Below are 72,089 nucleotides of genomic sequence, written 5' to 3' on the forward strand. Positions count from 1 at the left end.
GACGCTTTCCCCTCTATTGTTCACTTTGCGCGTGTTGGAAGACGAAGGCATACCCTGCGCCGCTAAGGTATAAATGATACAAAGCGATTCCGAAAGAATTTGCGTTCTCTCTAAACCACAGAAAATATTACACATCTGACTGTTGCTAACAGCAAAAAATAAAATAAAATTAAACGAGAAGATTGCTTAAAGTGCCCCGGCAAGTAAACAGTTCTAGAAACGCAACATCATCGGTCTTCGGCCGTCAGTATTGTCAGAGTCCTTCAATGTTTGTACTGGTCGCGAAACTCCGGCCAAAGTTTCATATAGGGACACAGCTTGCCGCTAGTGGCGCAGCTGTCGGAGAGGGGGCACGAATCGGCCGTGCGCCCTATCCGCCGCGGCTGTTTTGCGGCCGGCAGGCTGACTTTTTTTTCTTATTCGGCTCACTTTCATTTTATATCTGTGTTTACTGCAGTGTGGACGCTACTAGCATTTACCCGTTGTTACCTGAAAGCTTGGCTGCAATATCGAGGCACTGATAACCGCGATTCACGGCGGCCGCTAGTAAACTTGCTAGCAGCCGCTTTCTGATCAATGCGCTTTTTTTGCCGATTGTCATGGAACAGCGATTTTTGTACATGGGTCCAGGCTGCGCATTGCTGTGCCATTAATTTTTACCGTAACTTGACTGCAGTGTCACCAAGGATGATCTAGCGTAGCGGTTTGCGTTGCGGCTGTGGCAGCCGAGTCCTTGCTTATCGTCGAAGTGCATAAGACTATTGACGAACGCTTATGGCTGGCGCTTACCTTGCAACAAATACTGCAAGCTCACTGATGCTTGAAATCAGACGTTATGGCGTCATTTGAAGAACCGGAGTGCGCGCTGCAGAAGCTATCACATGACGAAAGCAACGGCAGTTTGATAGCGCTATCTGACTAGCTTTTGCTGACACTTTCGGCGGTGGCAAAGCCAGCTTCTGAAGACTCGTGCTGCATAAGCCATTTATTTGTGGTTTGACACGCTGCGACGACGAAGACGCTGGTTAGTGCAAGGAAATAATGAAATTTATTGTTCAGTGCTCACTTACTGGCTTCGCAATCTGCAGGCTTCGCAATCTGCATGTGATCTCGCGGCTACACGGGCGCTCGCTTGCTCGCGTCGTTGCCCCCACCGGGCTACCAGCGCCGCCTCGTGGAAGGTGCGGTCAACACCTGAAGCTCTCCCATAGCGTTACGGAGAAGCTTCGTGACGAGAATTAAGAGCATTGAAGGACTCTGGTATTGTCAAAAAAACCTGCATGACCATGACACTGCACAATAAGCAATGACGTAACAGGTCCGGCAGACAGAGTAGAGATATGGAGCGCACTTGGCGCCCACTAGACGCATGCCTATAAGAGTCTCTAAGTAACAATGTTGAGTTTTGCCTTGATGATCGTTTTGGACGGTTCCTAAGTACCATTACTGGGCCTGCCTTCACAACGAGGTATTAGTGAGTCTGCATGAACACAAGTGGAGGCAAGCGTCCACTAATAAGACTTTTTGCGGTGAGGGAAATAGAGAGTGTTTTTGAAAGTTCAAGTGACGTCCTCACGAAAAGAGAAGTGGTAGGAATGAGCCCGAAGTACAGATTTTCCCTGCGGAAAAGGGATCCAATGGGGAGTGGCCATTATCAATCCCATTATAACAGCCTCTCGGGCTTACTTTGGAGAATAGTCAAGAGCACGGCTGGTTTTGTGTAGCCGCAGCAGGCATGCGTGACCGACCTGTAGATATGCCTTCCGTGCAGTACATTATCTGCGCAGCACAAAATCTCTTTGAAGGAGGCTTTAGCAACAAGCGCGGTGTTCTGACTTGAGACCGGTGCGTGCGCAGGCGACGTGCGCATCACTGAGGACCTAACTATTCTTCCGTAGTCCAACGCGTCGTGGGTCGGGAACAAGCTGTTCTTGAAAGAATGAGTATGCAGCTAACTTGTGAGCCATTTTGTAGTGCGTTCCGTTCTGAAACGGCAGGACGTTACATTGAAAAACCTTTGTCGAGATGTTGTTGCAGGAAACCGCATTATCCGGTTCACAGTATTCCTCAGGCTGTCCAGATATCAGTGCAGTTATAATTGCTGAAATCGGAGGGTGCAAACAGAACTTATCCCACCTACAGTACTAGTATTAAAAGCACAAATATAGAATTAAATCGCATTTCACAAGCCCATTTCAATAGCCCAGTGCCGAAGATTGGGCGCCACAAATCAGAAATGTGCCTTGCACACATCCACCGGAAGTTTGAATGCAGTTCTTCCCTTGCCAAGGCTGCCCGCAGTAGCCCAAATTGCCTGCCGCGTTGTTTCGCGTATATGATTGTGACAGCAGACTTTTCATGACCATAAAAATCTGTTTTTTTTTACTGTGGGGAGAGCGTGGCGGCGCTTAACCTGCAACTCTTTCCAGTTTTACGAGCACAGTTGTCAGTTTCAACAGCAGCACTCCCTTGCAAGATAGTTTCACACAAAACGAAAACTTTCACCCCTAGCTTGCTTCTTATACGCTTTAATTCGGTTACACTGCCTTCCTTTTGTGGTTTATTTCTTGGGAGTGAAGAGGTGACAATACTCAGATACATTATATATCAGATCCTTTCCCAGAGTATCTAAGAATTAAGTTCGAACTGTACTCCCAACCAATAAAAAATGGAGCAGCCGATTTGGCTGCCACCTCATATCCGCTTCCGAAAATCATCTCAACGTTTCATCACCATCGGCACGATACAATCATTTCAGTAGCAGATTAAAACCCCTAACACTACCACCTCGGCTATCTCCTTGGTTTTAACCCATCACCACTATGCATATAAAAAATAAAAACGACATGACTGATTTGCGAAATAGAGCTTCTTCAAGAGTATGATATAAACAAGAGCCTCTGCCTTTAGTGAAAAGCGCGCTTCTTTTTCGCGTCATTTCCGGCCTTGAGACGAGCTTATGCAGTTCAGGAGCTGGCCCAAGTAGGTCAGGTTTATCCGTGGGTCCAGCCCCGCAAAAGAACTACGCCCGTCAAGAACTCTACTATGCACACATCCGGGCAGAAAAAAAAAAACTAAGCGTGCACTGCCGCACTGAACATCCCGTCTTACACTAGCGAGGGCCGAGAAGCGGAGATCGTTGTTTCAGCAGCAAGTATTGTTGCTCTGCGTATATGAGCTCGAGCCGTGTAGGAGGCGCGAGAAGAGAGGTCTACCGTTTGAGCAGTGGCGATGAGAAATTGGATAAAAGATTTTGCACAACACATCGGTTCACTGCACCCGCGAAAGGCCTGCGCCCGTTACAACGGTGAATTAGTAAGGGAAACAGCCAGCGGAATCCTCTACTTCGGTTATCCAAAGACACCGGCATGATGCCTTATGTTGCCACGAGCACCCTCGGCAGTGAATATTTGCTTCCCTCAGCTGTCAACATGCAGACAGCTATGCGGATAACGACGTAGCGAAACACAAGCGAAAAATTTTGCGGTCGCGTCCGCCTACCACTGACAACCACTCGCCACTGACGTCCACTCGCCACTCACGTCCACACGCATCATCACAACCACTCACTGCCACTAACGTTGACATGATCCACTCATGTCCATTTTTTACGCACATTCACATCCGCTCCGTCAAACTAATCTCCACCGGCACTCACATCCACAAACTCACACATATATCCACTCACTCACACTCATATCCACTAACACTCGCAACCACTCTCACTCAACAACCTCACAGAGCTGAGTGCGACATAGGCGATATGAGTGCGTTTATGAGTGAGTGCGCCGAACTATGCAAGTTGTGCCTAGTCTGAGGTAAGGTCGGGGCTGATGGTAGAGCAGAATTTCTCACCCAAGCCATTAGGAAGCTGGTTGCGCGGCTATGTAAAGCCAGAAATACGTCACATACTAAGCGCTGGTGAGTGAAGCGACAGTAGATCTTTGGCGCAGACTAATAGGCTCAGGCGTATTGTTAGAGGCGGCCAGTAGAGACGAAAAGCGCGAAAAACTAAAAAGCGACGTAGCAATAAAAATTACTTCGAATAGAATGCGTGGGCTCGGTACGACCAATGCCTCCCCGTCGGCAATATGTGCAGAGACAAGCGGAATGACATCATCGCAGCCAGGATAGAGGACATGGTCAGCGGCTGTGACCAAGCGGTGAGGTGTCCGGTGAGATAGGTAAGTGGTGTCGGTTTCAGCAACCTCGAGGGATGGTTGGCCGCCCGTAATAACCGCGGACGTTGATGGAAGAAAATACCAGCCAGAAGTTAGTTTATGAGCACAGGAAGAGAGCACAGCGAGTTCAATGTGATGGCGGATGCAGTTGGTAGTGATCCGAGCGGGGCACTATTCAGAAGGATGTATCGGAGCCTCATTGGCAGCACGTAAACGCGGACCGAAGTATACAGTGCGGCCTTTTTTCAAATCTAAGCCCTGGGCGGATCGAATGACGCAAAAACCAGCGCCGGCATTAATTAATGCGCCCACAAGCATTCCTTCAACTTCTACGAACAACGTACTGGACGGGGCCGGAGGACGACTTTTAGAATGAGGTGACGGAGCAGTCTCACCTCCGAAAACTGCGCAACACATTTTTCCGGGTTGCGGTCCGGCGGCCGAGAAGATGATTGAATGGTTGATGAAGAGCAAAGGAAAGGTGACGGGGAGCGGCGGCGCCTTGCACGTAGGTCGAAGCTCGGTCAGGAGGAGTCGGCGGTGAAGGGGAGCGACGAGGATAGGGATAGCCGTAGTTCGAAAAGTACGCAAACTGCTTGTACAAGACAGACAAGGGCAACATAGCCAGGAATTCCGCAGTAAAAACAAACGGAACATGTTGGACGCGGACGTCATAGAGGAGAATAAGAAGGGGCGGTAGGTCTGGAACAATGAGCGGCGAGGTTGTGCTTACAGGTACAAAGCGGGGTGGCAGGAAACGTGACGGTGGTGTTGCAGCAACCTAAGCATTCATTGGGGCGCACCGAGAGACAGGTGGCTCTTGATTGATGTGGCGTGTGAAGGAAGCCGTCTTATTCTTGGTCATGTCATGCAAACGGGAGGCAGGAGGAGGAACTGGGAAACAGGAGGCCGACGATGAAATGTCGTCTTAGAGTTCTTCCCGGATAATAGAACGGATCAGCACGCGCAAGTGTGCATCAATAGATTGGGCGGGGGGGGGGGGGAGGGGGGTGAATCCCTGGTTTCTTGAAGCCGGTGCGACTGCAGCTCGTCAAGACGCCGGCATGTGCTCAGAATGTCTAGTATCGTGGAAGGGTTCTGGGCAGTGAGAGCTGTGAAGGCGAACGAGCCATATCCCGCCAGTTTAATCCGAACCCACTACCTCCGAATTTCGCACTTGGTTTACCACCAGCTGAGGTACGGCGATGAGTGTCCAATCTTGTCCTTTCGGGGTATTTATATGCAGTGTAACCGAACTTTAAAAGTGCTCAGTAGCGCCACCCTCGTCGGCCGCTATGGATTGGGGTGGCGCTGGTGAACACCTGAGGAGATGTGTACCTCTGGTGAAAAGAGGTGAACAGACGCATCTATGTGTTGATTCTTGATCCTCTCATGACAAGTCTGTCACGCACCTGCGACATTGCTAACTAACCAGTCGAAATAAAACACAGAAACTGCTTCAAACGTTTTCGCTTGTCATTTGCTGGTCACCGTTTCCATTTTCTTCGACGACAATAATAATGAGTCACATAGAAAAGCAAGAAACCCGCTCCAGTCCTTGTCACGCCTGCGCGCTCTCTGTACAGCGCACGATTGGTTGGTAGGAGAGGGCGTATACACAGGGGAAAGTTTTGCACAAGATTGAAGTGCCCAGGAACAGACCGACACAGTTCAGCCGAGCAACGCTGTAATGAATATTCACTTCCACTGGTGATAAATTGAACAAATAGCTTTTATTGCGAAAGCAATACTGCTCGAGCTTTCCGCTCTTGGCCGTCGTCCCGGAGAATCCACCATTGACCTTTAGCGTGACCTATGTGTGACGTCATACCAGCTGTGGAAACGTGGGCCCCAACTCGGCTCGTCGCGATCGTGCCAGCGAATCCTCCATGCTGCAGCTGCGCGCCGCTGCCGCGAGGGGCGCTCGCTGTACGTGACGTCATGCCAGCTGGGCAAAAGCGGCCCCCCCCAACTCGGCTCCTCGCGATCATCCCAGTGAATCCTCCACGTGCCGCGGAGGCCATGTTGCACCATTAGTAGTTCACTGCTCATGCGCGAGGTGACGCCACCTCACGCGCGCTGCGCCCGCGCGAGACGTCTCGCAGCTGTCGACCAAGTCGGGTGCCACACAATCTCCCTCCTAGCGCTTGCTTCAATGGAGTCTCAGAATGCGTACAAACGCAAGTACTTAATTAAGGTCTTAACTACATATCAGTAACACAAGCCGCAACAATGCGCTGAAGGCTTTCGCCTCACTGCACTTTAGGTGAACAAAGTGCCCCTGAATTTTTTGTTACGTATGTAAAAGAAACACGATCGTCGAAATTTGGTGACTCCAGCAAAGCAGTACATGCACAAATATTCTATGTTCAAAACGTGGGAAAAGTATAAAGAAGCTCTGCTCTCCTGGTCATGCTTTTCATATCTTTGCAGTAATAATTATTACCCGAAAGCTTGTCATCGATTCTCTGTTCCACTCACACGCCCGAGGCAATATTATCCGGACGGGGCCCCTATCCCCTCCACGGAGCGAGGTCAGCGAGGGACCGTTTGGCCACTTATCAGGACATCACCCTAAATTGCCGACTTGACCGCAGCATTTAACCGCCGGCCGACAGGTCCCTTCCAGCACGCACGAAATCGACTGGCGCCAACTAAAAACGTAGGCCTTCCAAAATCCCGCAGTTCTCGCCCATGTCTAACCCACCCTCTGTTTTCCCAACTACAGATTCTGCGGTGGTCACGCTACCCTGTCTCGCATCATGTGGGCCTGGGAAACCGCGCGGCGCAGCACGAAGCCGGGCCTTCTGGTTCGGTTCGTCGAAAGGGGCAAGTGGGTCGCTGATGCGCATAAGCTCTTCGCCTTCCGGCGGGGTTGACCTGCTTCGTTATGAGAGGCTCCACCCTTCCAACTCAGCTAATAAAGTTTATTATCTGTCTGTGTGTTTCACGCTTGCACATCAAAGGCTTGCATTTTCGATGCCAACAGATCAACGTAAGAGTTTCTGGGTAGCATGCAGATAATTTCTGCATATGTAGCGGCCAGAGCATACCGGCCTCTATACCCCACAAAGCCAGAGGCCACCTATTTGAGCCAACTGTGGCAGTGCTGTTCCCCGGATGGCATGAAGCTCGCTAGCTGAACCATTTTCTCTTCATGCTTTGATGCGACGTCAGCTTGCGTCCGGCTTCCAGGTGATTATTTCTTCCGTCCCAATGTTCCGGCGAGCTTATAATATGCCTCCATATGTAATGACATTCACTGAGTCATTTAATGCACTTGCCCCGTAAAGCACGTTATTGAGCCTATGAATGCAAAGAATAACTCAAATTGCACATGGCACAAGTGACTCGTACACAAAAACATTATGGGCCATCAAGAGGACTGATGCTGAATAAGTGGGACAGCATTTCTATTTCATTCGCCAGTTTATTTCAACTCCGATCATATTCCTCTTCTGTTCCACTACTGCTTGTATTCCGATTCTGATCATTCTAATTCCGCTCGATTCTTTTATTAATTTTTTGCTGCGTCCATTAGGGTGATTCCTGTCAGGCGTCTCCTTAATTCCTCTCCCCTACAAGTGAAGAGAGAGAAGGGGGATAGAAGGACGGTTGGCAAAAGGCACGTGTGGCTAGTGTGATGACGGCGGACGACGGTTTTCGCTCCTACGAGGCTTCTAAGCCATCGCAGAATACATTTTACAGGGCTGCCATATTCACACTCATTTCGTCCTAAACCGAAGAAAACATACCGTCGAGTGCGAGTATGCCGAACTGTGATATTTAAAATTATTGGTTGTATCGAACACAGAGATTATTACCTTGAAAGTTTTTTAGCGTTAGGTACATTATGGTAGCATTTCGAGCCTTCAGCTTTGCGGCACTGCCACCCTGTGGCGGTGCTGCTACGCTGTCACTTGGTTGGTCACGTGGTGCGGAGCAGGTGCCGGGGCCGCGGCGCCGTAGCTGATCACGTGGTTCGTCACGTGGCCAAGTTCCACTCGGCCAGCTGTAGCTATCGCGTCACTCCAGGTTTAACCAAAGCTAAACGATCGTCAATTTTTTTTTAAAGTACAAGGTGGTCGCAGAACTCGAATTTTCCCGCCCGTTTGGTATATCGAGCAGTGCGACACGCCCCTTCAAGTTGCTCGTCTCCTAAGGGCGCGCTTCGATCATTTTTAGCGCCTAGACGAGCAGACGGGTCGGCATCACGACGCCTGATGACAGCACTAGCGCTGTGAAATCGCGTGACAAGGAGAATATGGAGTGTGCTTGATGGTGGCCTTTGGACTATTGTAGCCAGTTTCCATACCATATCGTTGTCATGTGATGCAGCCAACGTAACTAAAGCCTAGCAGCCACCCTCGCGTGGAGGGCTTCTGTTTATGCTGCACTACTGACAGGATGTTGTGATAGACATTGGCAGGTTATGAAGAGCCGTCCGCTACGACTTCAATGTGAAGCAGGCTAAGCCTAGCAACGACTTTAGCCAGCGGTTCACTGCCAGCACTCACACCGGCGACATGTTCTGGAAGCAGCCCTGCCCAAGCCCATTTCTTCCTCTTGATTTTTCCTTCACCCACTCTGCCCGCTTCCGGCCTCTTAACGTTACACATATCATTTTTCTTTCCATGGCTCGCAGCGTTGTCCTTAACTTAAGCTGAACTCTTTTCGTTAGTCTCCACGTTTCTGCCCCGTAGGTGAGTACCGGTAAGATACAGCTGTTGTACACTTTTCTCTTGAGGGAAATCGGTAAACTGCCATTCATGATCTTAGAGAACCTGCCTTATGCGCTCCACCCCATTCTTATCCTTCTAGTTATTTCCCTCTCATGATCCGGATCAGCTGTCACTGCCTGCCCTTTGTAGACGTATTCCTTTACCACTGTTTGCCCTGTGTGCGTAGCCTTCTTCTGATCCCATTCAGTCATGACAGGAACCAGGGGAAAGAGGGATAAGGACGCGGAAGAATGCACTGAATGTACACAGTGCACCAGTATGAGGCAGGAACTTCAAAAATTCCGAAAAGAAATGTTAGCTGAGTTCCAGGAGCTAAAGAAAAGCGTTGACTTCTGTAGCGAATCATGTGATGACATATCCGAAACAAAGGTTGATGTTAAGGAACTCATCAAGGAAGTCAGATCGTTACGAGACACTAATCATGCAATGAAAGAGGAAAACCGCAAGCTTGCTCGACGAGTAGATGAACTGGAACAATATTTCCGAATAAATAACCTTGAAATAAAAGGGGTTCCTAAGGATGGTGACGCAACAGACATTGTGGTCAAACTAGGAACACTCGTTGGCGAACCTATCTCGAAATCTGACATTGATATCTGCCATAGAGTACCCACCTAAAAAGAAGATGAAAAGAACATCATTGTGCGCTTTGCCCGGCGGGAGAAACGCAATTTAGTATTAGCAAAGGCGAAGAAAACGCGAATAACGACAACACACCTCGGCTACAGCCCCGAAAGCGCCGTCTTTGTTAATGAACATCTAACATGCAAAAACAAGCAACTGCTAGGTGCTGCCATCACAAAGAAAAAACAGGTTAACTGGAAGTTTGCATGGACAAAAGATGGAATAATCTTTGCGCGTCAAGCTGAAAACACTACTGTACTCTGAATCAACTGTTTGGACGACTTGGAAAAAATGGCTAGGCAAACCGACACATTATGATCAGGCTAGCAATCCGGTCCGTGGCCCTGTACCTGCAGTCTTTAGTAGTTTTCTACCGCCCTCATGGCAGTACAACCTTCCGATCTGAAAAATTTTCATCATAAAGGTCTTTTATCTTTTCTTCACCTTAATGCACGTTCATTAGAAAACAAGCGCGATGACCTTCATTATTTAATCAATGCAACTGACACTTCTTTCGATGCGATTATGGTATGTGAAACGTGGTACAAAAATAGTTCTGTTCCGTTCTTGTCGCACGACTACCAAACATTTGCGTTCAATCGCCCCCTGCAACATGGTGGCGGCGTTATGCTATTGATGAAAAACAGCTTTAACGTGTACCCTGTTCCCGAGTTTACTGAGTCGACTGACGACTGCGAAATAGTGACAGCGCGTGACAATTCACAATTTTTCTCGGTTCTTTATCGTCCTCCAAAGGGTGATCTGAAAAATTTCCTTCTTTTTCTTGACAGCCTTTTAGATTTTATATCTCTTAACAAATACTCTCTTTTTCTTGGCGGTGACCTAAACATTGATATCCTCAAAACTTCTAAGGCTAAAAATGATTTCCTGTCCATTCTAGAGTCATATGGGTTTCTAAACATTATAAATGAACCAACACGTGTTACATCATTGTCAGCAACTCTACTCGATCTGTTCATCACTAATACTGATAAAAGTGTTTCTTCTTGCGGTGCGCTTGCTAGCGACATCAGTGATCACTTGCCCATTTTCGCCTTCATTCATGCAAAAGATTATCCTGCAGCTTCAAACGATCCGCCGATTTGTAGACAAGACATAACCCAATCTTCCTTGGCATCTTTTTGAGCCGATGTTCAGTGTTATGACTGGAGCCATGTTCTTTCAAGCACTGGTGTAAATGCAATGTACAAAGCCCTTGTATGTCAAATAACAGATCTTTACCAAAAGCACTTTCCATATGTAGCGCGAAGAAGGAGCAGGAAATCACGGAAACCGTGGGTAACACGTGATCTGGTCAATAAAGTTAACATAAAAAACCATCTTTACTAGAAATTTGTGAAAAGCAAGGACATAAATTTATTAAAAGCGTATAAAACAAATAGAAATAGGGTAAATAAGGAGCTCAAAGTGCCCAAGGACGAATACTTTGCTACCTATCTGCATGACGCATCCGGGAACGTCGAACTGTTGTGGAAACGCCTAAATAACATCATTAAACCAATCAGTCATTCCAACATCACCAGCATAAAAATCAACAATTAAGACATGAGCGGCACTGCTCTATCTAATGCGTTCAATGCGCATTTTGTCTCCGTTGGGGAAACTGACTGCGCAAGTACAGCTTACTCTCCCACTACAGATTGCATCCCTAATATCTCTGGAAGTATGGTATTCTTTCCCACTAATGAAAGTGAAGTGATTTATGTATATAATAACCTCAAAAACTCTAAATCTCGTGATGCAAATGACATGCAAATTGCCCCTATTAAATACATTATTGATACCATCACTCCAGTGTTGACTAGCATGTATAACTTTGCCTTTGAGCAAAATACATTTCCAGAGCTAATGCAAATAGCCAAGGTGACTGTAATACACAAAGGAGGTGACAAAAATAATATAAATAACTTTCGACCCATTTCAATTCTCCCAGTGTTATCTAAAAGTTTAGAAAAATTATGCACATTCGTCTTTATTCATATAAGACATTCATATAAGACATATAAGGCATATAAAGACATTCGTCTTTATATATATATATATATATATATATATATATATATATATATATATATATATATATATATATATATATATATATATATATATTCAAAGGCATTTGATTGCGTGTGTCAAGAAACGTAATAATGAAACTTCAGCATTATGGCATACGGGGAAATTCTAATGCTCTCTTATCATCGTACCTTCAACACCGCTCTCAGTATGTTAGCCATAATAATAAAAATTCCAGCGTCAAAAAATTTACTCCCGGTGTCCCTCAAGGCAGTATTCTCGGTCCCCTCCTATTTGTTCTTTACATAAATGACATCTTTTCCACTAGAAGCGAGGTACAATGGATCGGATATGCAGATGATACCGCGCTCTTCATTACCGGAGATAACCCAAACAATTTGATACACACAGCAAATATAGCATTACAGTTTGTTAAGCGTTGGTCTGAAAAAAACTTCCTGAGAATTAATGCAAAAAAATGCTCAAGCAATACTTTTTCGTGCAAGAAACACCACTGTCACTCCCACAGAAAAGATATTTCTAGCAAATGATGAAATTGATATACCAACGCATGTTAAGTCACTTGGGGTCTTTTTCTCAGAAAACATAACCTGGGATAAGCACATTGAACACGTTTGCTACAAATTAAACAGAATCGCGGGAATATTGAGCAGGAATCGGCATATATTACCTACAAAAGTAAAAAGGATGGTGTACAACGCCTTATTTTTATCTGCACTTAATTATTGTCATCTTCTATGGGCGACCACATCCAAAGAAAACATTCATAAACTAACAATATGTCAAAAACGCGCAATTCGAGCCATTGCGAATATTTCATACCGTGATCATACGTCCGCATACTTCGCATCCTATCGCATGCTTCCAATTGAAACCATGTATTCGTTCCGCCTTCTTTGACAGTACAAGACTGCTGTTCGCACTAATAATCACTATTTTCTTCAGCTATTCAACCTTGACACGCGCAGTCATAGCCATAACACCAGAAACAATAATTCATGGGTCGAACGTTTCTGCCGCACAACATATGGCAATCAATCTTTATCGTACCACATCGCCGTCCTCTTGAACGCACTCAGTCGCGTTGGTGTTGATACAAATACAGAATCTGGACGCTCACTTTTCAAAAAATTAGATCGTAATGCATCCGCTTTCTGTTAATACCCTCACCATTTTCTCTGGCTTCATTTCTTATCCTCCGCTGCGCTATTGCCCACCTGTCTTATTTTATATCTCTTCCTTTTTTCTTTATATCGTACAGCTAACGACATTTTTGCTTACATATTGCTGCAACTACGCCCTGTACCACGTGCATTGTATTATGTCAGCCGCTTACTTTTTGCATCTCATGTATAAAACCCTGACCTTGTCGTCCATATGTAAATATCTTGTACAATGCTTGTTGCCGCATGGAGCGTCCTTTGTTTATTTTTCTTGAATTGCTGCTGATTTGTACCCAAGGGGGCCGGGCTTCGTCAAGCTGCGCATATGCAGCTTTTTTTCCGTTGCCCCCTTTCTTCCTCTCGGAGAAAAATAAATTTGACTTTGACTTTGACTTCCAGGCTTTCACTGCCAATTGTGAACTGCTGTTACCTTGCTAGACTGTTGAACATTACTTTGGTTTTCTGCATGTTAATTTTAGACCCAGTATTCTGCTCTGCTTGTCTAGCTCTTTGATCATGATTTGCAGTTCACCTCCTAAGTGACTCAGCAAGGCAATGTCATCGGCGAATCACAGATAATTTAGGTATTCTCTATTGAATCTTATTCCCAACTGTTCCCAATTCAGGCCTCGAAATACCTCCTGTAAACAGGCGGTGAATAGCATTGGCGAGATCATGTCTCCTTGCCTGACGCCCTTTCTTATTGGAATTTTATTGCTGACTTTATGGAGGACTATGGTAGCTGTGCAGTTGCTATATATATATATATTCTCCAGTGTTTTGACATAAGGCTCTTTACACCCTGATTACGCAATGCCTGTATGACTGCTGAGGATTCCGAGTCGAATGCTTTCTCGTAATCAATGAAGGCTATATATAGAGGTTGGTTATATTCTGCCCATTTTTCTATCACCTGATTGATAGTGTGAATATGACCTGTGGTAGAATATACTTAACGAAAGCCTGCCTGATCATTTGTTTGATTAAAGTCTAAGGTTGCCCTAACTCTATTAGCGATTACCTTGATAAATACCTTGTAAGCAACATATAGTAAGCTGATCGGCCTATAATTTTTCAAGTCACTGGCGTCTCCCTTCTTATGAATTAAGATAATGTTGGCATTCCTCCAAGCTTCTGGTACGGTAGAGGTCATAAGGCAAAACATTGCGTATACAGGGTGGCTAGTTTTTCTAGAACGATCTCCCCTCCATCCTTCAACAGATCTTCTGTTACCTGATCCTCCGCAGCTGCTTTTCCCCTTTCTATTGCATTTAAGGCTTTCTTTACTTACTCTTAGTTACTGTCGGAATGACACATTGCTCTTCGCTGCTGTTTCTCTCATTAAAGCTATGATTAGATTAGCTACTGTACAGATCTGTGTTGAACTCTTCAGCTACTTTAACTATCTTATCCATATTGCTAATGACATTGCCCTCCTTGTCTCTTAGCGCATACATCTGGTTTTTACTATGCCTAGTTTCCTCTTCACCGCGTTTAGGCTACCTCGGTTCTTTAGAGCATGCTTGATTCTCTCCATATTAAACTTCCTTATGTCGGCTACATTGCGCTTATTTATTACCTTCGATAGCTGTCAGTTCTATTCTGTCGGTAGGGTTTGGCGCCCTCATGCTTTGGCGTTTCTTAATCAGATTTTTCGTCACCGGACATAGCATTCTGGTATCCTGTCGAACTGCCCTACCGCCTATTTCTACTGCGCACTCCGTAATGATGGCTGTCAGATTATCGTTCATTGTATGAAAATCAAAATCGTCTTCTTCAGTTAAAGACGAATATCTATTTTGCAGTGATATCCTGAATTCCTGTACTTTCCATCTTACCGCTAACTCGTTAATGGACTTCCTCTTCACTAGCTTCTTCCGTTCCCTCTTCAAGTCTAAGCTAATTCGAGACCTTACCATTCTGTAGTCCCTAAAGCGCAGCTTTCCGAGGACGGCCACATCCTGAACGATGCCAGGTTGAGTTGAGCGCATAGTATAAAGTCGATTTCATTTTTAGCCTCACCATTGGGGCTCTTCTAGGTACACTTCCTGTTCTCTCGTTTGTAGAAGAAAGTATTCATGATCCGTAAATTATTTCTATCTGCGAATTCTACTAATAACTCTCCCCTGCTATTTCTAGAGCCTATCCCATAGTCGCCAACCGCGTGGTCGCCAGCCTTCTTCTTGCCCACCTTCGCACTGAAGTCACCCATTAGTACAGTGTAGTGTGATTTTACTTTATTCATTGCCGATTCCACGTCTTCATAGAAACATTTCAACGGTCTCGTCATCATGGCTGGATGTAGGCGCGTAGGCCTGCACCACTTTCAGCTTGCACCTCCTATTGAGCCTAATCACAATAGCTGCTACCCTCTAGTTAATACTACTCAGCTCCTCTACGTTGGCAGTTATATCCATATTAATGAGGAATCTCACACCTAGTCATCGTCTATCCGCTAATCCGGGATAGCACAGTATGTGTCCGTCCGTGCTGTATACGACTCACCTGCCCTCCAATCTTATCTAAGGCCTATGACATCCCATTTAATTCCCGCTAGTTCCTCGAACAGCATTGCTGGGCTAGCCTCACTGGACAAAGTTCTAGTGTTACACGTTGCCAGGTTCAGATTCCAATGGCGGCCTGTCCGGAGCCCGGAATTCTTAGCACCCTCTGCTGCGTCACAGGTCTGACCACCGCCGTGGTCAGTTGCTCCGCAGCCGCTCGGGACTGAGGGCCATGGGTTAATTGGTTTGTTCATAGAAGGTTGTGGCCAATAACTACACCAGTGTGGCAAAATCCGGTTCTGGTGAGGGAGTGCGTTGTCGGTTCTGGTCACCGAGATCAGGCCGCACCCCAGGCCTGGTTCTGCAACTCCATCAACATGCGGATTTTTTTCTGTTTTCAAACCCTGTGGAGAATTGAGCGGCACCAGGATTCGAACCCCGGTCCTCTTGCACGCGAGGCGGATGCTCTACATCTACGCCATGGCTGCATTACCTCTTGTGTCTTGCGTCTTGTGTCTTGGTTACGGGTAAACTTGTCTACTGAAATTTTGAAATATCGAGCTATTGATAACTTGACCAATTTCGTGCTACCCCTCGAGTTCAATATATCTGAGTGTGGCTGTAATTTCATAGATCACTTTTGGCTTGAATGCATGACCTTTCTGAGTGATGACGTCAAGTCATGCGAACACAACGAACACGAGATCTCGGGTTATGGGTGTTTTTACTATATGTGATCACAAAATAAATAAAACCATTAATTCAAACAAAATATTTTTTCACGGGCTGGAGTTCGCGGTGGCGCCCAAACACCGACACCAACGGTGGCTAACCGAAGTGCTCCTGCGAAGTGCGCTTCTATCCGGAATCGAAACGGACATGTTAAGCTCGGTTTACCCACGGTGGCGCTAATCACCGAACAGCACCGTGGCGTGCCATGCTATGCTGCTCCTGTGGGCTGCATTCCCAACCCGAGCTCAGAGGGGCCCGGCAAAGTCCGCGGTATCGCCCTGGCGGCAAGGCGGTACCACGGGAAAGGGGGACTTGTTTCGACGGCTGCCATGCCATCGCAGTCCTCGAAACGCCCCGGCTGGACGAGCCCACGGTGGCGCCACTCACCGACAACCGCTGCTGAGCGGCAGCGGATGCTCCTGTGGGGTGCCCCCCTGGGCTCAAGTAGGAAGCACTCGTAGTGCTCGGAGTACGCGGTGATGCCACACACCGACACCCAAGGGCCAACAGAGGTGCTCCTGCGGGATCCTGTTTCGAACATGAATGAGACGCGCACTAGCTCGGAAACCCCACGGTGGCGCCACTCACCGGCACGCCATGCGTGCTCCTGTGGGGACGGGTGGCTCTCGCACTGAGAATAGGAATAAGCTTCGGCCAACCAGGGCTACGACAAGCCACCAACACATTCTGGCTGCCTCCCATTCCTTCGCCTGTGTCTTAACCACCATGCTTGTATGTCATAGGACTATAAAAGGCCTCTTATACCAGAAAGGTACACACGTTGAATAGTGCAGGTGTGCTGTGCGGTTCCAGACGCTCCAGATCAGTGGTCGAGCAGAACCTTCACCACGATGAGACGAGCATCGTAATAGCTTGAGTCTACCTTGTCCGTCATACAAATACACAAAACGAGCGACTACATTTCCTAGGGTCTGATTCGATACTCACTATCGGCAAACATTATCCACATTCCTTAATTTTAGCCGACGCCGGCCCCCCTCCGCGACCAGTAGGTAGTGGACTGAAATTGCACGTACACGGGCATCTAGCATTTTGTCTCCATCGAACTGCGACCGCTGTGGCCTGGATCGAACCAGCGTCTATCGTGTCAGCAGCTCAGCACCATAACAACTAAACTAACGCAGTGGCTCTTCTAGTTCGGAGGGTGAAGTTGCTTGTAGTTACTCCAGTGTGTTTAAAAATGGACATAGAGATTAATATGTGGAAAAAGCAATGTGCTACAAAATGTCACCTTGAAACGCCAGTGTTCGAGCCTCTAATCGAACAAAACTGGAACGAATGTCAATGCCGAGAGACAGCAAAATGTGTGTGGGGGGCTAAGGGGCTTGGCATTGGAGCTAAGCCTTTGCAAGAAGGCAGTGGGGTGCGCGATAAGTCACTCAAAGTGGGCTAGGAACGAGAGCTGCGCGAATAAGTAGGCGCTCATAATTTAATAGTCGTAAATAACATAGAAGGAGAAAAGAAAACAACACGATAGAATACATGGCAACATAATTTAAGATTGGTAAAACTGCGGAAAAGGAGGACACCCGTGTGGACAGAACGAAGGGCTTCATCCTGTACACAAGTGTACAAGGGTTTATTTCTTTTCCGTGTTTTTTTTCGCGCATCTTAAAGCATGTTTCTCAATCTTCCACTGCCTGCGCCTGCGCAGCGGAAGCATCAGTTTGAAAGGTTTCTGGAAAGAACGTGCTTTAATTTGTTTTAGTTTGCGTAAAATTCAACCATGAGCGGGGTAGTAATAAGTTTTGCTCTGACTGAGGCATATCCACCGAATAATGACACCCAGTGGCATGTGAAGGAGTTGGTGGGAAGGTAATGAACCATCCGCATAGTTTTGGCGTCGCTATAGAGAACGAGGCCGAGAACACTAATGTATCGCTGGACGCGACCCCTGGACGAGAGTTTAAGCGCGACGAGGATTCGTTAACCAGTGCGGCCAGATTGATGACGAGGACCGGAGTCACGCAATTTTTTGAAGAAGAGCATTCTAGGCCTTCCGTGTTCGCGTACGCCTGGATGAGAAGCCAGCAGATTTTTGGAGTTCACTGTGATACCCGAGCCAGCTCTAAACCACACTCCGGTATCGGCAACATAAAGCGCATGGTAAACATGGGGTATACAGGATGGACAGCTAAGTCATAGAGGTGCTGACAGGCAACGCTAGGGTATGTCGTAGCACATAATAAGGCTTCGACTGGCAGGTACAGGGTCCACTACTCACACGTTTTCTTCCGCTGGATCCTCCGGCTGCGTCTTACGCTGCCTGTAAGACAAAAAGAAGAAAAAACACGTTGCACGAACTCCAAGTTGCTGCATATCCTTCGTGAAATGCTGCCTCAACTAGCTTGTTAGTCGTGCCTGATTATTGGAATACGTGTTTGAACCCTTGTTTTACGAGCAAAAGCAAGGGTACAAGTTGAAAAGACCCCAGTCTGAGCATTTAAATATAAAGCTGCGCTGAACGAAGACACTACCGTTAGGGGCAGTGCTCTTGACGTCAGCATTTTTTGCTGCTCACTCAGTGCTTGCGCGGCAAATGTCGCACTCGTAGACCTTGAAAAAACGTATGCTCTGGCTCATTCCGCGTGCGGCGAGTATTTAGGAACATCATGTATTAACGCATTTACGGTGTCTTTTTGTGCGAAACTCAATAAACAGGAACCAGCAACAATGAACCAGTAAAAAAAAAATAATCAAGGAACATATTTCACATCTTTCATCGAGTTTTAATAATAATAATAATTGGTTTTAGGGGAAAGGAAATGGCGCAGTATCTGTCTCATCTACCGGCGGACACCTGAACCACGTCGTAAGGGAAGAGATAAAAAAGGGAGTGAAAGAAGAAATGAAGAGAGAGGTGCCGTAGTGGTGGGCTCCGGAACAATTTCGACCCCCTGGGGATCTTTACCGTGCACTGACATCGCACAGCACACAGGCGCTTTAGCATTTTGCCTCCTTAAAAACGCAGCCGCCGCGGTCCACCGAGTTTTCAAAGAACAAATTTGAAAAATAAACTCTTGCTGCCACAGCTTTAAGACCTGTCTGCTTTTAACGCGATAGCATTAAGGAGCTGTCCTCACAGAAAAACCGGCGTCGGCGTCCTTGATAATGCAAATGTCAGGGCATGTTAAAGATCCCCCGGTGATTGAAATTTTTCCCGAGCCCTCCACTACGGCACCTCTTTCTTCCTTTCTTCTTTCACTCCCTCTTTTATTCCTTTTTTTACGGTGCGGGCCTGGTATTCACCGAGATATGTGAGACAGTTACAGCGCCATTTCCTTTCCTCTAAAACCAATTTTCATTTCATTTCTTGAGGAAAGGAAATGACGTGGTAACTGCCTCACATATCTCGATGGACACCCGGACCGCACCCTAAGGAATAGATAAATGAGAGAGTGACAGAATAAAGGAAGAAAGAGGCGCCGCAGTGGAGGGCTCCTGAATAATTTCGACCACCTGGAGATCTTTAACGTGCACTGACATCACACAGCACATGTCACAGCGCCTCTTTGCGTTTCGCCTACATCGAAACGTAGCCGCCGCGGTAAGGTTCGAACCCGTAACTCCGGCTGAATCCGCCTCGTGCACTGGTGTTTCAAGCGTACATGTAGCGCCCTCTGTTGGCAGTAGCCGAAAAAGGCGTCTGTTCCTGCCTTCTGCCCGCCCGCTCGTTAGCCGGCCTCCGCCATGATGCTGCGCGGTACAGCCCTGGGTGCTAGGCGAAAAAAAGGTCACTGCGATATACCATTGCGTGAACGGATGGCATAACAGCTACGCCAGTACTGCCAGGGAGCATCCAATTGTGGAGTTTTATCGATTCCCGTGGAGGTCATATGAGGGCGAGCGATAGAGAACGCTGGATCAGATCCGTGCGGCGTGCAAGGTAAACAACGCCTTCGCTTGTTTCGGAGGGTTGCGATTCATCGCGTTTGCGGTAAAAATTGCAACATATTCGCATTTATATTTGTGATCGACAGCCCCGATGGAGAATTGTGGCAACCGGTGCGGTGCCGAGCACGCATCTGCAGCGCCCATTTTGTGGTAAATTGAAAAAGCACCATCGCCAATCAGCCTGCTTAGGTGCCAAGCATATTTCCGTCGTCCTACGGAAGGGGTGACGGTGCCTTATCAGAATCAAAACTAGAGAGATTCGAGAGGTGAGCACTTCAGAAGGGCTAGTGTTGTAATAATAACAATAATAATAATTGGTTTTTGGGGAAAGGAAATGGCGCAGTATCTGTCTCCTATATCGTTGGACACCTGAACCGCGCCGTAAGGGAAGGGGTAAAGGAGGGAGTGAAAGTAGAAAGGAAGAAGAGGTGCCGTATTGGAGGGCTCCGGAATAATTTCGACCACCTGGGGATCTTTAACGTGCTCTGACATCGCACAGCACACGGGCGCCTTAGCGTTTTTCCTCCATAAAAACGCAGCTGCCGCGGTTGGGTTGATGTGCCGTATAATTTTTCATGCGGGGCAAACAACTTTGTCATCTTCTTTTTTTTTCTGTACAGCCGTCGAGTGCATGTGACGTTCTTGCACCCCCCCCCCCCCCTTGATTGTTTCTTTATATTCTTTCGCAATCGCGGTGAATATACAGTTGGATTTTGCGCTTGTCCCGTCTCGCTTGCTGTGTGTTGTCCTTTTTGGCGTTACAACTTTTGTCGGGGCTCTGTTTTTGTTGCCTTAAGCTACTAAGTTTATTTAGCGTGCGCTGCAAAGTTTGCTTTTCTTTTTTGGCTGTGTTGCGCACGGCTCACGCAGTTTAGGTTGTGTTGTGCACTAACGTGCGAAGCTCGCCCAAATTTTCTAGAGCTCAGCAACGATGCCAGTCGCTTCCAGCGGCGGCTACCCAAGCTGCAGGAGGCAGTGAAAAGCAATTTGCCCCCGAGGGCTCTCCGCGCTGTTGTGGAGATGCACCTCAGGCACCAATGGCATCCTCTAGTGCAGCTGTGGTGAGCCAAATGTTTTTGCAACTCATTGCAGTGGTTTTATTAACGTAACTAGTCTTCAATGTTATTCATTGGGGATGCAAGAGAATGGTGCATTTCAATTGTATCCAGAGAGAGAGCAAAAATAAACTTTTATATTGCTCCGTAATTTTATCGCACATGGCTCCAGACTTGCTGGACAGTGCTGCCTCCCATTGCTCTCATTTAGCGCTGCGTATTTTGGAAGTTAGCGTTATGTTTTGGCGACCCCATGCAGCATGATATAGAGTTGGTTTGTCCCACACCAGGGGCATTCGCTATCATAATGTGTCGGATGAATTTTGTTTCAAATGTGGACGGATTGTTTTCCTTACAGCTGAACTGTTTTCATTGGTGCCTATTAGTCAAAACCCATTTTTGATTCAGCAAGGCGGAAATTTGGGCGAGTTGGTAAGTGTTCATTTTCGCTCTCAGCGCAACACGAACGAGACACAATACAAAAGACTAGCACAAACAGGCGCTGTTTGTGCTAGTCCTTTGTCTTGTGTCCCGTTCGTGTTGCACTGAGAGCGAAAATGAACCCATTTTTGATTTATCGTGCCAATCACGGTGGCGTTCTAGATCTTTCTTTCCAGGTGACTCAGGCTTTTTTGGAGGCCCCTGGACTCTGTTTCTGTCTGTGACGTAAACGGGCTCAGCTTCAACACAGGTAGCACATAGTGATACCATCGACGGTAGTATACAAGTTGACTCCTGCAAAAAGTCTACCTCCACTGGGCCAGACGAGCGAACATGCAAATTTCTTGGCTACCACTCCCTTGTCGAAAGGCAGGATGCCTTCAGAGAATTGTGCGGGTTGACACCAATGTATTTGCTCTTTATGGTCGGTGCTCTCACCTATTGGTGTGAGAGAAGTTGATATGCCAGTTTCGCAAAAGCTGGCAATTTTCTTAATGAAAATGAAACTTGGAGTGTCTTTGGCGAGTATCGCAGTGCTTTTCGGGCTTCATCGTACTAGAGTAAACCGCATATTTTTTGTTTTAAGTAACTTGCTAAGTCATATGCAGAGGTGGATACCTTGTCCATCACTCAAAACTGTTCAGCCAACAATGCCTGCTTGTGTTAGGATCCACTACCCACGTTGCCGATACGTCATTGACTGCGCTGAGCTAAGGACGGATGAGCCAGCCAGGGAAATGCACAGTTTACCTTTGAAGAACTTCAGGAGACTTACCACGTTGCACAAGTGCGTGTACATTGAAAGAGTGATCCAGAGAGTTAGGTTGTTTAGTATTTTGAATTCAAGAGTGCCGATTAACCTGATGCCCCACATTACAGAAATAATGCGAATGCGGTGCATTCATGTGAACCTCCAAGCACCATTTATAAAGGTGCCAGATGAACTGTGGAGCTGACTAATTTGAATCCTTCGTGATTGATGTTTTGGACAATATTCATTGCAGTTGTGCACAAGCCTGATAAGAACAAAGCTTTGTAAAAGGAGGTGCAAGACCTATGCTAGACACATATGTATTATGAGGAGCTACTTTTACAGTAGTGGCTTGACATGTCCTGCTTAATACATGCAGTATATAGTTACGATTTTTTTTTTAAGAGCCAAGGTTTATTTTCTGTATAGCTTGCTGCTTTCTGTCATCGTGCAAAGAATCAAACAAATACAGTAATTTTTATGCCAGGATGCATACAGGTGGAGCCCCGGAATTGCATCTGTTTCTGGTTGAAGTTGTTTGCTGGCCAGCTTACCGTCTATTTTTTACAAGGTATTTACTGTGGTAACCGGTAATCAAATGATGTCGTCAACGTTAGAGTCTTGATATGCCATTACATGCGTCACGCCCACAAGGCACTTCAAACTGGACAAATATTTATAAGCACAGCACCGAGGAAATCATTTTTAATGACAAAAGATTTTTTTCACCTTTGTGACACACCACCATATGCAGAATGGATAATTTTTTTTTCTGGTTCAAGTCTTTTATTTTTCTATGCGAGTTATTACTATGGGCGACTCGATGTACGAAGAGCTTCGCATGGAAACGTGTATTCATACCGATAAGTCATGGCTGTGTTGTGCACAACTTTTCTTGAGTACTGCAACTTTGTCATCTGCTTTGCAATGCTTACTGTAATGCCCAGTTGAGGCTGGTGTAAGTTTCGTGTGTGGTGTCTGAAAGTGTGATATGTTTTGGTTGTAATGTATTTTCTTAATTATTGACGCGTACTGTCTAATGCTTAGTTGCACCTATTTTACTTGGGCATACAGTATGTGGTGATTTTTCTTGCTTTGATACTGGCAATACAGAATACAAGTTCTTTATTGCAACAAAAGTGGCCTTATAGCAGGGTACAATGAGTGGCCACATTTGAGACAATGCTAGAGCCCATGTACTGTGCGAAATCAGTGCAAGGCAAAGAACCATTGGAGATTGAAATTATTTGGAGTTCTTCACTATGGAATCCCTCATAGCCCTAGCCGCTTGGGGATGTTAAACCCCATAGACCAAGCGAAACCTTCAAAAAACAGATGTTGGTAATAATGGGCCATGATCCATTTGGTCCTGCATTACTGCACTGACCGACCGCAGCAGCAGATTAATTCAACCCAGCAGAAAAGATACAATTTCTTGAACTTAAAAATTTGACTTGTTCACCTGTGATACGGTTGTTGTTTAACTGACAAGAAAAGCTTTTTCAGCTGTCTACTTTTTTGTCGAGGAGGTATTCTGTGCGGTAGTCGCGAGTGTAGGTTTAGCTTCACTGTGGATTAATGCTGTATCCAACTACAGAAACAACCATTCTTCATACTAACACTATGTACTGTACACAACTAATGATTTGAAAATTGGCGCACAGAAATTTATCCTTACTTGGCTAGCCGTTTGAGCAAGTAAGAGAAATAAATGTTTTCAAGCTTTGGAATGAGCTCAGCCAAGAAGGCATCATCCCCTTGAACCATTATGGTGACCCTGTGTGTGCTGGAGTATACGAAGAGGTTGGGCGTCTTTCATCCCCAAAATGTACATGACCATTATCTGGGTGTAATATTGGTGCGTTTTCTTAACTGCCAGCTTGCCTTTAACATATTGCACATATGGAATATAGCTAATCTCTTTCTCGTGATCAATAAATGCATCACTCCTCAGCGAAAGCGAGCACTTGATTTCAACGAGGTGAAAGGCATCGTCGAATGCAATTACGCCATCCGGGCTGCAGCAAAGCAATTTATGCTCGGGATGAATGACGAGTCCCACCTGCCAGAAAAAAAATATGAGCACCTGAACTGACAATGCGAATGGAACCGGTGATAAATTTACCAAATTCTTAAGTACCTCATGAATAGTAGCTTGCAGCCATTCTGACCAGTGCTCCCGTCCATCTGTTTGCCTGTGCAGAGTAAAAACTAATGGCACTTCATTAATCCAGGTATATATTGTAGTACGAAAGTATGTGACACAATTTCTGGCCGTACTTTGGGTAGCTGTGTCTGGATTGCAAAAGGCAGTGCATACTTTTCCCATATATTCTGAAAGGAACCATTCATTTTATGCATACACAGCATATTTCCTCCTTTGTACAACTAATGGCTACACTAGCACAAGTAGGGTGAAGGCGAGTTGCTGCAATCCTTTGCGCACTGCTGCTTACCATATGATGTTGCACATGAAAACAACTTCCTCCCTACAAGGCTGTCTGCCACAGCTTCGAAAACGCTCGTCCTTGTTTTAATCCTATGATCTGTGGAGCTTGTCACTCGGAGGTGTCTTTATAGATGCCGCCTGTAATAAACCATGCATGAAATTAGCACAGGCACACTAAGAAGTCCCACGTTAAGTGTAAAGCGTTGGCAAATCTGTTCACATCTGCTTGACTTTTGGTTACTAAAGCAATCTCGGCTATTTCGTCAAGGTTTTTGCACATGCACTTCTCATAAAGTGTTTTTTCTTTGGTGGACAGTGCTGACAGCATGTCCCATCTTTTCAGCTTTAGGGGTGACGCAGATACTACCTCAAACGCACTTAACCGCTGTCGCTCGTTTTTTGAAAATCCTCATGATCCGGTGAGCGTTTGGGGGGCCTGTTGTCTCAACAGCGTCCGAGGGTGGCGTTTCTTGCTCTTTGATCGTGACAGTTTCGTGATCAAGAACATGCCGGAATATGCAGCTGAACTCCGGAAACTGCGCGTGAACGACGGTCCGGTCGGTTGGCTGCAGTACGGGCGTTGGCAGAGGCCGTCCTCGGTGAGAGTTATCGAAAACGCGTTAAATCTGATTACTGTGGTGGGAAAAATCAATCACTCTTGCTTGAAAAGATGTATTTGACCAATTTCTTCGTGTCGAGTGGTATGCCGCCTTGTTCCACGCACATGGCAGGTCCGTGCAGGACGTACGTATGATGGTGGTTGTTCACGTAAACAGCTAGCGCCGCAGCGTGCTTGCACCAGCTCTCACAACCCGCCCTGCAGGTGCAGGTGGCTTTCACGACCTTCCGATCGCCTCCCGAAAGCTAAGGAACCATATTAAAAGCTCAGGCACGTGCGCACGTGTTAGCTAAAACCAAGGTGTTTACCTCAAGCCGCACGTCGTAATCGACGCTCTTGACTCCCACTACGCATTTTCCTATGATGTCTGACGGCCATTGCCATGACGCTACAAATATCTTCTCGGACGCCGTAAAAATGATGCGCGTTAAACAATTCAATGCCAAGTTTCACGCTTCTGGCTTTGAAAAACTCTACCACGATTGCAATCCGCCTGAAGACGCAAAAGAGCACGCAGCTACGGTTTCGCGCTGCCATTTTTGAAATGGTGGAACAGACGGCTATCGACCGGTTCGGGCACAGGTGGCGCTTCATGTTGCGGAGCGGTGGTGTTCTTGTATATGCTCCCGCAGTGAACAGAGTTGCGCGAAGGTCCGCCATCATGCTCCAATCTGTGCGGGAGTGAGTGAGTGAATAAACTTTATTGCTCTAATAAAGGAGTCTTGCTGCTTGCCCGAAGATTGCCGATGTCTTCGAGGCTGAGCGTGGTTGGCGCCCCTAGTCCAAGGCACCACTGTCCCTGGCCATCCGGCATGCGTGGCTCACTTGGTCTCTTTGGACCTTGAGCTGGCTGCTGGTTAGCCGGTCCTCCCACTGCTCCGCATTTGGCTCTTTGTTACCTCGGAAAGCTACATTGTGTATGCATTCCCATTTGATATGATACAGCGTGGGGATTGCCCCGCACCATGGTCATGTATCCCTATACTGCTCCGGATACATCTTATGTAGAATGTGAAGGTTGTGGAAGGCTCCTGTTTGGAGTCTTCTCCAACATGTCGCTTCATATTGTGCGTCTCACCAAAAGAAGCAGGAAGGAAGCTGATTCTGCTGCTTTTTAAAGCGAGAGAAAAGTCATGGGCTGAGCGCCGGTGACGAAGCGGCAGAAGATCCTTGGCGCAGAATAATTGGATCGGGCGTAGTGTTGGAGGCTGCCAGTAGACACGAGCAGCGAGAAAAACGAAGAACCGACGCAACAATAAAAATTCCTCGGAAGAGAATGTGGGGGCTCTCTAAACGACCAGTGCGTCCCCATCGGCAGTGCGGCGGAGACAACTGAAATGACGTCGTCGCAGACAGGTGAGGTGTCCGTCAGATGGCTCACTTACGATATGTCGGTTTCAGCAACCTCGAGGAATTGAAGACCGCACGTAATGACAGCGGACGCTGATGGAAGAAAATCCCAGCCAAGAATGAGTTCATAACCATAGGAAGAGAGCACGACGAGTTCGGTGTGATGGCGGATGCAGTTGATAGTGAACCGGGGGGTGCGCTGCCCAGCAGGATGTATCAGAGCCTCATTAGCAGCATGTAAACGCGGTCCGAAGTAGGAAGTACGGAATTTTTCAAATGTAAACACCAGTCGCATCGGATGACCGAAACGGCAACGCCGGTATCAAATTATGTTTTCAGTAACGTTCCTTCAACTTCTACGAAAAACATATTGGACTGGGTCGCAGGAGGACTTGCAGGAAGAGTTGGAAGAGCAGTTTTGCCACCGGAAACAGCGCGTCAGTTTTCCTGACTGCGCTCTGAAGGCTGAGGAGGTGGTGAACGGGCAAAAAAAAAGCGACGGGAAGGTGACGGGGAGTGGCGGCGCGTTGCACGGGCCATCTAGGCTCGGTCAGGAGGAGTCGGCGGGAAGGGAAGCGATGAGGATCGGGATATTCGCAGTTCGGGGTGTATGCAAACTGCGGGTACACGTCGCCGCGTCGGAGGTCACTGTAATCAGCACGTTCGCCACATATCCATCGGCGACAGACACGGACGACACGGCCAGGAGTCCCGCAGCAAACACAAACGAGACGGAGTGGCCCCATACAGTAGGATAAGCAGGGCCGGAAGGTCTGGAACAATGAGCGGCGAGATTATGCTGACAGGTTCAGAGAGGGGTGGCAGGAAAGGTGACGATGGTGTCGCAGAAGCCTCAGCATTCATTAGGACGCACCGAGAGACAGGTGGCTCTTGACTTATGTAGCACGCGAAGGAAGTCATCTTATAAGAAACTGCACATCTCGATCCAAAAACATTAATTTTAACCCAACGTTTTGAAGCCGACTCGGCTCCTTCATCAGGGTATGAATGAGGGCAGTAGCTAGCGTCTTTAAGTATACAGGGGAGGGGGGCGTCAAAGGAAGGACTGCTGTGATACGGGAAGCGTGGGGGAAGGGGAGGGAGATGGGGGTTAAGGTTGTTAGTCACATTGTCGCACTGTAGGGAGGCGGTCAAAGGCGACTTTTTTTCCGTTGAGTTGAAGAGCGAAGTCCCTGGGCATATACTGGATGCAGGTTTTTTTTTTTGCTGCAGTTGATGTTTTTCGTGGTGGTTTGGATATGCCAGGATTCCAGAAGGAGCCTTTTGTCGTAATTTGTTTCGGTTCCGAGGATGCTGGTTTCTTCGAAATTGTTTCCATGGCCTGAGTCCTCGGAATCTTCGGCTACAGGAATGCGCTCTCGTGCGAAGTTGCGGACGTCGTTTTTATGTTGCCAAAATCTTTCTTTGAGATTTTTGGTTTCGCTGATGTACATTCGAACCACCCCGAACAACATCAACCACACAAAAGGAAATCTGCCTCCAGTATATGCCCAGGGATATCGCTCTTCAACTCAACTGAAAAAAGTCTGCATCAATAGATGGGGGGACACCTGGTTTCGTGAAGCCGGTGCGACTGCAGGTTGTCAAGATGCTGGCACGTGCTCCGAAAGTCCACGATTCTGGAATTGTCCTGGGCAGCGAGAGCACTGAACGCGAACGTGCCGACTCCTTCCAGTACATAGTGTTAAGGACAGCACCAGTAGGTCTCGTTTAAAAGGAGCCATCGCACATGTTTCTCCTGGGTGTCTCCGAGTACCTCCTGTCTACTCGACGACGATTGCTCCCAGGCCTGCCGTGATGGACCACCAGATGAAGGTCCGGTTCTCAACTGGCGTCAATCAGCGTGCTCTATTGCGTCGGAGTGCGGCCGTCTTCGACCGAAAAGAACGACGGACTGAAGTTTGGACACAAAAACGACCAATTTTCGACGTCGCCTCAGGTACTGAGAGGAACCGCAACAAGCAGACGGTCGTTATCTTTCCCAATTGCCGCTACCATGTCTGCAGACATATGTCTTATTTACGGTGTTTTCCCTCCTGCGTACCTGCCTCACGGGTCGGTTAATATGAAGCACAGGTTTCGGCAACATGTGCTCACCTTCCGTAGCCTACGCGGCCTCGTCGGCAATCTCTTCAGTCTCAAGCTCAAATACGTGACGAGGACGTGTCCGCAAGGCAGAGAAAGTGCGAGATGTGCGCAAGTGTACGTTCAGGCCGTTCCCTCCTGGACGAGGCTGTCCTCTAGCACGGGACTTTATGGCATGAGAGCCCTGTATATCTCGGTATTGTGTGTTACCAAGGCACTCTCTAGTTTGTTCTAACGCTTCTAAAAATATAAATAAACCTACGGCTAATATTTAATCCAAACGCAACTGCTTCACTCGATGGCACTCCTGTCCTGTTGGCAAGAACAGGCGTCGAGTTGATCAAGGTTCCGTCAAGCAGCAGCCGCGACCCCAAAACCAAACTTCCATCAATGGCGAACATGGTCCCCTTCAGGCATGGACTTGTTCACAGGGCGGCAGAGAGCAGGCACTTCCAGTATGATGTGTAAGACTATCCTGGAAGCTCAACGCCAGTTTACAAATTTTTTTGCAGACAGCAGGGCCAGCGCCGACGGTCCCATGTTCTGTTCTTCGTCCCTTTGCTCTTTGTATTTTACATTCGTAAATTCGTCCGCGCGGCTAATGGGCCATGATTACACAGTTTGCCCGAGGTGATGTACAAAAGCCGCGGCATAAATAGAGGACAAAGCATTGTCATTTGGGACGTTCACTGCCTCGCTCCAAAAGGCCACCGCTACTGCAACACGCGAAATACTTAGCCGGCACAACCTTCAATCAGCAACTGTTGTCTCCCTTACAGCTGCGAAGTGTTTCCCCGCACTTTGATTGGATGGGAGCGTGTAGTCTTCGTTTAATAAAAACAAAAGTGATGAGACTCCCTCGATTATCTTCAGTCACCTCTACGAGTAAGGCCAGAAAGGAGAAAGCTAATAAGAGAATTCTGACAAAATAATGCGGGACGTCATTCTTTTTGGCATACACTCCACCTGTATACCTGCGAGTTTTCCTAATCAGAGAGTGGAAGCGGTGTTTGGTTGAAGCAAAAAAAATAGAAAATGATCAAATCATTGCTGTTTGCAAGTTGGAAGAGTTCAAGTCACATTCACACCTCTCTCTGTGCGTTCTAATTACCGTTGCGTAGAACTCCAGAACCCGAAACTTTCAAGGCAGGAGTAGAGCCTCCGTACGCAGCGCGAACAATGAACAGCGTGAAGAGTCCCTGTAGCAACCTGCGCTCAAGGAGAAACAATTCTAATATATCATGCTTATGCAGCACCACAGCGGACCTCTTTATCGAGAAAACGAGTTCTTTGTAAACTGGCCAGGAGATGATAGCATAAGACCTGGGACGAGATATTCCAGGAAGTTATGTAAGAAAACGTGGAAAGGGTGTTCCTGCTAACAAACAGATATATGGTCTACAGAACGCGGTGCTTGTCGCGCCTGTCGGCGCACATTATCTCTTCCTCGCTTGCGGCGCGGAGAAAACGGACACGGTGGTAATGCGAGTCATCCATATTATATATCGGGAAAGAAATGCGTAGAATGCACCCGTACAGCCTTGAAGGAACGCTGCCGCTAGGTTGGCTTCAGCTGCCGTTCGTACCGTTCGACAGGTCTGCTGCGCGTTCCGGCAAAGCGTCTCCGCTGCGATGGAGTTACTCCGGTTCCTCTGCCTTGCGGCGTCGTCGCTGGTCTGCTGCCTCGGCACCGACCGCAACAAGGAGCCGAACGCAATGCCCGGGCGCAGTGTGATCGTCCACCTTTTCGAGTGGCGGTTCAACGACATAGCCAACGAATGCGAGACATTCTTCGGACCACGTGGCTACGGCGCTGTCCAGGTCGGTCGCCTTTTCGCATTATATTCTCTGATGGCGTCGCTGAATAACTTTTAGCTCGTATGTAAGCTAAGCAATTAGGATTGGCTATTAAATTCATATGCTTTACTCTTCTCATGGCTATCCCTCTTCTGTCCAATGGACGTCGCTGCCTCCCTGTTTGCACCGAGAAGACATCGGCAGTCAACGAGCACGGCATCATTTGGGGAGACTCGGGGCGACGGCCGTGGTATGAGCGCTACCAGCCCGTCAATTACAAGATCAAAAGCCGGAGCGACAACGAATCTCAATTCCGGGATGCGTACCGCCGCTGCGACCGGGCCGGTGAGGTCAGTGCTCCACTAAACACGCTGCTGATCTGTGTGGCGTAACCCATGCGTCACCCAACACGGATTACCCGCCACACGACAGGGTGCTAACTCGACAGCGCATACCCACTTGTTCCAATCAGTGTGCGTTTTATGCAAAGGACAAACTGCGTGCTAGGCTTTTTATTCAATCGTACTGCAGGAAGGTGTTATGGCCTTAGCAGGGAGAACACTACAAAAAGCCTAAAAAAAACTACTGAAAAGCGGATATAGAACTCAGAAAGAAGGACTGAAGTTAAAACTGCAGATTTACAACACGGCATATTCGCAAAAAAAAGGAGACAAATTGAGGCAATAAATTCAACTCAATGCAACTTCGCATGACTAAAGACATTCTAGTTCTTTCAAGTTATTGGGCTTGGAAATTGTTGGCGGTAATTTGTTCTGTTATTTCACTCTTTTAGGAATAAAAAGTCGTTCTTATAAAAACTACTTTCTGCGAAATTCGGCAACACTGTATATGGCGCTGTATGCTTCATTCGGCGCGTAGTGGCTAGCTGAAAACAATTCGGAACATACAGTAGGATCTTTTCTGAGAATCGATTTTAAAGGAGTAGAAAGGCGACTTGTTTTCCACCGTATTTGTGGTTTTGAAAAATGTTTTTTCTCGCATAAGCAAAGACTACTTTGTGCTCTCATTATGATCGGTAGCCAGCTAGTTACAGGCGTGAAAATCCACATAGCTAGCGCGCAGAAAATTATGTGAATCAAACTGCTGCGTCGTTCTGTTTACTGCTTGTATACCCTCCTCTATTTCAATGCCACCAACATCTCTCGCATCGCAATGTTACCCTTGGGTCATTTCAGCCCGTTTGCTGGTCCTGTTTAGAACAGCTTACTAGAGTATAATCTCACGTCAGAGAGCGGGATGTAGGTATGCCTCGCTTAGGAAACGAAATCAAAAATTCATTTCCTCTGGCCTGTCACCAGTCATGTGGCGTTCTCCTCCACTTCCTGCAAATGCAGAGCTGGAGCGAAGCCTAGTTAACAGCAGAGTGTAGGGACGGGTGGGGGAGGGGGAAGGCTTGATTTAAAAAAAAAGAAATCGGTGGTGTGAATGGCAGTTAAATTGAGGAGGCGTTTCGAACGCTGGACATGTTCCGCCATGTACTGTCTATAGAAGTCGGCTTCGAAATTCGGACTTTGATTTTATTTGATCGTTGTTCAACATCAGGTGATGTTGGGTGCACAGGCAAAGAGCCAGAAAAGCTTGATAAGGGCAGTGCACCTATTATTTTACAGCAGGGGTGGAAAATATTAGGTTACATAACATGAATACATACATCGATAGAAATACAGGGAGAGGGCAATGGAATATTACACAGCATATATGAGCCACTCGTAGACTCATTGTTTACATTATCAGAAAAAGCAAAGCATAAAACGCTTACTGTCGTGTTTAAAAAAAAAGATACAGAACAAGCATGACTAAACTAAGTACAAGTGGAAAACACATGTGTTATCTAAGTAAACATATCACGCAACATTTTAATGGACAATCTCGTAACATCTACAACATTGTGTAGTAGCTGGTTTATGGTAGTTGGCAAAGTGAACTTTAGCATCTGTTTGCCATAATTGGTGCGGCATTTTGCAACTTACCAGAATTCAGGATGACGTGCAGGGTATGACGCTATGTTTCTATTTAATTCAGCTAATTCAGCGAGGGTTCGGGTGTTGTCTATGACGTTTGACCTGTAACATTTGCATAACCTAAAGCCTTACATGAAGTCCACAAGAGTAACGTTTAGTTTTTTAAGTCAGCTGTAGGATATTGGTATGGCACTTTACTTAAAATTCCAATGGCACGTTTTTGCAAGACTACCAACTTGTGCATGTTTTCTTTAGATGTAGTGGCCCACACTAGGATGCTATAGTTAATCAAAGATATGAAGAGCGATTTAAAAAGGGGGGTATTAATGGATGTGGGCAAAGTCAGCCAGTAGCGACGTATAATGCCGATGGTGCTAGATAATTTACCGGACAAATGTTCAATGTGTCTATCCCATGACTTCCGCTTTCGCAGGGTCCTTAGCATAAGCCCCGATAATTGGCCCCTTCTGGTTATCGAACGTCGCTATCGTGAAATTCCCTGGCTCAGCTAAGTCCCCGATGTCCACGTGGGCTGCTTCCCGTCCTTTGGATTGTTTCTTTTTTACCAGTGCTTGGACCTTGGCTTTTCTTGCAACGTTCTGCCGCTCGTTTTTCTTTTCCATAATTTCTTGACCTCATCAGTCTATCTTAGTTCTTTGTGTGCAGTCAATAGGATCGCCCGTTTCCGTTCAAATAATTCTTATATTTAAGCTGTGGCGTGAAAAAGAAGTAAATGAAAATTTGGAGAGGACACTTAAGAGTATGATGCAATAGCCTTAATGGGCTAATGCCCATATATGCGGAATTGATCATTCTCGGCTTCACATTCAGAGATCTCAGGGAGACCTGATACCACTCCTGGCACCATGGTGCAGCGGTTCAGCGATGGGCCACTGCCCTGCGTTGCCACCGTGGGGCTTCTGTGACCCAGGTTGCTCTCACAGAACCAGCTCTCGTAACCAGTCATTAATTTAACAGCCACCAGCCACGGTAGTTAGTTTGCTTACAATCCGGTCGGTAGGTTGTGCTGACGCTACAAGGTCACGTGATCTGGGTGGCCCACCTAAGTTGCTTCTCTGCGGATTTTTAGCTCAAAACTCAAGACGACGCCAGATTGTTTGCAGAACGACAGCCTTAACGCTGTCGCGTTAAAAAACTGCGGAGCTCAAGTTCTATAGTGTCGTTCACGCTTGTACACGGTATTTCGAAAGGCCGGTCACATAGCTTCTCATTTCGAACGATTCCTTATTGTTTTGTATTTCCGGTTCAGGCTATATGAACTGCTTTTGTCAGAAGCAACAAGCCTGTCCTTGCCGCTCGTTGTGCTATCAGGAGGCTTACCCGCAAATGAAGATAGCGGTGGCGCAGGCTCACGTCGCGTCAAGCCTAGACCGCAACGACATACACGCTGTTCGCCCTTCCAGCAACAAAAAGAAATAAAAAGGCTTCCACGCCTATTGAATTTGGAGGTGCCTTTATTTCAATGCGGGCTCCTTGTTAATCAAGGTCAAACTTCCAGGGTTATTAGGACTGTTTTCTACGACTGTTTTGTAGGAAGACTATCCAGTGCCCGTAGATGCAGTTGTGGTCGTAGGAGCCGTTGTGGTAACATTTGTAGAATTTGGCGGCGGCTCGTCATGCCAACAACCAATCCCAAGGCCAGTGCGTTCGCAGACGCCTGCAAAGCACAAGCCGACAGCGCATGTGTAGCTGACGTTGTACTGCATTTTCAGTGCTGCTGGCCCTGGGATGCCCTGGAAGCAAGAGAGATCATATTAACACGGACTTACATCTGCGTAAACTACTTTGTTTTTTTTTGGAAATTATCTTAAAGCTTTCTAAGATTAGTGGCAGCGATTTTTCGCATCGAGCGCGAAACGCCGCTGTGGCCATTGGCTAGTTATTACTACAAATTGCAAGCGTGATTTTAAATCAAGGTGTCACTGCAAGGCACACAGTGCTGGGCTCCGGAACAACTTTTCTTCGAGAAACATAATGGCTTCACCACTCTTTCAATCGGATTTCAACATCCGGCTACCCAGGGTGGTCGTGCAGGCCAGAGAGTAAGTGGTCTGAAGTATGTCCTATGCCAGGCGTTTCAGGGAAGATGATCACTAATATTTAAAAATAGGGTTTTTGAGGTATTGAGAACCTTTCTGCGGCATACTAATACCAATGTTGGAGGAAGGCAAAGAACAGGCGAGTCGTGTTAACAAGTAAGCTGATTGAGTAAACTATTACTGATAGGAACCTCTTTGCAATTACAGACTTGTAGCCTGTCGTTAGTAATGTCCATATAAGCTTTTGGAGTTTCGAGAAAGCAATAACCCCGCCGCTGTGGCTCGACAAAGTTTGGCTACATCGTGAAAAAATACACGCACTTACGAAAAGCATGCAGGCAAAGCAACTCCTTCAGTTCACGTAGCTAGTCGTAATAGTCAAATTTTGTATAGCCACAGTGCCGAGAGTAATCACATTGTAGAAATTGTAAAAACTGGTACGGTATTAATAACGGCTAGCTACAAATCTCTAATTGTAATGTGGTCCCTTAATATAATAGTTAGAAAGTTAACTGTTCGAATTTAGTTAATCACTTCACTAGTTAACATCACCGCCTGTGTTTTGACGTGTGCTAACACTCTTAATACTATGCCGCAAAAAGCTTCTCATTAACTGAAAAACCTCATTTTCAAATATTACTGATCACCTTCCCTGAAACACATGTTATATAGACCGACGAGACTGAAGCGGACTTGGCAATGGGCAAGAGGGACCTTTGGTATTTATGCACGGCCGGCTGCTGTACACATCGCATTGTTACGATCACTTCTTTATGTTCTGAGCACCCCCGAACGTCGTATATAGAGCTCTGAAGTAGAAGAATGCCGCCGATGGTCCAGCATTTGGCTACAAATGAAACCACTAGTGCTTTAGGAGATCTGGGCAGCTCGAGACAAAATCGCGCAAGTTCAAGCTAGGATCATAACCAGGATGCTGCCATACTGGGGCAGTAGCTCTAACGGCTGAGCGAGCGAGGATGACAGACCGATAGCACGGAGTAGAACCACTGACGTAAGCACATGTGGAAACTGTCATAGACGCGATACATCTCTAACACTAGCTGAGCGCAATTTCCTGTGAGGTAGCACAGGACCTCACAACGTGCGGGCTAGTGTGTGAACCTATGAAAACTGAAGAAGGCTGTAATATAGTGCTAAGTGCATACTGTAATCTGTCGCGCACAGCCCAACTTGCACACTACAATACGTGGCCAGGGCTCACATCGCGTCGCAATGAGGACCAGCAGTCGGGCTGCTTCGAGAGCCTAACCACTTCGCTCTCGATCGAAAAACTTGGGGTTGCTGGAGAATTTTTAATTGCTGCGTTCTCTTCCGCCACCTCTTGCTTTATGCATCCTTCTCGATGAGAAAGTTTTACTTACTAAACATTCCGTTCCGTTTGGTAAGTGTTTTGTCGAATTCTCGCAATGGAGAACGCAGCCGACGGGACGCTGTGAAAAAAAAAGAGAACACGTCAGAAAAGACAAACATGCTTGCGCGAATTATGGAGATGCATAGAAAGAAAAAGTGCAGGGTCGTAGGTTTAATATTCGCATTAGACGTATGCTGGCTTAGGTTTTCATTTTCACTTTTAATGCCAAATATGCTGCACACGACTGGTGTTTCCGAATGTATTCAGTCCAAAAGAAAGAAACTTTATCCTTTTCAAATTTATAGAGGCTTATGTATTTTTTCGTGCCAGAGCCGAGAGAATAAAAATTACAGACGCTTTATAAGTGAACCTGAGATCAGTCTGCGCATCGAAATTTCAGTGTACCAGCGCTTTTACATTTATGCTCCCTCGAAACGTGACAGAGGGGGGCCAGGGTTGAACCCATGGCCTCGAACTCAGTGCGGCGCATTTTGGGAGTGAGCGTTCCAGTCAAGACAATCTATCAATTCCCTTGAGCCTGCCTGTGCATGAGCTGCAAAACCTTTGCGAAGTCACAAAAAAACGTTTGAAAACCGCAGCATGCAGCTTTCGACGTACCCTTTAGACTAGTGGTGGATAGGAGACTAACAAAACTACTGAGCTTTGGCCCGCATCGTTTAGCAGCTGCTATTTTTTAGCACGTTACAAGTATTCGGTGTGAAGAATGTCGATGAAGATCGCCGGTTAATTTCTGAGAGCAATACTTAAAGCTCCCGTAGGGCGGCGGAATAGTGAAGTTTTATTATTCAGTTCCACCTGAAGTGACTGTCACAATGCCACAGACGCATTAACGATTTCACACTTTCCCCTATCCCTGCCCTACGTCAGACAGGACGTAGCATTCATGTCCTCAATCCTTTTCAGCAGGGGAACCTATATACATGCTTTCTAACCTAAGACTTTCTGCAAATTTTAGCAGGTTTTTTGAGTTCGAATAATGCTTTTTTTGTATAGCGTTGTCAGACGCGTAGTTCATCGGAATACAGCTAAGACATGCTAACTAGCAGTCTGGATAATTATTAAATGGCTGACTTTTTAACTATTACTGTTCAGCTCCTTATTTATTGAGAGGCTGGCCAAACACTCTAAGTAATTTCCGTATTAGCATTCACAATTTCTAAAACGCTGTTAACCTCACCGCCACAGCTCAACATACTTGGACCATTGCAGCACTCGAAAATAGCGCGCCATCGGAGACCGAGCGGCGACGGCCATCAAATCGCGTCACTACATGGCGCACGTGCTAGGTGACAATCTCTGCCTCACTCGCGCTGGAGCAGCGAAGTTGCGATGAGCATCGCAAAGTGGGCTGGGCAGGTTGTCACGTGGCATGAGCGCCACAGAGTGACGCAATTTGATGGACATCGCCGTCGCTCTCCGGAGGCGAGCGATTTTCGAATGGCGCGAGAAACGGTTCAAATTTCTTGAGCCAAGGCGGCAAGGGTAAACATGCGTTCTAAATTCTCAACATGCATACGGGTATTACTTAGGGAGGTCCACCCGCTTCTTTTAAACCAGGAGCCGAAGAGTAATAGTTAAAAGCTAACAATTCAAAAATTAATTACCTGGACTCCCAGGCAGAACGTCTTAGCTGTATTCTGATTCACTACGCCACTGACAATGCTATGTGGGATAAGGGCTCTTCTACCTCAAAAAAGCCAATTTTTTGTATTTTCCGAAACTTGAGCGAAACGAAGTGTAAACTGTGGAATACGGATTATCAGATTGTCTCTGTGGTCCTGGAGAGGCAAGGGCTCCTAGTCTGAACGTCTGCATCGCTTTTGTAGATTAAGATCACCATTAGACGAAGGTATTTGATGGAATTCCTCAAAGTGCTGTACATTTCACTAGAAGGAGCAATTACAGTTTAGAAACTATTTAAACACAGCCAAAGAGTACAGTGAAAAGCTATACAGCTGTCTCTTGTTCCCTTTCGTCGGAGACAAATTCTGTCAGGAAATAAGGTGGCAGTCTGGGCATGTTGGGGATTCATGACGGAATTGTCTTCCTTGTGTCCGCGTCTGTTTGCGCTGTACAGTCTCTGTAAACAGTATAGAGCCCAAGGGTTCGGCTTCTGAGCCCTGCAGCGCGACTCCTCTTGCTTACTCAGGGACCCTAAACTTATGAAGGCGGAAGAAACTTAAGTCCTCAACCCTCCCAAGCTTAGGACTGTCAAATGACTTACAAGCCCCGCTATACAGCTTAGAAACAAACTACTTTGGCTTTATATTTGACAAAGACTGTACATTTTTATCTACTTGGAGAAATATAAATTTTCTTTCACCTTCTAAGAAGCTAACCACCTTTGTCGGCTTTATTCCTTCCATTGATCCTTGCCTGCCCGCTTATTCTGTTGATGTACAGCTAATTGTTTTCCACAGTCACGGAGTTTTGCAACGTAAATTATTGTAAAAGGCATGTGTTTTGTTTAGCAGTATTTACAGGTATACTGAGAGAAGGCGACGACGCAAAGTCCGCGTCCAAGGCTCTGATGCGCTTTACACTACATGAGATTTCTGTTTATAGATTCAAAGCAACACGATCAGGCTCACTTTCGTATTTTCCTTGGTCGGAGGCCATATAAATTCAGAAATGTTGTGGATTAAGGACGTACGAGAGATGGAAACGCCAGCAATGCAAATTTTATGAAAACCTGAATACTATATTCTATTTGAACATCTTCTAACATTGTGAAGGACTTGTATTCTGAAAACAACATTTTTACACTAACAGTTGGTGCTGTTGACAAAGAAACTGTGGCGGTATATACTGTCACGTAGTACTTTCGGTTGGAAGCTCGAGGCCTCGACGGCAAAGGATCGCCAACACCGAGAGGCACCGAGAAGCGGCTACAGTAACTAGAGGTGGCAGGAGCGGTACTTCAGTTTCTCAACCAAGGCCACCAGCGTGGCGCACGGGCTTCGCGCCGATCAACCGCCGAGTGGCGATTTTTGCAGACGCGGCAGTATTATAAAATGTTCGCACTGTACAATTCAAACCACAAAAAAGGCAACGTACCGGCTCTCCCGTAGTATTTAGTGATTGTATGAAGCAAGTGCTGTTGTCGTCTGAAGAGAGAGATGTAAAAATGAAGCACATAAGCGCGCCAAGTGAAAAGTGCAGAAATCGGTATGCGCGTAATGTAAGCAATACGCTGCTGTCATAGATGTGAACAAACCTCTGTCTCATATCCTGAGGAACTGTTCCAGTAAGAATGGATTTAAAACCCAGTATCATAAGAGAGCTTTCGGAAAGTCTTATTATGTAGCCCTTTGTAGCAAAATGAACACCTTAGCCAGTCGCCTAACACTTTTAACAAACAGCGTCTCCCTAATTATTTTTCATTTGGAGGCATCTCGCATTGTTCCTTGAAAACGTGTGTGCCGAGTACCCTATCCGTCGCAGAAACGTAATTTTTGTAATGATTATGTGTCAGAAGTTTTAAATCGAAAACTAAAGGTGAGCTACTAAAATGTCGCGTTATGAGGGATGAAAAATCACTATTTGAATATTGAACCACGGGCCTACTTGCTCGCCCTAAGCGCAGTATTATGAGTCAATCCACGAGCGAGCATTGGTTAAGAGGTAATATTATTGTTTTGCTTCAATTAATGGGATTATGGCAGCTGAGCGCAAATACATACGCCTTGTAAGCACAGAAACAGGACAATTCGAGATAACTCTGTCAACAAGGCCAGGAAAAACAAACTCTGCACGCTTCCACGGATAAGAAAATTCGAAAACCTCTTCCTAGACTCCTGCTTTTGCTGCATTTGTAATGTAATTAATGGGTAATTTCAATCTTACCTCGGGGGGTCTGACTGATAGCTCAAACTTGATTGGCGGATGAAAGGCGGGTGAATAGAAGGTATAAAACAAAGTTACACAAGCAGAGAAATATTTGATTGCCACTCCATTGCTGCAATCTATGTTCAGACACTCACCATCATCACTAACCAAGTTCTTTTGCCAGACAGAAGCATGTCTGCTATTAATCTCCGATTCGTTTTTTTTTTTCACAAAATGCGCAGCCCTCAGAGGAGTAGCGAAAATTTGTCTGCTACTGGTTGAAAACAAATGCACGTGGGAGACGCAGGCGCGATCTTATTTCAGCTGCGCCTGCGAAGTGGTGCGTGCTTGACAGCTGCCTCCATCTGACGCACGGCCTGTCTCTATCATGATATGCGCATGCGCTGTAGGCTGGCGCTTTGTTTTCAACATGTGGAGCTGGAGGAGGGGAGGAGCACATGCCTAGAGCGGCCATATGAAAAAGGCTGACTGGCCTTGTCCGGCCCGAGCCGCAGCCACGGGACCCTAGAAAACTTTTCTGATCTCCATTTCCCACCTAGTGCGCTGCATGCCTTGCCTTCGTCAACGATACATGTAAACTTGCAATTAAGAGAGTAATCACTCTTTGACGTCCACCAAAGTGCAGCCATACGACTACAAAGGAGAGCTGTAGAGCTTTCTCAGAAAGTGCTTACTTAAAAATTTGTCTCGGTGCCGGGTTCGGAATCGGGACCACCCATTCACTAAAGCAGTCGCTCTACCAGCTGAGTAACCCGGACGGCGAGCTTATGGCAGGGCGACAGCGAATTTTCAATAACTGGAAACGGGACCAGTGTCTGTCAGATGTTTAGCGGAATCCCCCAAGATGGAGTAGAAACTTGCAAATGGCACATCAGCCGAATGAATTCCACTATAGTACAAATGACTGTTCCAGTTATCTCCAGCTACCCTCTCATGGGTCAGCTGTGGCTGCCTTATTACTGTGAACTTCTTGACCTCTTGACTCACTTGCATTATCTTGCACTCCCGCATAGCTTTTGTTTGCTTAGTATCTATTTTAAGAATAAGCGCTAAGAGTTGTCTGTTTTGCGCATCAGATCTCTTGCCCACGTGCGCTTTATTTTCCCAGTTCGAGCTAAAGCGTCATCCGTTCTTGCTATCCTTGTATTCAAGCGTGCTCTGTTAACGTGAGTCTCTAAAATTGTCTGCAATCGTTGATTTCGCTGCATTGCTTACTGTGATCACACCTGAAGTTTTACAGTTTGCTGCCAAGTTACTGTGATAACCGAAAGTACAGGACGAATTTGTCGTTTATATTGCTCCCCTTTCACTTTAATGTTACAAAGACCTCCTTTTTGCAGGCAGGGTGAAATGGGGGCGTATAGAACAATCATCTAAGGATCTTTTTCGTGATAAAAGATGCTCTGACTTTATAAGTTTGATGGGCAGGTGACGTCGGCAGTTAAGTGGGGAAGGCTGTTCCTGTCACTATCTGGTTGAAGGAAAAATGACTTGGAAAAAATAGTTGTAAGGGCATTTTGATGTTAAACCTTTAGCAGATGGCCGATATAGTGAGACATGAGTGACGGAGTGCGCAGATGTATTTTTCCTGTCTGAAAAGAAAAATAACAAAATTTTGTATTTGGCACATATTACAATTAAAAGCGGCGATAGCGGGAAAAACCGCCTAATTAGGATTGTATTTTGAAGGACAAAAGGCTGTTGTATGAGTAGGAGCAATATGTGAATCCGACGCTTGGTTTTGTACTTCTGCTAGTGATCTGATGAGGTATTCTTACTGTGGATTTCAAATGGCGGATGCACATTCTAATTTAGACCTGATCAAGCATGTTTACAGGAATAACCTAACATTCTTAGAGGCATCTTGACGATGATGTGCCCGGAAGCCTGGTATTTTATTCGTGGTTAAGAGTAAGATTATTACACTCTTGGCTGCAGTGGATTTTGGCCGATAGTGATGACAAGTCGATTATTGACTTGTACAAGTGAGAACCTTCAAGATATAATATACAAGATGTAACATTCCTTTTGACGTTAAATCTTAGCAACGACAGTTCATATCACGAGCAGGTTTAATAGCCACCCACGAATAACACTAGCCCCACAAGGTTTCATCTTAATTACCCAAAACGTTATCTGCCAATAAATATCGCTGCGTTTCTCGAGTCCTGATCTTCGTCCATCAAGGGACACACCACGTGGCCACTTCTGTTTAGAAACGCCTCAGGAACGCAATACGGGCTCATTGTTATTATTCTATATGCCTGACTCGGGCTCCTAACCTCGTGAAATATGTCATTCCACATTTACTGCCATTCACATCTCTAAGCATTGCCGAAATTGCAGGTTCTTTTTATTAAACTCTAGCGCGTAATGCTGATAGGTCAGTTTTCTGATAGGGACCTTCTCTGAATATAAAAATATCTTGCATGTCCCCCCGAAAGCAGCGGCCGAGGGTCCAGCGGATTGAGCGCAAGTGGTCAATTCAGAATACAAATAATTAAGGCCCGGTACCTCAGACGACCGCATTTGAATAGGGTAAGTTTGTCTCCGCAAAATAGTGCAACTGCTGCCAGCAAATCAGGTGTTAGCGAAAAGCGTACTGCAGGTCACCATGGTTTTGTAAAACATGAGTCAGAACCTTTAGTCTGCTTTGAAGAAGTTTTCGCACGCACGCACGTGAGAGAGAATGTGTGGAACATGCCCTTTGAGAGCGACCACTCTTTTTTTACTATTCCCGACCAATTCCGGGCTTTTTAAGCATATAACTAACTATGTAAGGTTCCAATTGGCTTCTGAGAGGGTGGTCGTGCCTTTTTGAGGTAGACAAAAGTGGAAATAACATTTCCCCGATGCGCGAGCACTTACCCAAACAGTCGTCGTCATACGAAAGTACCTCTATTTCCAAAGAGTTGGACCCTGAGACCAGAAAATAAGCGCATGAAAATGTTTTATTTTTTGCAGATCTATAACAACTATATTTATTATATGTTCATAAAAACAGAGGACAAAAAGAAATTAGGAATCGAAAGAAAAATAAGGTAAAAGAATGCCCAATCCTATGCAATTGTGCTGTATCAGTCGTGATAGGAAAATTTTCTGGTAAGAAGGCATTGCTTCATGGAATCACGGAAAAGTGACTGCCATAGCTCCGTTTTCGTGATAAGAATTCTAATGATTCCGTACATCTTTATTCGTTTTTAATGCGTTTATGATTGTTTCAAGACACAGGAGCTGGTAAATTATTGGGTGTTTCTCTTTTAACGTTTAGAAACTTTTATTTTAAAAACTCTGAGATATACGTCGGTGCGCTGAGTGCAGGTGGATTTTGCAGCAAGGCGAATATTGTTTAGGTTATAGAATTCAATATTTAGAAGTTTGATTAACGAAGAGTAACTAAAAACTTTTTCTACGTGATTTTAGGTGCCAAGATTATTTTTTTAAGCTAGAGGTAGCCAACATAGAAGGTGAGCACAGCGCTTAAATTTTCTTTACCGGCAATGTGCGGCAACGTCCCGATTGAAAGCTCGCGATAAACATGAAAACTCGTTGAGCTGGCTTCCCCGCATTTCACAGTTTCAGTGTGGCTTTGCTCGCACTTTTAATGCAGCAAACACAGGCGCCGTTCCCATATTTTATGACGTAGAAGCAGTCACCGTGATTTCGGCGATGGTACTACGCGCAGTGACATCTTTTTATTAATATGCAACGGGCGAACGCCAACTCAAGCTTTGTACACGAGCAGAGTGAAAATGGAGTGAGCAGCCCTATAGCGCACTCCCTTTTAGTGATATGGTATGCTGCCCAAGCCCAGGTTTCTAACATTAAAAATATAGAAGGCTTACAGTTGGAAACGGAAAGAAGATTCCCTCTTCAAAATTTGCGAAACTCCAGCATTTACGAATATTTTACCAAGGTTTCAGTCTCCTGTATTTACTGACCTCAGAAACTCTGGTGCAATATTAAAAGCCTCTTCCCATTGGTAACTGCATGCAGTTGCTATTCTCTACTGTGGGAATATACCACCGTTCCCAAGAGTAAGCATTCTGTATATTCAGTGATCGAAATCTACTTCGGAACTAGCCACCATACCCTGCCTCTAAAAGAAGCACGCTAAAGGACCGCTTACTCCCTTTTTATCCCCATATAGTCTTACCCATGTTTAGATAGGTTGCAGCGAGCTTTAAAATATGTAATATTCACTTTCGATATGTTATTGCAATTAAGAATACTTAAAAACTGCTGTCACCTTCGATGTTGATGTCCTTCAGTTCCGTTTATAATCTTGCCCCATAAAATCAAATATAAGAAGTTGGCTAGGTAATCTTGACCACATAATCGCATAGCTAATGAGCTCTGTCATGTAAATAATGTCCTGCTTGCTCAACTGTCCACCCACAGTGAAAACATCGACGGATCTTGTGCAGTTTTCCAAATAAAAATTTTTAACTTAAAAAAAAAATGCGCTGCATGTGTAGAAAGGGACGCGAAAGAAGTGCAGATTGAAACCATGCCTATTGTTTTCCTCTGGCCTTGCTCGTCACAAAAACTGAGTAACTTTTTCTCTTCTTTTCTCGTTCATTGGCCGTCTTCCCCCGCATTTTCCACTGGCTCGAGCCTTTTCTTCACCGTGCCGGCGCCACTCTCACTCTTGCCGTAGGGGGGGGGGGGGGGGGGGGGGAAGGGGTGCTTGACCAGTTGAATGCTTTTAGAGGTGACGGCCAGGCTATCAACCTTCACGTCTGTAATGAGCCTTGGCTTCCAGCACCAGGAGATTCATGGCGCCATACAGTCTGTTGTTCAAGCACGTCCGGGGTCCCACACAGAGAAGATGTCGCCGGAGGTAGCGACCCCCCGGTGACGCGCCGCGCACTGTCACACTCTCTCCAAAGGTTCGTCTTCTGATGATGTATCTCTTTACATCTTTCTAAGCTCTGGCCGCTGTAGCTGTGTGCCCGTGCCGTTTTCCTTAGCACAACGATGTTACCGCGGCGTTCACAGAAAAGTTGCGATTAAAACGCATCAGTTCGTTTATAAATGCTTTCGTGGCTCGGTACGCTGTTTCATGCCGGTGGAGAGCCCGACCGATTGGTGTATTGTTGAATAAAAAATAAAAACGCAAGACAAATAATGCTTGACACGTAAATTTCTAGCTCTAACATTTGCGGATCTGCAGTGGTTTAAATTTGGCTAGTTCCGGTTAAGATGAAGGAAACAAATACCTCTGCCTTGCTTCATGCTGTCGCCAACAATACTGTTTCATTTACATGGGCGGAATGTGCAGCAACCTTTTTTTGCTGCTGTTTATACAACTGATGCTTCTGTAGAAACAAAACTGGCAAATTAAGCACGAAATATTGTTAAAAAGCACAAGTTTTCAAGGTGGACACCACTGCCACGTATCTGAAAGCGCGATTGAGGTGTCCACTGCCCCACGGAGCCAGTTATGCACGTCTTCAACGTTTTCATTCTCAATGCCAAATCACCCAATCTACTCTGGCGGTCTAAGCTCCAGTAACGCGTTTCTGCAGCTGTTGTCAACACCAACGTGCATTACTCTAGTGCCGTGTTTCTGCCACAACACTGCCCACGCCAACGCTTGAAGTGCGCATCTCTTTGTCTTCATTTTGTTCACAGCGCAGCAAGAACGGGACACGAGATGAAAGAATGACACTAACAAGCGCTCGTGTCCCGTTCTTGTTGCGCTGTGAGGAAACTGATGAGAACTAAACAACTCGCCCAAATTTCCGCCCTGCTCTCTGTTACTACCGCCACATAACTGACAGCGCGAATATTAGTTTGATAGTAGTATTAGTAGTATTAGTCGATGAAGAACACGATGATCAATGCACAGCGCGAGAGTGTGTTGCAGTTTAACACGAGGCGTGATCGGCTGCGGCGATAGCACACAGCACACAGCACAGCACATCATTTGGCGATGCAGGATGGCTGTACGACACTGCGATGAGGATGCACGGTGTGTCCAAGATTACTTCAAAGAAAACTTAAGCTGCGTGAAGTGTACAAGGAGCCATAGTTTGGAGATGAAGTTATCGAATTGATGGAAGACTTGTGTTCCATGAAACAGTTTTGATTTTCTCACGTGAGTGAAACCCATGTCCGCTCTTGATGTTTGTGAATGTAGCGCAGAACATGTTTGTGATCTGTTGTAAACTGTCAAAACAGGCAATAAATACAAAAATGCGCTGATAGCATAGTGCTCTCGTGCCGGCAAAGCTGATCTGTTCGCGCCGCCGGAGGTTTGAATTCCAGTCGCGGCCGTATTTTTTATTTATTTATTTCTATTTATTTACTACTGAGGAGTCACTTGGCTCCAAGCAGGGGTGAGCACAGACAAAAGTAAAAAATAAACAAGATATAGACAAGCGTTGTGCAAAAGCAAACAGATGATGCGAAAAAAAACAAAAACAAGGGTTTCACATACAAAAGGCTCTCAAATTATCAACAAACGTTTCTACATTCCTGCTATTCACTACACAATTCTGCAATTCATTCCACTCTGTAATCGATTTGACAAAAATGGGTGTTTAACTGTATTAGAATATCCACGAAGTTCTTTTAGCATATTTCCATGGTAATAACGCGTACTTGCTCGCGAAACAGGAGTGATATAATCATGAGTGTTTATTTTAATCATATATATTATATATCATATATATTAGGTACAGAAATTTCAACCTAGCTTCAGTGCGCCTTGTCTGGAGAGATTCTAGGCCAATAGAATTGATCATTGCTGTTACACTATCTGTTCGTTTGTATCGGTCGCAAATAAAACGGGCTGCGATTATCTGCACTCGTTCTGTTTTGGAAATATTCTTGGCTGTAAATGCGTTCCATAAAAAACAGGCATATTCCAGACGAGGCCGCACCAAAGCCTTATACGCTGCCTGTTTCACGTATTTTGGGGCCTTCGGCAGTTTACGCCTCAAACACCATAGAGTCTTCAGAGCTTTCCCGCAAGTAATATCGATGTGGGCATCCCAGTTTAGTCTATTAGTTGTCTATCAGGTCATCCTTAAGGTTAAGCTTCACAAAAACCGATGAGTCGTTTTGAACTCTAGAAGTAGCGCTTTCGCACCAGAAAGAAGAATTGGGAATGTAAGAGTTAAAAATTCAGGAAACTTCAGGTATGTTAATAGGTGGTCCCGTGGTGCGCATTGCCCTCCCTTCGGCGATGGTACCTGCTGCTCACTGCTGAAACATTTGATCGAGGGGACTATAAGCGCAATCGGCTTCAGTCGTACGCCTTGCCCGCGATGTTGCCGTGTAGAAGTAACTTCTAATAACGATAAGGCTTGCAGTAAAACTCAACACAGGTGCTTGATTGATAAATCGGCAACTTATAAACATGCCTTGTCATACGTGTTACTTTTAAAGCAACTCTTATATTTAGTTACCCCCTTTGGAGTTCGGGGAGAATTCGCCATAGACCTCTTGAAGCGTTTGAAGTCTAGCCCTTTGGTGGGAAACGATTGGGCTCTGTTCAAACTTTCATTCAATTTGAAATATTAAGGGCACAGTCATGAAGCGATCTAATACAATTTTTGCGAGTGACTTCCTGGCATAGCAATTCCACCAAGCCACTAGATGTCATAAATATGAGGTGAAGTTTCGTTTTCTTACCTTCACTTCCAGAAAAGCCGACCACCACTTGGTATGCTGAAAAAAAAAAACCCGTGCGACGGTATATCTTAAAAATAAGTATAATTGTAAGCATGGCATCCACCGAGTACTCACCACAGCTACAAACAACATTCTGGAATTATGCCTCAAGTGAAAATTCGAACAATGTGTAGTATAACCACCGACGCTTAAAAAACAAAACAGTGAAGAACAAGGACAAAAGCTGCTGGCTGAGCTGAAATACAGGTATAGACACGAAATGAGTCGGAGCGTTGCGGGAAATATGCTCGGTGGAAATTACCTAAACCTTCTTATGACACTAACTATATGGAGAAAAAATTACCGTCAATTTGCATAGTTAGGACAAATTAGGTTGCTGTAACCATGTTCCTGTATTTTGTATTTATTTATTTGTTTATTTTCTAGGCCTCAAAAACCCTATGGTGGCGGGGTATTATATAAGGGGTGGGCGAGGCATGAAATAACAGAAAAATAATTCGATGGCAGTTCTGAAGTGGCTGGTGCTAGTGTGAAGGATAACGTCTGCGGGAAGATCGTTGCAGTCAATGGCAGTCTTTACAAAAAGGGAGTCGAAATGCGTTGTTGTTCGGGCATATGACGGGGCCATGATGTGGGTGATGCGGCTGGAAGTCCGATGAATTGGCATGATGACTGCAGGGCTAGGTGATAAGGGATGATGGAATTTGTGAAACAAGCAATGTCTAGATATTTTTCGGCGCACTTGTAGGCTTGGAGGACCGGCTTTCATATTTAGGTTAGTGACGCTTGCATCGCGCGAGTAGGCAGAAAATATATATCTGGCAGCACGGTTTTGAATCTGTTCAATGGTAGCTCTTAAGTTGTTGCAACGCGGGTCCCATAATGCGCACTGCTGCTTGGGCACCACAAGGGTTACGTATGCTAGTTGTTTTACGTGAGAAGGCGCATGAGTTAGGTTACGTACAAGGAAGCCAAGAGTGCGATTAGAATCGTTAGTAATATTTGTAACATGAGGAAACCATTTGAGATCACTGGAAAAGCGATATTGGTATCTTTACAAGCTGCCCAGAACCCCGTCAGGCAGTCTTATCTGCCTTTAGCTCTTGGCTGCAATAATTTTTTATAATCCGCAAAATAAAATTCTTATTACAAATGCGAATCAGGTGCGCTAGCGCTATGTGGCCATTGTTTTTCATTGTTTATTGTTGGTTATGCTTTGTCATTCATGATAATTCTATGAGATAAATGTGGTATATCAAGTGTGTACAGTGCGTTGTGCGTGTTTGCACGGCACAGACGAAGCGCAAGAGTTACATAAGACAGTGTTTATTACAGTCGTTCTATGCATGCATATAAGCCCCGGCTCCCCTTCTGCAGAAAATCCAGCGTCGTCGGCATTGTCTTCGTCGCTTACTACCTACGTCAAGTCGCTGCCCATCGTGGCGGCTGGAGAACAGGTGTTAACTGCGTGGTTAACATAACTCGCGCGCCTATGTATTGCACAGCACCATGATCGACTCGCGCAGGTACAACCTTCGGCAGAGGCAGGTCTTCTACAATCTCGGCGATTAGGTTTGGGGTGGACCCTTTTTCAACGGAGTGGCATGTCTGAAAGCTCTCTTGTCGCTATTTCGGTCCTTACAAAGTCTTGCGGCGCCAGCAACGTAAACTAGGAGGTACTTCCGGACGCCCATGAGCAGACACGGCACTGAGTACCCCTTGAAGAAAACATCCATGTTTTTCGCGGTGACCCCCGCTTCTTCGAACATTTCCTGGTGTGCTCGGATGTGCTTGTGCGCGCTCGCATCTTTTCAAAACTAAGGAATACCAGGTGGCGCTCCGACTCAAGGACATTGACGTTCGTGGTGGTCGTCTATGTGTGTCCCCTTTCTTGTTCATGCTGTTATGTGCGCAAAACTTCCATCATTTATGAACAACCAACTCGCCCAAAACACGACGATGCTGAATAGATCTGCAAGACGTTCAAGTACGCCGGCTCACCTCAGACCCAGAGGTTCAACTCCCAGTCACGGAGCGGGCCGAAGAGGTAGCCGAACGACATCGTCAGTCGGCCACCTGGCGTCGGACCTAGAAGAGGAGCCCACCGCGGGGAGGGAAACACTACCTCAACCCGTGCCTAAAACGTCTTCTTCAATAACGTTTATGGAATAAATAAGTAAATGAGAAGGAGGCTCTCGCATGTTAAAATATATCTCGACCTTGCTCACAGGCCGAACAACCATCGCAGGCATCGGATCTACCAGATCGTCTCCTTTCGCAACAAATGACAAAGGCACTCCACAAAGTGCTGACCTATCAGCCTTGCTAGCCATGGCCCCTCTCGCCCAAAAGCTTTCTGCACTCTCCAACACTGCATATACCGTCTGTGCGTATGACATAACCATCTGCTCAAATAACGTCGTCCTGTTCCTTTGTGTCTATGTTGCACTTGTTTCTTTTGAGGCTCCACTTCTCCATGAGGCCTCACCTACTGGCCCGCACGAATGTACTAACCATTTAAAGCCGTACAGCACGACGTTGGAGGTGTGGGAGGCGACGCTAGCCAGCGGCTCCTGGAAGACCAGGAGGCGCTAGTGCCGATCGCCAAAGCGTCGGCGGAAGCTTCTGGAGTCCTGGACTGAAGACCCCACCCGCAATCCGCTCCGGTCTCCTTTTAAGCAATAGTGTTTATTCTCTGTCCTTGGTTTTCATTTCCGATTGGTCCTACCGCTAACTGAAAATTTTCGGATATCATATGTAAAAGGCTGTTCCTGTGTCATTGATGATACAGGTCGGAGCGGCATGTCGAAGCACGATGTGGTTCATGAAGAAATCTGCAACCTGGAACACTGTGCCAGGAGGTAAGGATTTGGCCTCGGCATATTGATGGAGATAGTTAGTGATAATAATACAATTTCAAACAGCGCTAGACAACAGGACCAGAAAGAGGAGGAGACAAACACGGCGCTGAACTTGCAACTGATTTATTTGAAGCAGGAAGTCAATTTATACATACAAGCACGGGCGCACACGCGCCAGGTCATACAGAGAAGATCAGATACACACTCACCAAAATGCCACCATACACACGTGATGTAACTGCCGTGCAATCTACCCTTTATGCAATAATGACATTTCCTTCGCTGACAAGACTAAAGACATTTTGCTAACGCAGCCATTAGCTTTTCTGGTGATATGGAATGCTTCGGCGACTTCTCTGGTGGTCTTGTCACAATGAAAAAATAACAATTCTGTATCGTCAATGAAAGGTACGCATTTACAAAAACTGCAATGCTTTGCCAGGTTAGTGTCTTCTCCAATGAATTGGCATGCTCCATTAGTCTAATGTTAATGCAACGGCCTGTCTGGCCTATGTAAGTTAGACCACAAGATAAAGGAATTTGGTAGACCACGTCCTTCTTGCAACTGATGAACTTATTGCTATGATTTACCTTGCAGGCAGTACTTTGTTTAAAGCCATCCTGCTTCCTCTGAACTGCTGCCCCTATCTTACCCAGCTTATTAGATGCAGAAAAAAAAACGACCCTAACGCCATACTTGGCCCCTACCCTCTTAAAACGATGTGACAAGGCGTGCACATATGGCATGACAACTTTTTTCCGGCCAACATTTTTTTGGGGTTGTCCCGAACATTTCAGCGCTTTAATAATCTTATTAGCACCAGCCACAAGTATAGAATCTGGAAAACCAGCCTCTCTGCATCTCTGGGCTTGGACTGCCATGCTACTGGACATTTGATGAAGACACGATTTTTTGACAGCCATACCAATACTACCTGTCACAATTCCGAGTTTGACAAGCTAAGAGTGGCAAGACGCATAGCTCACTAGACGTTTTTCACTCCTGGGAGCGTAGCGCCAGCAAACATGGTCAGACAAGAAGGTCAAATTCAAATCTAGGAACTGTAGGACGTTACTCTGAGGGATCTCATGTGTAAAGCTCAGTCCGGACCCGTGCTTAGAAAAAACATCTAGTATGTCAGGCACACATTCTGCACCCTTAGACCGAACTAAAACTAGGAAATCGTCCACATACCGAAAAATTCGAATATAACTTCTATTTAAGTCCCTCTGTACTTTCTTATCAACATTAATAAGAAAAATAGTGCTAAGTATTGGGGCAATCTTGGAACCAATACACACTCCCGATTTTTGCTTGAAAAATTTATCTTCCGACTTTATATAGGTATTCTCTAAATAAAAGGATAAAAGTTCCAGGAAAGACCCCCTAGAAATGCAACAATAATTTTGGAATGCACACTCATCGTTTTGGTCTGAGATGCAATTCTGAACGCATTGAAGAATTTGCTTATGGGGAAGAGAATAAAATAAATCGACTACGACTATACTAAAACCAAAGCAAGAAGCCGGGTTCTCCTTCAAGAGAAACTTTACAACTGCCTCCGAGTTTGGCACAACAAATGGGTCAGCCACGGAGAGTGCTGTCAAATACTTATGAGGTAGGATGATACCACTATTTGCCAAGTTAGGCGCTCAGAGACTATTGCTCGAAAAGGCACGCTGGGCTTATGTGTTTTTGCCGAGAAGAAAATTTCAAGTTAAGAGCGCTCTGCATCCTTAACTTTATTTGCCAAACTTACAAGCCCCATGCCTTTCAATAATGAAACAGCTTCTTTCTTATTCTTTACCGGATCCTTATTAGTCACTTTAAAATGTTTGGCTATTGCCTCACGTGCCTTGTTGGAAAACTGGTTCTCGGAAAGTACAACAAAGTAGCCTTCTTTGACTGAAGAAAAAGGAACGCCGACCAAAAGGTTGTTGTTTAAAACGAGGACGTTTCGGCTTCCGTATGGAAGCCGAAACGTCTTCGTTTTAAACAACAACCTTTTGGTCGGCGTTCCTTTTTCTTCAGTCATGAATCTTCTACCCGACCAGACGAGGTTTCGTCAGACTTTAGATTTCAGTAGCCTTCTTTGTCGGATTGCACGACATCACACAGGTAATTCACAAGCAATCGAAACCTATTGCTACGCACTTTAGGACTGTTGCTACTGGCCACAACGTCAGCACACTCCGATACACACCATTGTCTGTCCTCAGGCTGAGCCTTATATGACACATTATGGGCGAAGGCAGACTTTTCAACGGTTCTCAAACCAGGGTCGAGGCTGAACTTAGGTCCAAGGCGCAAGGTCTTTTCGTGCTTAGAATCCAAAACGGCGTCCCCGAGGACCAACAGCTTTCCTTCTGCAGGCGTTCTTCTTGTGCCTCTCGCAAGGGTTGGTCGGAACGTGTTCCAAAGGAATTCCGTGAGATGATCAATGGTCACACACCACTCGCGGAACACACGCTGGCCTCGGCATCTGGTCCGAAGTAAGTCCTTGAACAGCCTCGCCTGGCGCCACCACTCACTGTTGAGAATTTTGCACATTCTTCTGTTGTGCCCTGTAGACGGACGTAGCCAGCCACAAAGCTCTTGTAAATCCGGAGGGCAGGTATCATAACGGCAATGCCACGACGCGGTGCGGGCTCGGCGGATACACACGGCGATGATGAGCGAGAGTGCAGCCGGACTTGACAGATCAATATTCTGACACATAAAAGAAGCCCATGTACAAGAAATGAACTGTAGAAGCGTAGCAAACTGGGCGAGTTGGTGTTCCTTGGTAACAATACAATTTCAAACAGCGCTAGACAACAGGACTAGAAAGAGGAGGAGACAAACACGGCGCTGAGCTTGCAACTGATTTATTTGAAGCAGGAAGTCAATTTATACATACAAGCACGGGCGCACACTCAGACACTCAGACTCTCAGACCAAAACGATGAGTGTGCATTCCAAAATGATTGTTGCATTTCTAGGGGGTCTTTCCTGGAACTTTTATCCTTTTATTTAGAGAATGCCTATATAAAGTGGGAAGCTAAATTTTTCAAGCAAAAATCGGCAGTGTGTATTGGTTCCAAGATTGCCCCAATACTTAGCACTATTTTTCTTAGTTATGTTGATAAGAAAGTACAGAGGGACTTAAATGAAAGTTATATTCGAATTTTTCGGTATGTGGATGATTTCCTAGTTTTAGTTCGGTCTAAGTGTGCAGAATGTGTGCCTGACATACTAGATGTTTTTTCTAAGCACGGGTCATGACTGAGCTTTACACATGAGATCCCTCAGAGTAACGTCCTACAGTTCCTAGATTTGAATTTGACCTTCTTGTCTGACCATGTTTGCTGGCGCTACGCTCCCAGGAGTGAAAAAACGTCTAGTGAGCTATGCGTCTTGCCACTCTAAGCTTGTCAAACTCGGAATTGTGACGGGTAGTATTGGTATGGCTGTCAAAAAATCGTGTTTTCATCAAATGTCCAGTAGCCTGGCAGTCCAAGCCCAGAGATGCAGAGAGGCTGGTTTTCCAGATTCTATACTTGTGGCTGGTGCTAATAAGATTATTAAAGCGCTGAAATGTTCGGGACAAAAGAAAATGTTGGCCGGAAAAAAGTTGTCATGCCATATGTGCACGCCTTGTCACATCGTTTTAAGAGGGTAGGGGCCAAGTATGGCATGAGGGTCGTTTTTTTTTTCTGCACCTAATAAGCTGGGTAAGATAGGGGCAGCAGTTCAGAGGAAGCAGGATGGCTTTAAACAAAGTACTGTCTGCAAGGTAAATCATAGCAATAAGTTCATCAGTTGCAAGAAGGACGTGGTCTACCAAATTCCTTTATCTTGTGGTCTAACTTACATAGGCCAGACAGGCCGTTGCATTAACATTAGACTAATGGAGCATGCCACTTCATTGGAGAAGACACTAACCTGGCAAAGCATTGCAGTTTTTGTAAATGCGTACCTTTCTTTGACGATACAGAATTGTTATTTTTTCATTGTGACAAGACCACCAGAGAAGTCGTCGAAGCATTCCATATCACCAGAAAATCTAATGGCTGCGTTAGCAAAACGTCTTTAGTCTTGTCAGCGAAGGAAATGTCATTGCTGCATAAAGGGTAGATTGCACGGCAGTTACATCACATGTGTATGGTGGCATTTTGGTGAGTGTGTATCTGATCTTCTCTGTATGACCTGGCGCGTGTGCGCCCGTGCTTGTATGTATAAATTGACTTCCTGCTTCAAATAAATCAGTTGCAAGTTCAGCGCCGTGTTTGTCTCCTCCTCTTTCTGGTCCTGTTGTCTAGCGCTGTTTGAAATTGTATTGTTACCATGGAACACCAACTCGCCCAGTCTGCTACGCTTCTAGATAGTTAGTGGCAGCGATGAAGCAGCAGTTGTCACCCGAGGACAAAAGGAAAGGGCCGAGAAGGTCCATGCCGACCTGATCGAACGGGGCACGTCGTGGTGCAATAGGTTGTAGGAGGCCCTGAGGCTGGGGCCTTACGGCGCTGACATTGTCTATAGCTCCGGTGCCTATAGCTCCGGACATAGCGTTTGACAACAGTGGCAAGGTTGGGCCAGTAGAACAGGTGGCGTATTCTCGCAAGCATGTGGGAGAATCTCAAATTGTCAGAAGTTGGTTAGTCGTAGCACGCAGAAAATATTTCCTCTCGAAGGGTTGTGCGGACGACGAGAAGGCAAGCTCATGAATTGGAAGTAAGGTTCTTGTACAGTACGCCTCGTTTCATGAAAAAGACGAAAGGTGTGAAAAACACTTCGGTAATGTGCCTGGTTGGCCTAAATAATCAACGAGGGGTCCAAACTATGAATCGGCGCTATGCCGGGTTGAAAAATTAGAAAAATTGACAGCCCCGAAGAAACAACAGCCGTCGTGCAGCGAGAGCGACTTCGGCACGAGCCTGAGGGAGCGTGTCGGCGTCTTCATGGTTATGTACGGACTTAAAGACGATGATGAGGTCAAAATCTTTCAGGCGAAGGCTCCATCGCTCCACGCGTTCAGATGGGTCAGGCAGGTTGTCCAACCAACACAAGGAGCGGTGGTCAGTGATTACTTTGAAAGGAAGGCCGTGAAAGTAGGGCGAAAGTTTGCAGCAGCCAAAATAATGACGAGTCATTCCTTTTATGTCTTGAAGCAGTATATTAGGCGCGCGACATGTACAGCTGGCATAAGCGATTACTACTTCAACGCCATCTTCTCGTTGCACGAGAACCACGCCGAGGCCTATGATGCTGGCGTCGGTGTGTAGTTCAGTGTCATCCTGCTCATCTAGAATGAAGAAGGACGGGTGGCGTTTGAAGACGGAGGCGTAGCTCGGCGAAAGCCGCTTCTTGCTCCTGGATCTAAACAGAAGGCGTGGCGTCGCGGGTGAGGCGAGTCAGCGGCTCCGCGAAATAAGCGAAATTTTCGATAAAACGCCAATCCAGCTACACAGTCCGAAGAAGCGTCGAACAGCTTTCTTGTCCCACGGGGTTTAAAATTCCGCAACCACTGCAAGCTTATCGACGTCTATCTTCCAGCCGGCGGCGCTGACGACATGGCCGAGAAATTGTAGTTCTTCGCAGCCAAAGTGGAATTTTTGTGGCTTCAGTGTCAGGTTAGATGAACGAAGGGCATCGAGGACCGTCTGCAGGCGCTCAAAAGGTTGACTAAACGATTCTGCGAAAACCGATTCTTCCTCATGCGGTGTCCGCGTCGATGGGGGGGGGGGGGGGGGGCGCCAGCGCAGCCATGTCCAGCGAGCCAACTCCTGAATGTCGCTGGCGTCACTTTTCCCGCGGGGGGCTGGAAGACCGGCCCGGCGCTTCCCGGGAAAAACTCGCAGTTGATGGAAATGACCGGGCCATTGGCGACGCGAATCGAGCCAGCAGCCGACGAGACTGAAGCCAGCATTGTTCTTCAAGGAAATCCTCGATGACCCCGGGTCGTTCGCCATAGTGGCGTCGAGGAGAATCGACGGGAAAGCCTTCGAGACCAAAACGGTGGAAGGGGCAACACCGGTAGAGGTGACCCTGTTCTCCTCAGTGAAAGCATAATGGGCGTCGAACGGGGATGCGCCACACGTCAGCTTTCCGCGCACACGGTTGGTTATCTTCCACGTATTGCAGCATGGGGCAGGCGACTGCGGCATCTCGACATTAGCCTGAACGAAGGACGCCGAAGCGGGAGCAGGCCACCGCAGTGCCTCGGCGTACGTGAGGCGACGACAGCCATTCGGGACAAGAGAAGGGGCTGGGCGAGGTTCATCGAGGGGCAAGGGCGGCCTGCTGTACCTCCTCTCAGATAACGCTCGCTATGGAGCTGGGGGCCGTTCGAGATACGCCGTGTAGCTGCCGGAATTCATCGCGCACAATCGAACGGATGAGCTCCCGTTATACAACGGGGTCGGTTCCGTGCGATGGGGCCTCAACGGAAACGGTGGTGGAGATCACGGTACGACCGTACGCTGAAGCTCTTTGCTGAAGCGCCTTCTCATTGGTGGAGGACTCCGTGAGGATCTCAGAGCCAGTTTGCAGACGGCTTCGGACATAGCCCGCAAAACCTTGCTCTTTGACGCCGCGCATGACGTGGCGCACCTATTTGCCCTTGGACACTTTAGGGCCCACGCGCTTGAAAAGGCTCGTCATGTCTCCGACGTACGCTGCGACATTCTCGCTGGGGAGGCGAGCACGGGATTGCAGAGCACGTTCTGCGCGTTCGGGACGATCTGTGCTACAGACGATTTTCAGGAGACGGCACCGGAACCCACTCCCGTAGCTTCCTGTTTCCACCTTTGTTCGGTTGAGCTCTTCGAGCTGGTGCGTCGTTTCCTGTATGCGTGCATTCTGGATACCGATAAAGCTGTCATTTTTTTTATTGTGGCATTGAAGCTCTCATGAATCCCTCGAGTGGAATCGCAAAAGCGAAGCTTCCGCAGCTGCGCCGCTTGCGCTGAAATTCTTTTACCAAATGTAGGTCCCTTTAACCAGCGCCAACATACTTCTACGGGGTACTGAGCTTCGCTTGAAGTTTGGCGCTGATGATAGCAATAGACACTAGGATGTATGTTGGAAAGTTGAAATTTTGCCGCGGTCGTTTTAATGCAGACATTTAAGCATCAGTTCAAGCGTCGCACATTATCATCACTATTTTAGTTTTAAATGAACGAAAATTCATCTGGTATGGTATTGCGAGAAGTTATTTTGAGACCTTATGGGAACAATGAATAACTGCGCAAAAAGGACGGGACAAGAGAGAAGAACCACATGAGACAAGCGCAGACTAACAACTGATTTATTTCACCAACGTCTCTTTCCTTCAACAGCAAAGCGCATGCGCACCAACCACAAAGACAAAAGCCATAATCATCTCGTCAATCCAAGAAACTCCAACTCCATGCGGTACAAGTGTATGGAAACCTCGCTAACACATTTGTCAGGCCCTGAGCTCGCGATTTCCAAGGCTTTGATAACTTCAGGCAATTTTTTATCGGCCTTTTTTCGCGGTTATTTATTGTTTCCATAATACCGTACCAACTAGCTCCTCACCGCACTGTTCTAGTGTGTTTTGCGGTGAGTATACATGTGTCGGCCTGGAGCGGACGAACTCTTAGGCAATGCAAACTATAGTGTTCACCGACGTTATCGGCTGTGTGCATTGCAGTGTAACCATAAAAGTCCCTGAACCAGAAGCGTAATGACATTCCTTGAATTTCAATGCGCGATGCGCATCCCGCGGTTTCAAATGTCACCGTTACAGAGCCCGGCGGCGTTTAAAATTGGTTGTTGGGGGAAGAAAGTGGCGCAGTGTCTGTCTCACATCTCGGCGGACACCTTAACTGTTGCCAGAGTTGATTTTCGCTGCCTTAGCTTCTAGCGCTACATTGAAACCGTGGAGCAAGGTGTTGCAGCTTTCTACGGCGTTAATAAAATCAGAAGATTTCAAACTTTTCCATCGCACAGTCGTACTTTGTGACCTATCCCTCGTTCACGATAAAACAGCTAAATTATCCCATTTTTTTTTGGACAGATTTTAGTTGCCGCAGAACTCAATTGCAGGAATGCTAAAAAATGATACATTCGCATTCCAATTTTTATGACGTGTCTGTTTTACATCACATAGATGCATAAATGCGCACAACAAAGTAAACAAAAGGGATGCGATCGCAAGAAATTAGAGGAAAACAATGCGTTGCGCCCTGCAACAGCTCCACTGTCGAAAGATCTGTCCTTCTAAACGTATTTTAGCGCTGGAAAAACCAAAATGAACACGTATAAACATAAGCAGTAATCGGCGCATGGTTCTTTGAGTGCACTGCGTTCGACACAGGACGAGCGACCAAGATTTATAAATTGCGCTCACTTAGTGCCGGCGGCCGCGATTTGCCGATAAATTAATGAAAGCGTTTCTTCGCTACTTGACTACATTCTTGAGCAATACAGGCGGAGGCCGACTAAAATTTTGCGTCCTTTATTTCGTTGTTGAAGTACGTGTCGATATCTTCAAGTCCCACCGACTATGCGTTGTCGGTTAAATGCACGAAGTCGGCTCCTAGTTTTGATGACAGAAAACAAAGACTCTAATCCACATCTTAAATTAAGCGCAAATTACCTCTAAACCTTTGTGAAAAATAAGCGTAGAAAGCGACAGTTGTGCACAGTCGGCGTGCTGACATGATACCTCGCATGACATTTTATGCTATTAAAAGTTAGCCGAAAATAAAAAAATGCCAGGAGCTGTAGGTACGTGGTTCCTGTACGCATCGTAGTATGCTCGCAGAGTGCATAGCGTACGGGAGCAGAGCATCGGCATTACAAGTTTCAAACGAGGCGCAGCTTTTTTTGACCTAACGCTGCACAGTGGTTTCGTTTCCTCGACCGAATAAAACGTGGCAGGTCTACTTCTCGGAGCACCAAGAGATGGCTCTGCGCATATCGCATATCGTCTACAGGGTTGGAAGAAGATGAATTTTCTCCTGCATATTAAGATAGAATGGCTCCAGAGTCTGTGATATCTCATTTTTCACTAGACAGAAAACAAAGAAGGCAACAGGATGCACTTCTCTGGTTGTATGGGTCATAATCTTTTCTGAAAAATTAATATTACGTTTTTATTTCACTTTTAGAAGCATTTCTCATAGATCAAGTTTTTTTTCTGCATGTAGGACGCTCAAGAGACCGGATACTGCATTCCCTGATATTCTGCATAAAATTAATGGCGGCAGCCAAAAATAGTTGCTGGTAAGTATGTCTGGATTTCATCTTAGTACGGCCCAGCAACAACGGCAGTAAGCTTTTGTCAGACGGTGTGAAGTTCCTGCCCGAACTCTGCCCGTGCTTCACAAGGCGTCATTATGGTCAAAAGAATTCGGCAGATGGCGCAACGCAACCGTCACGGTAGCTTTTCCGAGGGCTACCGGTCCACAGTTTTTTGTTCAGACTTTGATAACACTGGAACTACTCAAGAAATTGCCTTTCTTTTTCTTGAAAAAAGAATGCAGATAACTTACCGCACAGGAAAATTACAACGGCGAATGAAGTTTCATATGTCATTGCATTCACCGGAGTCAGGTTTTCTTTCACACCTGAAATTAAGATCGAAAAGAGCGTACTCTTTAAGTAACACTTTCATCAGAAAATGATCATAAAAGCTTAGACAGAACTTACATCGGCCGTAAATACTCTTGGTACTAAGACGTTCAGTTATACATTTGCGAACACCACATATGCAGCGAAGAAAAACTTAATACTTTATGTAAAAGTTACAAGCGATGAGAGTAAAAGGAATTGGCACGAAATACCTTTAGTCGTTTCGTCGCAAAACAGTGAAGGTGCGAGCTTTAAACCAATGCGAAAAGAAAATATCGAAGCTCTTCTGCACAACGAGACGAGGAAAGGTCACATCAGACAAAGTTATCGCAAAATAAAATAACCGGAATCTCGCTGAGCCGGGCGTTGATAAAGAGACCTCAGCTTCTTGAAATGTCAGTGTAGACATCTGGTCTTTGCTATGTTTCATTCTGCGCACTGTTTATATTTTCTATATATCGAAAGGGCGGCTGTCAAGAAAGCCTACTCAAGCTGATGCCTTTTTTATTTGCGTGCATCGAGCTATGACGACAGGCGTGAACCCGGGAACACACATGCGACCGACAGAATTGATGGAGAATTCTACAGGACCGAAATAACAGATCGCTGAAGTGAGACATTGCCGACGTAAGCAATTGTTTAAGGAAAAAATGTGGTGCTGCGGACTCCTTTCTTGACATCCAGCTGGGTAGTTTTCGTTTCAGATATTTACTGCGAACATATATTTATGAGCAGCTTTATACGGTTGGCAGAACCGGGAAAACAAGCAAACTCAGTTTTGTCGCAAAGTGCTAATGCACGGCAAGCCCGCGCCGGCTCACGACCTAAATAACTAAAACGGTGCGACAAATCGATAGACACTACAGGATTAAGGTGCACATGGCACATGTGATGGCAACTGCAGTAGGCAATGAATCAGGACACTTTAATTTTTTTTTACAGTTTCTGCTCTTTAGTAGCAGACACGAGTCAGAAGCTGGCGGTTTGGTCAGTAATTCGTAAGTGAGCCTAGACCTGACTGTGGCGACGTGCTCTGGTTAAAATTTTGCTCTCTGGCGGTAGCTAGAGTGCGTTGCCTATAGAGTGAACTTACTGCTTTTTTGACAAAAAAAAATTGTATTGATGATACGACACTCTCTAATGCTAAATTCGAGCGTGGCTGTGCAGGTGGCGACAATGTTAGTTTGATAGTAGTATTCGTTGATGAAGACGGTGATATGCAATGCACAGCGTGCGAGAATGTGTATGTTAGTCCGACAGCACTATTAGCAGAAGAAAGCGATGTGCAATGCACAGCGCGAGAATGTGTTTTAACGCAAGGCGTGATCGACTGCGGCGCAAGCCTAGTGCTCTCGTGCAGTGGCCATCGCATCTGATCTGTTCGCGGTGCCGTGGGTCCGAATCCCAGTCGCAGAAATATTTATTTTTATTTATATATGGTTTAGCTCGGTAATATCGACGGCGGCGACGCAGTTCAATTCACGAACGGGTGCTTAAATTAAGAGCTGCGCTCTAAAAGACCAACCGGAATATAGAATCTTTCTGGTTGGAAGAATATCCACACAACTCTAAATTTTTTCTCTTATAATTAGTCATTCAGACTTGTACGGTTTAACTCCTCTTTTACCAACTTTTAAAATGTTTGTAAAAGGCAGACTAATGCCCCATGAAAACCGCGGCGAGGTCATCGGCGTTTATCAGCAAACCTATTGTCCGGTTAACGACACTGGCGATTTAGAGAAAATATGCTTGTGAATATCGGTGATAGATATCACGGGTCTCATTTTAGCAATCTTCACACCGACTTATCGCGTTAACTCTACCTTGAAGGCAAGCTATGCATCTAAGTTATAATCCTACTCTTGCCTGCTTTGCCCACAGGCTACAATAGCCACTCACCTCCAATGCCAGGGTTTGCACACCCTGCCTCCCAAACCGAAAGCAACGTCGAAAATGAAAATATTGCATTTTACAATGCCACGAACAAAAGGAGGTCGATAATACGAAGTAGACTTACCTCTAGCTGTACCGGAAAAGGAATGCTTTTACTGCCGCCTTCACTTTCAAATAGCATGCTACGAAGTTGAGCAGTCATCAAGCCAATAGGCCAGTAACAGTTATCGAGGCGACAAGAATCTCAAAATTTGCGAAGATGGCCGTTAATTGCGATAGCATTTCTGAAAAAGAAATGCGCGACAAGTAAGAATGCAGTGTACATATAAGGCCTCTCGTTTTCAGTCAACTTGGACTAGAAGTCGGATTGTTACTGCAAAATTTGGATTAATCAGCATTTACCGCGTGATTTTTGCCTTTAATTATTCTGAATTAAATGAAGATATAAATTCGAACCGTATCAGCGCTCGTTTTTTGCCCACTTTGTGTGTGATCATTTTGCGAACAATACCAAGATGGCAGGAACAATACCAAGATGTACCGTGAAAAGCATACTACCTAAAATGTACACCTCAGGTAAGCAAATTTTGTTGCTATGGTTGCGCCAAATTGCGTTTGAAATTAACTGGTCCCCAGGAAATCGCTCCAGCAGTTCGGCATTCTGCAGCAGAAGCTTAGGTTTCCCAACTCGTTTAAGATGTCAGATGTCCATGTGGTATCATGTGCTTTCTCCAAGTCGAAGACCGCAAGACACAGTTGCCTATGTATGAACGCCTCCCGAAACACATGTTCAAAGTGAGGCATCTGATCAGCTACTAAGCCCGCATCTTGAAACCTCACTCATGCTGGTCGACGCGTTGACGACATGGGGCTTCCTCAGTTTAAGGCAAAACGTCACTGCTCAGCACGGTTCCGCAGTGTTCGCTCCATTGTTTCCTTAGGAGGGACGAAACAGGTGTATACGCTTAAGCACGTCCACTTGGTTTGCCTGTTCGAAGTCAACTCAGCTCGTCGCGCTATGAAGCTTAAGGTTTCCCCGCCTTCCCCTGAAGCCGGTTTCCCAATATAGTGCAACATTGTCATGATGTTAAATAAACATGATTGATTGATTGATTGATTGATTGATTGATTGATTGATTGATTGATTGATTGATTGATATATGCGCAGCGCAAAGATGTCTCCCTACTTTCAGGACGGACTTCATATGTACATAGCTGACGAGTACTGCGACCAAGATGCCGAGTAAACAAACTTTTGTCCACTCGTTTTGTTGCATTAATAGTCAGCAGTAATGTTGCAACAATGGCCATTTCTCTATATCCGTGTTGTTTAAGCTCCGGATGAAGACGCCTCGTAGCCGACGGGCACGCTCGAGCGTCTTCTTTATTGCGGCGTTCTATCTCATCCGCTCCATTTCAGCGCACTCGCTTTTATACTCATTCCTTCATGTTATGTCGTTTAATTTACTTTATATATAATGACCTTCTGCCTTCCTTGGTTGAGTTTATCACTTTTCTTAATACTATTTTTTTGGCTTCCTGAAGAGAAGGGATCATTCGTAAAAAATGTGCGCTGCCAATTTCATATTAGGTAGACAGAAATAACATGCATAAATAGCACCTTAAGATCTTGTGGCAATGGCCGAGAGGTTAGCGCGTCTGCACAGTACATAAGAGGCGTGGGTGTGAATCTTATTGTAACCCAGCCTTCTTCTATGTATTTATATTTTCACGAGTTTTACAGTGGTGCGAGCAGACGAAAACGGGATGGACATGAATTTGCTGGAAATGACTGCGAAAACGTGCCAGTTAAATGTATTCCTTAATTAATACCGCTGATTGTTTCCAGGCGTATATTATACAGCATGACGCTCCGTCGCAGTCGTCGTATAGGTGAAGAAGAAAATTGTTTTTTTTTCGCATAACATTGTCAGTGGCGTAGTGAATCAGAATACAGCTAAGACGTGCTGTCTGGTAGTCCGGTTAATTAATATTCAATTTTTAAGTTTTAAAAGTTACTCTTCGGCTCCTCGTTTATATTGGGGCGGGTGGACCTCCCTAAGTAATAATAATAATCATAATAAGTTGTTTTGGGGGAATAGAAATGGCGCAGTGTCTGTCTCATATATCGGCGGACACCAGAACAACGCCGTAAGAGAAGGGATAAGGAGGGAGCGAAAGAAGAAAGGAAGAAAGAGGTGCCGTAGTGGAGGGCTCCGGAATAATTTCGACCACCTGGGGATCTTTAACGTGCACTGACATCGCAGAGCACACGGACGCCTTAGAGTTTTGCCTCCATAAAAACGCAGCCGCCGCGGTCGGGTTCGAACCAGGGAACTCCGGATCAATAGCCAAGCGCCCTAACCCCTGTGCCACCGCTGCGGGTCATTGCTTTCAGCTCAGAAAACCATCAACTCGCGTTTGTTCGCCCATCCACTCTGCTCTCTTCTTGTCTGTTAACCTTACACCTATCACTTTTTTTCCATGCCTTGTTTGGCTGTTCTAATTTTAATTTTAAGCCTCCTCGTTTATCGCCCCTAAGTGAGTTCTTTATACCACTATTTATTTCCTCGTGACAGAAGCCATTATATCATTACTTATGACCAGATAGGCTCGAACCCGTCATTGTACTATTTTACTCCAGGTTATCTAGATCTAGTGGTCTGGATATGCAGTAACTGCCTGGCCTAACTCATGCATTCTCTTACTATTTCAAATGCTTCGCTGCCCGGCGCAAGCTGATCTTTCTTTCACTGGCTGCGCGACACTACTTGAATTTCCTTCATATTATTCTTTACATATGCTGTCTTCCTTCTCTTTAGGCTATGAATCATCCCCTGCACCTTCTAATATGCATTTTAGCAGGACAATGTTGTGAGCAAATCGTAGATTATGAAGTTGGAGATAAAAGTTACCCTGAACTTTTCTTTTCAGATTTCCGCAGTACAACTTTGAGAATTCCTCCCACAAAGACGTACTGAAAAATAGTGGAGAGATTTTGCTCTCTGCTTCACAGCCTTCTTGATTAAGACATTATCCCGTGATTGTAATGGATATCCCAGGAAGTCAGAAAAACACTTTACTGGACACACTTGCACAAGTCAATGGCGGCGATGGAAACAAATTTGCTCGGCTATCGCCTCGGAACGGCATCACCGCTGCTCTCAACCGCGCTCAATTTAAAGCTGGCAAACACGTTGCAGATAAAGCAAGAAAAACAACCACAACAATCTTGTGGGCGCCTGCGATCATTAGAGATAAATGTCGACGCATCTCGCCTCAGAAAAAAAGCGTGACGGCATCTTTTAGCATGAGCAAACGAATATTGTTTAAGCTTTGCAATATTACTCCCCTTTTAAGAAACATCGGCCATATGTGTTCAAACAAAATGAAAGGTTGCCAGAAATTAACAGGAACGATGCAAAATAAACACTGAGAAAAAAACAGAGCGTCTATTAGCGCCCAAAGCACAACGCCGATAATTTCTGGGCGTGAACGGCGCTGAGATGATGCAACTCCATCAAGGATGACCTCGTAGTCAAGTTTCCAATGTTACGAAGGATCATCTTGTACGGCAGAAGTAGCGGCGCGAAAGCTTTTCACGAACTGCGCGGCGTCGAATGGGCGTCCACACACTAACGCGGTCACCTGGCTTGTATTTTATGTGACGTCTGCACAGATTGTAGCGTCGAGCGTCAATGCTCTGTTTGTGCTTGGTCCGTAGCCGGGCAAGTCGTGGGGCTCCTGCGCGCTGAAGGTAGGCGGTGACTTCGATGTTGTCTTGATCGGTGACGTTCGGGCCCGGAGCATAGCGTCCAGCGCTGTGTTTGCCTCCCTGCCATGGACGAGCCATGGCAGAGAGCCATGCTCACCTTCAAAGCGCAGAGCTAGACGTCCAAATACATGGCGAGAATGTCAGCGATAGTTTTATTCAGACACTGCGTAGATCGTTTGTTAAGCGTACGGTGCACAGCAATTCGCCGGTGGTTGGTTTCGCTGTATTGTAGTGAGGCTTGTGTAAGCTTGACAGTAAACTCCGTTCATTTGTACAAGATAAGGACTTTGGGGGCACTGTTACGAAGTCGGATATTGTTTTCAATTAATGATTTGGCCACTTCTGCTACGCTACTACGGGACAGGGCTTTCTCATCGGCGTAGCGGCTGATGAAGTCTGTTGCTACTGTTATCAAGATGCCGACATTGGAAAGGATCCAAGTAGGACCATGCCAATCTGCTGGAAAGGTCTCGATAGTGGCTGAACTGGGTGCAGAAGTCCTGTTGGTCTCGTTGATCTCGTGGTGAGGTTTTGCAGCGTCGACAGTCATGGCAGCTCTTGACGCAGTGTGCAGCATCTGCGGACAGACAAGGTCAGTAATACTCGACAACTGAATGCGACACAGGGCAGGTTCTGGTGGCGGAATAGCTCTTACTCTGGGTAAACGTCCTGTCTAACATTGGAGGAGAGGTAGTTTACCCAAAAGAGAAAGCGAGATGAACCTGAACCATTGCTGCGCGTGCCGCTTGTTTTGGCTCTTCGTAGCTGCCGACGATGCAGATTCCTAATAATCTTGATCCAATCAGCCAAAAAAACTCCGTGCAAGCATAATTTGGGAAAAAAATGGAGCACCAACTCCGCGACACGCGTCCGAATGATTCATGATTATGCCAGCGGTTTAGCTGAGAGTAGCATTTTCCTTCTTCAAGCATTTTACAAGATGCCATTAGGAATGCACGAATCACGCCAGGTAATGATTTGGACAGCTGTGCACTGGGTAAATTCTCATTGACGATGAAAAAGCTAACGACGCGCTTAACTGGCTCCCTGGCTCTGTGGACACCTTAATTGCGCTGTAGAGTGTGTGACGGTGGTGTCTACTGGCAAAAAGCAGTGCTTTCACACAATATTTCTTGTAAAGCAATGCTGAATCAGAAGCCCTTTTTTTGTTTAGATCAGGCATCAGCGATCAAATGGCTTTTGAAGCTTTGATTGTGAAGTAGACCTTTCGCACTAAAAGCTGAAGATGCTTTTTCCTCCAGTATGATTTTTTTTGTGAAGGGAGCTGCTATTATTTTACTAAATAATTATCCTCCTGTTGCTAATATTCACATTTTTAATTTTTTTTTCACTGCGTCTTTGCTACACGATGTACTCTGTTCTCTTCCTGCCGCTTGATGTGATACCTAATATTTTCCTTTGAATACTTTGCGTGGCTGTTCTTATTTTACTCTCAAGCTTTCTACTTACCCTCGACGCTTCACCCGCGGAGGTGAACTCCCGCCGGATACAACAATTTACTTTACGTTCACGGATGTTGGCGAAATGCTATTTAGGACCTGATACGCTCACTCCCATCATTATACTCCAATTTACTTCGATCTCGTCATCCGGAGCTGCAGTTACTACCTGACCTTGATGGATGTATTTCCTTACTATTTCCAATGCGTTTTTGACGAGCGTGGACACTTATTCATTTCACACACTGCGCAACATTACTAGAATTTTCTTCATAAATTTTTTTCCGCCACTTTTGCCCTGCCTTTCAGCCATGAATCATTCTCTGCAACTCCTACCCTGGGTTGCCTAGCAGGGCTATGTTATCAACAAATCGAAGATTACGAAGTTGGGGATAAAAGTGACCATTAAATTCAATGGCCAAATATTCGCAGTACAGCTCTGTGAGTACCTCCTGTAAGAGACTCTCTGAATAAAAGGAAACATTTTGCTTTCCCGCTTCACAGCCTTTTTGATTGAGATATCTCTTTTTATGTGAGTGGCTGTGGTCCCTCTGCATATCTTATGGATAATGCCTCGCTTATACACTCAGCAGATTAACTGCGAAACATGATCAATGAGCTAGGTACAGCAGTTCAGAAAACCACAGTAATGTTCAACAGTTCCAATTTTGCATCTTCGGGTTTAATGTCCCGATGTGACAAATTTGCAGCGAGGGAAAATTTAGCGGTGGGCTCCGGAATAATTTAGAACAGCTGCAGTTGTTCAAGTGTGATGACATTGCACAGCACTGATATTTTTCTAATTTGCCTCCATCCAAATATAGCCAACGTGGCCGGAATCGTGCCCGCGACCTTGGCATAAGCAGCTCAATGCCAAATCCATGAGCCACCATTGCGGTTACTTTTTAAATGCGTCCTACGAAGCTGCGGTGAGATCAATCGATTACGCTTGACAGTGGTCACTGTTTGTTCGCTGTCCTCTCTCGCTGCCCCCCCCCCCCCCTCCCATCCCTACGCCCATAAACCCTTTAACGACAACCATGCAACCTATCAATTTCACCCACGCTGTTCCGCTACTTCCCAGGGGAGATCAAGAGATTCTCCCCTGGCCCGCTCCCCCGGCTGTGGGTCGGTGTGTAGCTCCAGCCCTCCCCCCCCCCCCCCCCCGCCCCCCTAAATTATTTCATTTTCTCCTCCTACGGGCGGTTGCTTTATAAATGTCTCCTACGAAATTGACTTCATGGCGAGATCACTCGATCACTCTAGACAACTTCCACTGTTCGCTGTCGTCTCTGGTGGTGCGTGAGGTGACCACTCCTGTTAAGGTTTCACACGATCATCTGTCCGTCCTAGTAACCTGTCAGACACAGCCTTACGATAAAGGCATATAAACTTAGTTCTCGCTTTGCAATATTTCGTTCCTAGTAGCTTCCAGCAATCAACCGAGGGCAGAAATCCCTAAAGCGCTTTTTGACTCCGTACATCACCATGGCCTCACCTCCACGGTGTTCATATCCCTGATGACAAGTTTCTTAGCATCATGCAAGTGAAAATGCGTGCACCTGAGTCGAGAATGCTTGGCATATGGACTGGTTCGAATGATCCTGTAAAGAAAAACATCCAGGACACCTGGTGAATCCCCAGTCGCTGCCGGACAAGGCGTCAAACTACTCTAAAGTCTGGTAAAGGACTTTTTGAAATAATCGCATGAAATTTCTGCTTCTTATCATTTGCTGCTCCTCCAAGCTACTGACTTTCCACCTCATGTTAGTCGATGCAGTACTGGTTACCTTCAATTTGGGGCGTATTGGCTATTCTGTCGACTTACTCATTATTCCAAATCGATGAAAGCAAGTGGTTATTGTGGAAAAAAATACTTTACATTGTTCACTCATTAATTCTTGCCCAGTCAAATTTTTTTGCCACAAGATAAATGAGGGCAGGAATGAAGGTTCCACAAGAAGTGATTTCTTGGTTCAAACAATGCTTTGACACTGGGCCCCGTAATGGGGCTCACACACCAGCCCCAAGACCCCTAACTGCTGAAAACGAGATTAAGACACGTAGTTCCTCTCAATCTAGAGGGGTATGGTGGGCTGGCCATGTAAAACAAGCCACATAGCTCGGCTCTGGAACAAACTTGTTGACCTGTATATTTTAACAATTAATGGTCATGTTTATCCCAAGGCTCTCCTTTATGTTCAATATAGTGTTCAACTTAGGGTTCAGATATACAAGCATTGAATGTGTACTGAATCATTAAAGCAGCTTGTAATGGCTAGGTCGTTCACTCTTGTTCATGGTTCATTCTTGTCTGACGGATAGTGTTCACCGAAATTCCTTAGAGCAGAGGACTGCTTAAGTTTTGAGGATCACAAAGCCTATATGATGCTTCCACGTCAGTCTAGCTATGCGACGAGCCGAACACTAGACACAGAAGACTACAAGACGCCTGCTGTTCAGCAGAATCGCCGCGGGTTTCATTTCATTCGACGTACTTAGGGTATTTTCAACACATGTGACATTATCAAGAAAACAAAATTTTCACGTCGTCGTGTGTTCTGACCTTTCGACTGTTGTTTCGTTTTAGCGGGTTGTCGATGTTCAAAGTTGGAAGTGCTAGTATATGTCTCGGTGGAGCTCACATAGCAACTCACCCTGCCCGAATAAAACACAGGACGTGTTTCTTCTTATCGAAATGAAATTGCCACGTCACTTCTTGCAGTGCCATGAAGAATTATAGCTATTGATAAGTTAAAAATTAACAAGACATCACGCGATGTCTTCTGCTGCATCATCTTATTAATACCAGTGCCTTCAAATACGTTGACAATGCGACTTTCTGAAGCAACGAAACGTCTTTCAATGGAAACTTACCTTCACCTTCTTGTAAGACATCAAAATTCATGAGTGCATTTCGATTAGCGGTAATTGAAAAATAAAAAAATGATGAGTGTCTTTGAATAATTACAGTCTTCAAAAGCAGGGACCCTAAAATGACAAGTGTTATCGGATGAAAAAAGTAACTTCTATAAATAAAGAAACAAGTAAAGCTATCACTAGGCACATGCCTCTGTCGGTGCATTGACTCTTCCTGCTGAGGTTTCCTGCGTGTTATGACCCCGCTATAAACATTTCTATCACATGAGGCGTACTTGTACTCATTCACTGTACGAAGCATGAACAATACATTTGCTTTCTTTAGAATGGGTTTCATTCTGATAAGTTCACATAAATCTCATAATTGAGCACAGATATAATGCAAAATTAGCACGCGCCTTTTCACTTACATGGTACTTCCAGGAAAGTAATTACCTTTAAATGCCAGGATTTCCCATTCTTGCATAGAAAAGGACCTGCCTGCGCTGCATTAAATGCCTTGAAGTTAAAATAATTACATTTTTCATACTAGGCAATCCAAGGGCAGTTCTGCTTTTTACTGTGTATGGAACGACCATAACTGAAACATGAGTACGCGAGGCTAATAAATATGAGGTTATAACACGCCCTATCCATCGCGATCTTGGGTCTTCAGGCACGACGTTACTTTAGTGCTAGGATACAAGCTTTCTGCGGTCTTGATTTTTATAAACAGATTGTGGGGATAGGGGCTCAAAGGACTTGCATATACCGGCCCCCGGACGCCTTCCAAAAGTCCTACTTGGGCTTCATGATCATATAACTGATTGAAAGTCAATCTAAAATTTAAGTGATAGCGTGCCTAAGTTTCCCTGATTGTGTCAGTGTGACGAGACCTTACTTACGTGAAATATATTTAGCAAGATACAATGCTTTGATGCGAAGTAAGGGGACAAGAGCACTTGTGGTTCCTAAGATGATGGTTCAGCTGTAGGTATTGTATATAGAAACACAAGTTTATTCGAATACGATATCAACGGCATCACCATCAGCACCATATTTACGTCCACGCTGCAGAGAGGCTTCCCCCATTAAAGTCTAACCGGCTAACCAGCTGGGCAACCATATCGCACAAACCTTCCAAATCTCCTCCGGATACCTGATTATCTGCTACGTTTTGCTTCCTCTTAGAATAGACTCTCTTACCCTAAGGCAGCACGGACTATCTCTTCTATGAAATATGTGTTCTGCCCATGACCATTCGCTTTTCCGCTTTTTGCTTTAAACTAAAATGTTATTAACTTCCGTTTGGTCCCCGATGCACTCTTTTCTCTTCCTTCCTCTTGACATGACACCTATTATTTTCCTTTACATATCTTGCTTGGCTGTTCTTAATTTGCTCTCAGGCTTTCTATTTACCTTCGACGCTTTACCCGTGGAGGTCAATTCCTGCCGAATAGAACCATTTACTTTCCTGTTCATGGATGTTGGTAAGTTGCTATTTAGGGGCTGATGCACTCACTCCCATCATTATACTCCAAATTATTTCCATCTCATGATCCGAAGCTGCAGTCACTACCTGATCTAGATACATGTGCTCCCTTTCTGTTTCCAATACTTTTTTCTGAGCGTAGACACTTATTCGTCTCAAACACTGCGCAACTTTACTGGGATTATCTTCATAAAAACATTTAGACAGCACTTTTGCCCTGTCTTTCTGCCCTGAATCATACTCAGCAACAACTACCCTGGGTTGCCTAGCAGGGCGAGGTTATCAACAAATCGGATATTAGGAAAGTTGGGGATAAAAGTGACCATTAAATTCAATGGCCAAGTCTTCACAGTACATCTCTGTGAGTACCTCCTGTAAGACTCTCTGAATAATAGCGCAAACGTTTTGTTTGCCCGCTCCCAGCCTTTTTGAGTGAGATATCACTTTTTATGTGAGTGTCTGTGGTCCCTCTGCATATCTGAAGGATACACCCTCGCTAAATCACTCAGCACATTAACTGCGAAACATGATCCATGAGCTACGTACAGCTGTACAGAAAACCACAGATGTGTTCAACGGTTCAAATTTTGTATCTTGGGGTTTAATGTCCCAATGCGACACATTTCCAGTGAAGGAAACTTTAGTGTAGGGCTCGGGAGTAATTTAGAACTGCATTTGTTTCAAGTGTGATGACATTGTACAACAAAGTCGCATTTTTGTATTTTGCCTCCATCCAAATATGGCCGGCGTGGCC

General features: G+C 45.8%; 1 protein-coding gene across 2 annotated transcripts; it reads right to left on the reverse strand.

The window, feature by feature from the left end:
• Positions 1-33,923: 33,923 nt before the first annotated feature.
• LOC144118883 (evasin-1-like) lies at positions 33,924-60,303 on the reverse strand. Of its 2 annotated transcripts, none has more exons than XM_077651666.1 (7): positions 59,935-60,303; positions 59,778-59,852; positions 47,413-47,448; positions 42,637-42,687; positions 38,977-39,026; positions 35,909-35,977; positions 33,924-34,220 (listed from the first exon to the last, which is right to left on the reverse strand). In XM_077651666.1, exons 2-7 carry the CDS (start codon positions 59,818-59,820, stop codon positions 34,026-34,028), a joined length of 444 nt encoding a protein of 147 aa, XP_077507792.1. In that variant the 5' UTR covers positions 59,821-59,852; positions 59,935-60,303; the 3' UTR covers positions 33,924-34,025. The 2 variants fall into 2 exon arrangements, with proteins under 2 accessions (XP_077507792.1, XP_077507793.1); XM_077651667.1 differs by having other exon boundaries at positions 60,069-60,302.
• Between the last annotated feature and the right edge of the window lie 11,786 nt (positions 60,304-72,089).

The sequence above is a fragment of the Amblyomma americanum genome, chromosome 2 (assembly GCF_052857255.1).
Source record: "Amblyomma americanum isolate KBUSLIRL-KWMA chromosome 2, ASM5285725v1, whole genome shotgun sequence".
Lineage (NCBI taxonomy): Eukaryota > Metazoa > Arthropoda > Arachnida > Ixodida > Ixodidae > Amblyomma > Amblyomma americanum.

What these genes read in the sequence shown, in the direction of transcription:
- LOC144118883 (XM_077651666.1), bottom strand. Translation starts at nt 59,820, where the DNA reads ATGACATATGAAACTTCATTCGCCGTTGTAATTTTCCTGTGCG. An exon ending in CGTTGTAATTTTCCTGTGCG is followed by an intron (nt 47,449 to 59,777) that starts GTAAGTTATCTG and finishes TTTTTTTTTCAG; the next exon opens with CATACCAAGTGGTGGTCGGC. An exon ending in TAAATACTACGGGAGAGCCG is followed by an intron (nt 35,978 to 38,976) that starts GTACGTTGCCTT and finishes TTTTTTTCACAG; the next exon opens with CGTCCCGTCGGCTGCGTTCT.